Below are 57,357 nucleotides of genomic sequence, written 5' to 3'. Positions count from 1 at the left end.
AAGGACATTGGACTGACAACTGGAAAGACAGTAATTTGCAAGCTGTGTTGTGTTGGTGCTATGGGCCGATCGGTTTATGCTCGTACAGGAAGCCACGCTTGACGCACATGTGATGTCTGCCTTATAAACTTGAGCGAGCAGCATTGCATTCAAAAAGGAAGGAATGGTTTGGAAAGTGTAAGTGAACAGTTTCCGCTAGTCCGTATGTGTGAGTCGGTGGCCGGTTACTGAACATGACGCAAGTCTGAAGTTGCGCAATTCATTAATGTAGCATAGCTGCAATTGAATGTCCACGTGGTGACATGAAACATCTATTATTGTCTTAAGAGTAAACGCATATCTTTTCTCGCGATTATGAATTGTTGAATAAGGAATGATGCCAAATGCAAGGTTTCGACAATCAGGTGCACTATTCTTTGTCAGGACAGCAACAGCCTCCTTTAGTAGCGTGTGTGTGAACGTTTGCTCACTCTCCCACAACATCTAAACTTGTCTTGACAAGGGCAAGTCCAGTACGTAAATGTCGAATTGTTGGATGCGCCGGCATTCCCTGCTCTACGATGTTTCAGCGGGTCAAGCTTCCATTCTCCCCTGCACTTCCGCTTTCTTCCAGTATGTTATCTTGCGCGTGATTTACGCATTTCAACTGCCCTTTCATCATCAGGAAATGCTGGACGAGAACGACAAGAAGGCTGAATTTTTGAAGGAGCAATTGCAATGCCTGCGTGAGAAAAATCACCGTTGGAAAGAGGTGACCATCAGGCAGGCCATAATGTGGCAAGCTAAATCACCCTGCGGGTACGAAATGTTGCGGAGGTCTGGGTGCCTCACCCTTCCAAGTCGCATGACACTGAAGCGTTACATTGGCTACTGTACTGGAGCAGTTGTTTCGTCGCTAATGAAGCAAAGGCTGCACACGGAAAGCACACACTTGTCCGAACGGGTACGTTACTTCGATCAGAATTATTTACAATATGCACGCGAATAACGAAGGAAGCAGCGCACGCGGCAGTGTTTGACTGATCAAAATACATGCTAGTATAGCCGAATGAAAAGTGATTTAAAGTGAATAAACAGGGACCAGACCTGTGGCAAGGATTACTCGAACGTAAGATGTATTGTTTAAGAGTATACGGCAGTGCGCTATGTTTGCTCTAAACCCTAATCATTTCTGTTAAATTATGGGTCATGTACGGAACAACAAAGAAGGTTATTTATATAATTAACTGTCTCCGCCGATATATAACGCATGTCTGTTAACAGTGAATTCCCCCCCCCCCATTTTTTTTGTTAGGAAAAAATGGGCTCTTTGATTGTGGATGAAATGTCTTTAAAGCAAGCACTGACGTACGAAAAAAAAGGAGACAAAGTCCATGGCCTAGTCGAAATGGGAGGCCTAGAAAAAGAAGTGGGCATTCAGAACGAGCTGGCCACACACCTTCTCGCCTTTGTATTTGTAGGCTTATCAACGCACTACACGTAAGTGAATCATCACTTTGTCTATCACTATACGTTTCGCTGTGACTGAAAGACTAACCCCACCTATAGATATAAAAAGAAAACGTTGTCTTTAATTAACCAATGATGTGCTATTCCGCGACCAGGGCTGAAAGTCTGGGGAGGGGCAGGGGGAGTCGTCTTCTATTTTTTAAGGAGGGCTCCCCCCCCCCTTTCCCCCGGCAAGTCAACTTTAGCATTGTGCACTTATTTGACAAGCGCTCGAGATGAGCAATTGGCTCTCCTCCTCTCTCCAACGGAGTGAGATTTTAAGCCCAGCTGACACCGACGCTACAGAATACTGCTAATTTTTATCTTTTTCAGGCTACCCGTGGGATATTATTTCACGCAGTCAGTAAAAGGAGACCACCTGCATCAACTAACACTTGAAGTAATTAAGTCCATCGAAGAAGCAGGATTCCAAGTGGTCCGACTTGTAGCTGACAACCACGCTTCGAACAAAAAGATGTTCACCATGTTAGGGAATGGTCGTATGATGCCAGTTGTGCCGTAAGTTGCTAAGTATATATTTTTGCTCTCAGCTCGCATTAAGCTGTGCGCAATGCCTAGTGTAAATATTTTTTTATATGTATTCGCAGTGTGCCCTCAATGTATGCATGGATCGAATCCCAGCTGCGGCTGCTGCTTTTCCGATGGAGGCGGAAATGTTGTAGGCCCGCGTTCTCAGATTTGGGTGCACGTTAAAGAACCCCAGGTGGTCGAAATTTCTGGAGCCCTTCACTACGGTGTCTCTCATAATAATATGGTGGTTTTGGGACGTTAAACCCCACATATCTATCAATCAATGTATGCACGCGCATGCATGCCGTGTTTGAGTGAAAAAAAAAAAAAAAGACTTGGTCGCACAAAAAAAAAAGCCTGTATCAGCATCAGAGCCCCCCCCCCCCTTCTTTTTTTTTAATCAGCGCTGCCATATAAGAAAGCCGTGTCCATAACAAGATTGCTATCAACAGTACAATCGCTGTAAATAGCCCGTCTTTACAAATCAATTGACGTTACGCGTTTGCGTAATGTATGCGCACCTGCATGCGACTGTATGAATGGGTGAGTATACTTAAAGTTTCGGAAGATTTAAGGTGTAGGTAATCTCAATAAAACACACACACAGACCTGCAGGATCATGGCATGAGTGGAGAAATTTTATAATAAGGTAATAATTAACAACGCACACGTCCTTCGAATGGCTAACATTTACATTACTTTGGTAAAAAACAGAAAACCGTATATGCAACTAATTATTCACACCGCAAACGCCGCCTTTCTCCAATTTATTTATTCATTTTTTTTTGTTGTTGTTGCAGACATCCAATGGATATGAATCGGAGGCTCTTCCTTTCTTTTGACCACTGCCACATCCTGAAAAATCTCCGCAACCAGATGTTGTCCACCAAACGCGTTCTGTTCAACAATGGGCATTACTACAGCCCCACGTATTTGAGAAAGTTGCTGGACATAACAGAAAAACAGTCGTCGTTCAAGCTTGTTCGGAACCTTACGCAGAAGCACGTTTACCCGACGAACTTCGAGAAATTAAGCGTGAAGAGGGCCGTTGAAGTGTTCTCTCCACAGGCATGTATAAGAAAAGGTGTAAACCCATTTAGCGTTAGTGTCACACACTCCCAGATTCTCTGTATTCCTTGTAGACATCACAATGCGTGACGCACACAGGTCATGCAGGAAATGCCTTTTCGTTAGCTGTAAATTATGTATGCTTCCTGCAACCTGTATTACACAAAAAAATACATCTAATTGAGCTAGAATCATGCTCGCAGTTTTCTATCAGTAGTGACGTTTATACTTCTCAAATTCTTTGGCGCGCTCGGGCAAACTTTTATGCGCTAATATTACGCCACAACTCATTTTACATCATATTACGTCAAGTGAATGTTCATGCAGAAGCAGAAAAAATTTTGCAGCTTTTCGTTCAAATGAAGCAGTACAAAAACTGCCTTTTAATAGTAATTCACCGCAAACGATACGTGAATATTCATGTTAGTTTCTGGTTTATTTGTTTGTAGAACCCAAACGGAAGCAAATGGTGAAAATGTAATTCAATACGTATATAACTGCTAACATATTTATCAGTATGGTCACATAAAAACATGCACATGAGCTGCTGCTACTGCTGCTGCTAACAGCGCATGGTTATCTGAACATACAATTTCCCTTTCTTAACGAATGTACCTGCGCGTATTGCTTACCACACAATAATTACGTATCATTAGAGCTTCTATAAATATATGTTCACTAACACAAACTCACTTAAAAGTGCACGTTATTGATGACTGCAGTGCCACTTGTAACTCGTCTCACTTGCTGTATACGAACGTCCAAGCTTAGAAACCTCTCTCTAAATAATTCCGATCATTTTTAATATGTCGCGTCTCCTTGGTTTCTAGGTGACATCGGCCTTACGATACCTCTTACAATACGGCCGCAGATTTGGCATTTTCGGGTTTGAAGACTGCCTGCCAACCATCGAGCTGATGGAAATGATATTTAAATGGTTCACCATACACAACATAAGAAATACAACCTTCCACGTAGTAAGCCGGGACCAAAACAGGATGCCGTTCAGTTCCCCAGATGATGACAGGTACATTCCATTTATCCCGCTAGGTTTCATATTTTCTACAATAAACTGCTTTATTTTCAGGTTGATATGGCTGGAGCAGGAATTTCTGCCCTTTTTCGCAGCATGGAAAGCCGCGGCACCACATAAGAGGGCATTCATATCTCTTGAAACATACGAAGCTCTCCAACTGACCACAATGTCCACAGTACAGTGCACACAATTTCTCATCCGTTCAGGTTTCCTATACGTGTTGACTGCCAAATTCTCCAGTGACCCTGTCGAAGCACTTTTTTCCACCATCAGACAGCTTCAAGGAAGCAACGATCAGACAGACGCCCGTGCTGCGCTTTCATCACTGCAGAAAGTCCTCGTGATGGGAATGATGCACTCATCACCAAGCGGCAGTACAGAGCAAACAACGTCTCCTCTTGGATCGCCCAGTGCAAGGCAGGCGTCGTGCTCCACAGCAGTAAAGCAAGCCGGACAACCTCTGGAAATGCACTCGCTAGTAAACCAGAATCAAGGGTCGTCAGGCGAGTGCGCGGCATCGACATCTGCTACTATAACCCAGACGATGCGGCCACATCTAGAAGCCCTGCAGACTTGCCGTGGTGCGCTTTTCATATCTCGTTGATTCCGTGTAATGGAATGATTTACATTATTTAAAAATTATTACACACCGTCCAACAATTCCCCACTATACGATATTATGCATATATTATAAACTCTGCGCTGCTTACTGTGTTACATGCAAGCCGCGTGAGGCAGCGTTTGCGTCAGTGCACGATGTAGATGAAAACATGCTTCTCAATCAGTTATACTGTGTATGTATGTAACGATAAGTCCATGGTACAAGCAGGTACTATGGCTTACATTTAAAAATATAACATGCTTTCACCAGGCGCCCACACAACTCGACTAACCGACGTCCCTTTCCCGCAATCGGGGAAGAAATTTTCGGCGGTTTTGAATCACTGTCATAACTGGCACACAGATGATGGCATGGCTCGTTTGCGTTCGCCTTACTCTCTTGAGATGCTGTCCCTTCCTAATCCCGTCGTCTTTCTCTTGCTTCTTCTCCTAGATTTTTTTTTATTTTTAAACGTTTCTCCCTCAGTTTTTTTTATGTTGTTGTTTATACTATTCTCCGGACTTCTTCCCTCCTGTCGTGACAAGCTATAAATCGACGCGGAAAATGTGTAAATATTATTATACCTTGAAAAAGACGGGGCTCTCCCGACGCAAACGTCGGCTGAATGAACAGTTATCTTGATGATATGTGGGGTTTAACGTTCCAAAACCACCATATTATTATGAGAGACACCGTAGTGAAGGGCTCCAGAAATTTCGACCACCTGGGGTTCTTTAACGTGCGCCCAAATCTGAGAACGCGGGCCTACGGCATTTTCACCTCCATCGAAAGTGCAGCCGCCGAAGCCGGGATTCGGTCCCGCGACCTGCGGGTCAGCAGCCGAGTACCTTAGCCACTAGACCACCGCGGTGGGGCAACAGTTGTTATCTGAAAGCGCATTAACATATATATATATATATATATATATATATATATATATATATATATATATATATATATATATATATATATATATATATATATATATATATATATATATATATATATATATTTCTCATATTTTGTATACGGACACGTGTCGGTTTAATCATGCATGCTTATCTATATACTGATAAAATTCTTGCACACTTTTCATTTCTACCTTCCCACAGGTGCCCCACAGCCAGGCATAAGGGCCAGCACGCTTGGCCTTATAGCGGGCTTCCTGGTGAAAGCAGCTGAGGATTGCATTACTTGCGACGACTGCATCGGCAAAATCAAGGCTCCCAGCTCATCTGGACCAGCTACTGCTGTGATATTTAATTTAGACAGGGGAGGGCTTTCATACCCAACGATCTCATTTCTTTCCTTTGTGAGCACTCTAGAAAGGGCCGCGGAAGCATTTGCGCCATTGGCCATTTCCAAAAAGAGGCCGATGGCACTTTTTGTGCAAACTGTGCTACCTGCAGTGGCCTTGAACCCTCTTTTCAGCCATAAAGGCGCTACTAGCGAGCACCGAGAAGCCATGGCGCGGCTAGTGTTGCAAAAATTTAGCCGTCCTTTCTTCTCAAACTACGTGCGGGACAAAACAGCCAAAGAAGGAAAGAGAAAGAGAATAGCCGAAAAGCCAAAATCTCGCAAGATTTTAAAAGTTTAGTTGCATGCCTCCATTGTATCATGTACGCGCCCAGAACCTTGCTAGCACATTTTATTGAACTATGACCCAAATGCACGCAGCTCTGTACGCGTACATATGTTTTTCTTTATTGCAGACACAAGCCGTCACTGTGTGCCAGCAAGTAGGATATTCTTCGAAAGTGCAGAAACTTTGTTTGAAACATCAGCTTTAACTGGCATATTGTGGCACGCATAAGTAAAGCGACAAATGTGTTTTGTTTCATTTTGAAGTGCTGTAACATTGCTCGAATCACACGCATACACTCGCCAAATTCTTTTAGCAGAAACCTTGATATCACTTTGAGGGATCTGCTTTTCATTGACAAACGAGTATAATGGCACATTTTCAGCATGTGTACGCGCCCCAACTGCGGGTGTCGCCCTTGGGCGCTATCAATCAAACATAACCACTAGTACAACAAAGGCGGTACTATTCCGCCCTAAAAATAAGTCTGTTAATGAAAACATGCATTTCAAGTATGGCGATACTATTATTGAGTTAGTAAATTGTATAAAAATTCTTGGAGTTACATTTTCGAGCAATATGCTTTGAAACGATCGCATTTACAGTGTGCTGGGTCAGTTATCTCGCGTAGAGGGCACGGTGTACAGTGGCAAAACTGTTCTACTATACAAGGTAAAATTCTTACTTTATAAATGACTGTTCTGTTGGCATCTTGCTTATTGTTTCTTGGTATGAAGGACTACGACTAACACGCGCTTACAAAAACTGTACCTGATGCAAAAGACGTATATTAGAATAATTTTTTACTGGTCGTATGATGCTCGCAGAAGTGAATTGTTTCAACAGGCTGGAATACCACCCCTACATCGTCTCTACGATTTTAAGTTAGCATTGGTGGTCAGGCGTCAATTTCAAGAAAGTCGACATTATTTGTACGACCTCTCGAAACTGCAGCCAAATAATTTGTTCGAAACATGACATAAAGAAACATGGAAAATAAAAACTTCGAGAACAAACTACTCCACAGATAGGTTGTTCTACACAGTTTCTACGTTAATTGATAAATATGTGAAAGCTGGCATAGATTTCTTACTCTGTACCCGAACTCAATTGCACGATATACACATGTATAGTTTTCAAGATTTCTTTGCAGTTGCTACATTGTTATCATGGTTGCTATTTTTATTTTTAGAATTTGAACTTGATATTTTTGTAATTGTTGCTTAGATAACATTGCTAACTGTTTGCCAGTGCTGTCGTGCTAAAGGCGTCTGTGGGCCTATGTCAAGCTGCCTCTTTCGAAGAGCAGCTTTTACCTGCCGCTGTCCTTCATCAAACTATTGATGAAAAATAAAACATTATTATTATTATTATTATTATTATTATTATTATTATTATTATTATTATTATTATTATTATTATTATTATTATTAACTATGCTCGACAAGATGATGATAATGATGACGATAAAAACTTTATTGGGGTCGCAATGTGTTGCCCTCGATAGGCACATCACTGCCTTTACCATATCGTCTCATCGCACGGACATATAAAATCATAGAAACGCGCATCGGCCAGCGCTCCCCGTTCCAGCAGACAAACTCCCGTAGCGAAATTTGACGCACAATTTTTGTTGTGTAGGTCACAGTAAGAGTTAAAGCTTCAATTCCTGTGTCTCTCCTTGATATGCGTCCGTTGGCGTATGTGCATTATTCTCTTCTATCAATTGACTACAAGTGTAACACCTGTCGAGGGCGAGTGTCCAAGGTAAGTGCTCAACAGGGGCACTGCGTTTCACCTGACGCGTCCTAAACAACCTAAAATCAGTTTGATATTCTATTACCAATGAGTACATTATTAGTCAAAAGCTTTATGAATACTAAATTGAAGTTTTTTTAGGCTGGAATGGCAAAAACAACCATGCAGCAAGACATTTCTACGCAAATATACAGCTTTAGAAGTCAATCAACCAGTATAGCCTAACTACTAAAATGTAACACATAGCACACGTTAGCCTTTTCAGCAAAAAACAATCACACGTATAGGCAGTTTGTCACAGAAGCAGACGCATGGTATCAGTCCGTCGCCCTCCTGCCGGCCGCACAGTAGCAGACGAACAGGTTATAGGTAGCGCCACCTACGGCGAGCGATTGAACGAGAGCGGGGACACGCGCTCCCATAGGAACCCCGCTATCTGAACAGGTCAGGAGTGTAGTAGGTCATGTTGAGCACGGCCACTCCGTGGGGCGCGGCCGACTCAAGGAGGTTATACTAGAACTTCTGGAGTGGCGGTCCCGCATACCCGCCCATGTATCGGAGTGAAGCCGCGGAAACCCGTCGGCGGCCATATTGCTCAGGGCAGAAGGAGGCGGCGACTGCCTTGTGCCGCCGTTGTGCCCCGTACGCTTGCAGCCGTGCCGCGCGTTTACAAAGGCGAGCGGATAGAGCCACCCAGAATGCACCGCGAGTCAGCGCTCTTGGAGGCTATGCATTTCCGCCGGCCTAACTGTGTCATCGCGCTGTCGCTCCCCGCACTTTCGTATAGTGTTGCAGCAGCCTAGCGGGGGGTCGCGCTCGCGGAAGGAAGCCCTGCCAAGGCATATGGCCCTGCAATCGGATGCTCGCGAAGTAATCGTGTGCGGCTCGTCTGACCGAACGTGCTGCGCTGAGTTAGATACTCGCGAATAAAGTGTGTGCCCCCACCTCTCACTGTCGCAAAGCCGCGTTATTCAGGACGCAATAAAGCCGAGTCGCCACTACGCCTGTTGCCAAGTGCTCGGAAGGAAGCCCTGCGCCGAGTAGGATACTCGCGAAAGAAGCGTGTGCGCCTACCTCCCACTGAACGAACGCCCTACGCCGAGTTGGATACTCATGAAGAAAGCGTGTGCCCCACCTTTCACTGCCGAGTCGCAAAGCCGCGCCGTTCAGGATGCATTGAAGCCGAGTCGACTGACTGCGCCTGATACACCTAGGCCTGCTGCGAAAAACGCCACACCGGGGATTACTGCACTCCACTTGGTGAGTTTTTGGCGATTCTCAGCATGCTGTTATTGAAAGCGAGTTTCCGATACTGTCGTTTTAAATAAGGCTACGAACTGTGCTCGGGCAGCAAGGACAGAAATGTAGTGGTGATACATGCGTGCGATCGTAAAATCCTTGAAAGCCTGCGCGCAAAACTTTGTCGTGCGTCACTACCACAATGTCGAAACTAAAAGTAAAGCATGCAACCTCAAGACATTGTCTTTAGTCGAACTAATTTGAGACAAGAGAATTAAACTTATCGGATGTTTTTTTTTTTTTTTCATGGCTTCACTGCAATACGGCCCCGTGTTCAGGTGAAGGCAAGTTAGACTCGCAGTTATCCTCGCCCGTTCGTGGTTGTCGCTTTTTTTTTTTCGCCCCCCTGTGTTATTATGTGATCTGAAAATAATCTGCCACCCTTCTCTATGAAACTGTCGAGTGCATTCCATGCGGCTCTACTTTGCATGATGTCTCCTTTGAGAGGCTTCTTTAATAAAAGAATGTATTAGTGCAAAGCTTACTAAAATCACAGCTGCCAAATGTTGTAACCACCATACCCATGCAAAAATAAATATGCAATACATGCGATAATAATTTATCAACATGAAAACTGTTTCATGAGAGAACACTGAAGGTATCTACAGGAGAATGGCACAACAAAGATAACACTTTATGTGTCAAGCATAGACATACGTGAATGTACACATTGATGAGTTTATGTATGAACAGTCATGGTAATAACTTTGAAAAGCAAAATGAACTCTGCTTGCAGTGCAAGCTGAAGGAAAATTGAGAAGGGAGACAGGAAAGAGCGTACTCTTTCCTGTCCCCCTTCTCGTTTTTCCATCAGCTTGCACTGCAAGCAGAGTTTTCAAGTATGAAACCAACTAGTCTGCAAAGAAGTATTGATTCAAAAAGCACAAAGTCTTTGTTAGAATTTCAGTGGTAGCGGCATAGCAGGCACGTATATTAAATGGACACTATCGACACGATGCTGTCATGCCAATGTGTGTAAAGTACACAGATGAAGCATGGTGCATACACAGGCAATATCAATTTGACTTTCTGTTGACCAGAAAGCACTATACTGCAATTAGGCTCAGCCATCTTGAGACTAGAGTAGGGCTTTGTTGTTTTGAGCTAAAATTGAAAATGCAAGTGGCACATCGGTACTAAAAATGTGGGCTCCGTAGTTGGCCATCATATAATGATGCACTGGATGATGTGGTGTTCACAGAAGGGCATACTATTGCTGACAGCACAGGTAGTTTGCCGGGTCAACACATAAGGGTGCATTGCAGGGAACTTGGTGGTGACAAGTGGTGTTCTGGTACCGTTTTATACATTGAGTGATGTGGGCCGACAGCACTGAGGACCAACCCACCACATCTAGTGGTGACCTGCAGGTTACGGCATTGAAATCCCGGCCGCGGTGGCAGTCTCGATGCAGCACATTGGAATGAAAAAGGGTGAGTGCACTATACAATGGGACGGCGTGTCATAACGCAAAATAGCTCAATCGGCCGCTATCAAGCAAGGTATCAAATAAGAATAAACAGCCAACAACAAAATGGAGAAGATGAATTAAAAGAAACCATGCTAAGTTGTCAATACACTGTAATGTTGCTAATTAGACGATTCGGAGCAAGAAAAGTACGGTTAAAGTCTAAAAACGCGCCCGACTACACTTTCTGGAAGCTAATAGCAGTTTCTTGAGGTGCCTTCTGGGAGAACCTCATAGGGTACTTCAGTATTTCGCTGTAAAACCTTGTAAGGCACGAAATAGAATCATAGCCCAAAAACCTTCTCCGAAAATATGTCTGTGCCCCAACGGGTGTTTCATAAATGATATTGTTACTGGTAGATGACTGAAAACAGGTATGTTTACAATATATATAGTCACAGTAATGCGGGTAAAAACAACTGCGATAGCGAGAGCAGGCACCACCTAGTCCTTCACTTTTTCGTCCTCTCTATGTGAGCGGCACATAACGTTACCCTCCGGCGGTGAAGGCACCGACTCGGTGCAGTCAGAGAAAGACGGTATAGAGGTGGTTATTATACATGTGCGTTGCGGCAGCCCGGTGTATGACATGGCTTCAGACGTACAACGTAAACGATGTTGGTACGGGGTGAGTCGACGAGGACAAAGACAATTCAATTTCTTATGTCACGACGGTCACTTGGCGGTGCATAGGGTACGGTTCGGATGGCGGGAACAGTAGCTTTGTAAAAAGCCCAATACAGCGTGCTGGAGACCACAGCACAGGAATCCTGGAGGCAAGTGAGTGTTTATATGACTGCTCTCATAACGAAATCGTTGGCCCGCTTGTGAGTCGGTTAGCCGAACGCACACAAGTTGACGTGTATGGTCGGCATGGGCTATAGCTTATTGAGCGTATTCAGTGGGTGGGCATGTTGAAGGAGGCATCATTGGTGTCCATAGGCAACATTGGATTTCAGTCAAATAAAATAAAGGCGAACAGCCAGCTGCCTCGTGTTACGACGTATATGTTACACAAGACTAAGACACCTTGTATGTAAACCATGTACGGCTCCGTTGAGGTTCGGGCACGGCACGAAAGTTCGTTATGTTGGCGTGCAACGGACTTTCCAAAAAGTTTTTTTTTTATTTTTTGAAGCACATTGGATGAAGCACGAGCCAAAAAAAACGAGCGAACCTCTTTGGAAGAACTTGTAATAGGGAAGTTGATGACGGCGCATATTTTTGCTGGATCAGCTCGTTTACTTGCAGCGTCAACAAGATGGCCAAGCACGGCGATCTCCAGGCGCAAAAAGCAGCATTTTCAAGAGTTGAGTTGAAGATCAGCAATGTGAAAGACTTGCAATATGGCCGACAAGTTTTGCAGGTGACTAATGAATGTAAGGGGAGAAAACTACGATATTGTCCAGGCAGCAGAGAGGCATGTGGACCACTTGAAACCCCCTCTGTAGAGAGTCCATCACACGCTCAAAATGTTGCTGGCGCATTACACAACCCAAAGGGCATGACTTAACTTCCAATCATTTTCATCGACAGCTATTTGTCAATAGCCCAAACGAAGGTCGATGGAAGAAAAGTACCGTGCACCAAAAGGGAATCAATGGCGTCGTCTATTTGCAGCAATAGGCAGAAGTATTTTTTGATTTTGTTGAAGTGCTGGTGAAATGCCGGCAGTCGACGCAGAACTGCCAGGTGTTGTCTTTGTTTTTTACAAATACTATGGGCGACGCTCAAGGGCTCGAAAATGGCTCCATGATGTCCTTAGAGAGTATTTCATCAACTTCCGTTTGAATGACGCTGCGATCGGTCGCAGAGACATGCTAAGGGTGTCGATGAATGGGTGTTGTGTCCGCGTTGTCGATTCGATGCCTCACTAGATATGTTTGTCCAAGTTTGGGTGAAGCGAAATCAAAAGTTGCGGTATGTCTCCTACGAAAGGTGTAGGTCCTGGCTTTTAGAAGGATCAGGGTTCGGGCAGGCAATCATGTTTTCGAATGTGTCATCAGGTGTTGGGCCAGCAGCAGGGCTGCCTGGAGGCGACTGTGGGGCATCAATGGCCAGAGCAACAGGGTTGTTTGCGTCTAAAGGTGATATTGTGCCCAGCGAGATACCTTCAGGAAGCAGTTGTGCGCAGCGTCCAAAGTTCAGGACAGGTGTGCAAAAGTTGTTCGCAGAAACAGTCACAAGATAGTGAGGCAAAACTAATCTTCGCGTCAGTAGAACGTCCAAGGAGCAACGTCCTGAACAGCAAAGAGAACTGAGGTGTTGTGGTCATCGAAGCTCACATGCGCAAAGCACATTCGAAGGACGGTAGGTGTACGGCTATTGGCTTCGCGAACAACAGGTGATGAGGCGCGTGTAACGACTTTACGAAGACGACGAGAAAGGTGAGCACTCATCAATGATTATTGAGCCCTTGTGTGGATGAGCGCTGAAACAGGCATGCCCTCTACATCTACATCCGTAAGCTTTTGTCGAGATGCCAGAGTTAGCAGAGGATTTCCGAGTCGATCAGTCAAGGCCGCATCACCTTCCGGGAGCTGCACTGGTCTGTTTTCCCGAGGAAGGACGGTGAGGGGGAGCGACGGGACATAAGCAACCGAGAAAGTCGTTGGGTCTGGGGAGACGGCGACGGCTCATAATGTGGGGTTGATGTTCGGGCATTAGTGTTCAGTGGATTGGCGTGCAAAGGGGAGGATGAAGTGTCGTCTGGACGGCATGGTGCACGAGGAGACGATGGCCGACGATAGCGACAATAGAGGGAAATGTGACCGGCGCCATTGCAGTTGAAGCATATCGACCCGTCTTCTCGCGTGCGCCACTGGTTCGAATCATGGTACCCGGAATAAGTCAGTTGTGGCTGGTAGTATGGAGCAGGGCTGACGTAGAACGACTTTGGGCACATACAGGCTGGATGCCTGCATTCGCCAGTTCTTCGCGCACGGCGGCCTGAATTAATGACACTGTCGGGCGGGCCTCCTCGTGAGAATTAGTCTGGGGAGCAGATGGAGTTGCTGCCTCGATATTACGCCGCACGAGACGCAGGAAGTTTATGGTACAGGGCGGCGGCTGGATCTAGACGTCTTTGCACGACGACGTGGCAGCAGTGGTAGGGAGCTGAACAAATTGCTGCGTAACATGTCGGCTTTTTGCTTCTTCGAAACTTCAGCACTCCCTGATAATGTCGTAAATGGTGGAGCAGTCTTTGTACACGAGCAAGTGAAGGGCGTCGTGAGCGATGCCTTCATTAATGTGGGTGACTGTTGGCTTCGGCCATTTGGCTATCAACTTGCCCGCACAAGGCTAAGACATCTTGTATGTAAACCATGTGCAGCTCCTTTGAGGTTTGGGCACGGCACGAGAGTTCTTTCTCTTGGCATGCAATGGGCTTTCCAAAAAGGTGTTTCATTTTTTTTGTTTATATACGTCTTTTTTTTGTTACGTAGGTTTAAATTCTCCTCGTGTGTGTCGAACCACACGTTGGCCCTACCCCTGAGGTAGTACCTGACGTTTGCAAGCATCAAAGTCGAATCCCAGCGATTGGTCTTGCTGCTGCACTCTTAGTTGGCCAGCCACTTCTCCACCTGACTGTTATCAGTCCTGCAGAAGGGGCCTGGGCCTCGGAGGTGGGTCCCGACAATGTGACTGGGTGCATTCGGCATAGCGGGGGCTGGATCAGCAGAATTGTCTGCCGGCATGATGGACTGTCCAAGAATACGCCCGCTGCGAAGTTCCGTTGTGTGCTCCTGATGTGTCCAGCACCTCCACCTAAGATGTTACGGGGAGATGACAGAAAACGAGTGTATTTACAATATTCATAGTAACAATACTGCGGTTGAAAACAACCACGATGGCCAGGACAGGCACCACCTAGTCTTTTAACTTCTTCGGTTTCTAAGTAAGCGGCACATAACTATACTGTCAGTGTCGTGGTTTGGACATTAACCCCACCGCCACTCAAAAAACGCAATTGAAGAGCTCGTTACTCCTGACGGTAAGGCGAAACAAAAGTCGCTCATGGTGGAATGGCACAATGTTACTGCACAACATTGATGAGTATCTGATTGTGACTTGTGAGGGCCACACCTGGTGGATCCAAGAGACTAGTGGGATTAGTGGGCACCATTCTTTAACATCAGCTTTGACAAGGCTGTATGCATGATACTGAGGTAATAGTGCAGAGCCAAATGCTTCTGCCTGTGGCTAAGGTGACCAATTGTAAGGTTATGATATTACAGCTAATGCGAGGAGTCGTTCTCGCTTTGGTTCAATCAAAGATGAAGCATCAAGTGCAGCGGTGGCGATGAGCTGCTCCTTCGCATAGATTTAGGTTCACTTTAAAGAATCCCACATGGCCCAATTTGATCCGAAGTCACCCACTGTGGGCCCCGTCGCGGTGGTCTACTGGCTAAAATACTTAACCGCTGACCCGCAGGTCGTGGCATTGAATCCCGGCTGTGGTGACTACATTTTCGATGGAGGTGGAAATGGTGTAGGCCAGTGTGCCCAGATTTGGGAGCCCGTTAGAGAACCCCAGGTGGTCGAAATTTCCGGAGCTTTCCACTACGGCGTCTCTCACAATCATATGGTGGTTTTGGGACGTTAAACCCCACATATCATCAGTCGCCCACTGCGGTGTGCTTCACAATCATATCATCGTTTCGCCACGTAAAACCGTAGAAATGATGTTTGAAACCAAGTTGGCTCTGTGCCTAGAACTGTCGTGAGCCCAGTTGGTGTGAGGCAGCTGCCATTCAGTGCAGCCTTGCACCAGGCACATTTTTCTCTATGCTGTGGCTCAAAGAATGGGGCCTCTTCTTTGCTCTCTTGGCAGCTGGCTCAACTGCTGGGCGCCCTGTAGGGACCCTCTTGGACCCCCTTGTAAGCCCTGGCCTACGCCTAGCAGTGCTGGTCGGTTGCACCCTTATGTGACGGGCCCGGCGACGTCTTGCTGCAGCGGTAGCCTTGAATGCCAGCATCAGTCCTGTCCCATCGCTGCTGTTCTGAACACGAGCAAGCTCCTCTGCAAGGCCCTTCACAATATCAAGGTAAGCTGGATTGTGTGCATTCATAGAATGCACACGCCGCAACTGGACCTCCAGGAACTCGTATGCATGTTCTTGGGCCTGCACCAAAAGTGATGAAAGAAATATACTTCAAGTGTACAGCACACCAACAAGAACTGCACATTTATTTTGCTCCTCTTTAACTGCAGACAACAGCTCGAGAATAAAGTTCAAGCTGAGGAGTCAATTTAAGTCAAGGTTTTCCTGTCACCTGTTTTGACTATTCTGTTAGTGGAAGTGCTGCTAATACCAACAATTGGTGACCTGTAGTTCCAAACATGGAACAATACGACACCAATAGTGTTGAAATCTTGAAATCGCCCTCAGAATGATGACATCCACCAATATGAAATTGTAAATTCGTGAGTGCGGTAGAGCACAATAATATGCTTACAGGAATAAAAGAAGCCTTGACTACTGTTCAGTAGCATTCCCTATGTTTAATTGAAAAGTACTTCAGGGCCCTTTCAAGGGGCTTGTCCTACCTGGGCAAGTTGGGCTGCATCAGGCACCGACGGTACAGGTGCGAGGTGTGTGGCCTCTTGCGTGCTGGTGCCTTGCAATGCTTGGAGTTCGTCTGGCTCCTTCTGCTGGGCACTGGTACCTGCCGTGGTTCTGGAGCTACGGCTGGGCTCCTCCTCTTGGAAGGGTTCGAAAAATATCCTGGGGGGACACTTCTCGCCCAGGGCCAGCTGTCCCAGTTGGTACCGGTCGTCAGTACTCAGTGCCGGAGCATTCGGAAACAGTCCTCCGTACTTTTTCTGCACCAAAGCCTGGTGCTTACAAAATGCACCTTGTTTACCAAAGAGACATGTACATAGTCCTATGTCAGCATAGACCTCATAACTGGAGCTGGGGTGGGTCGCACTAGGCACAATGTACTGTCCCTGGCCTACCACTTGGATGGCCTCGGCTGCATCTTTCGGCATTCTCGACAGCAGCCGCTTGTACAGTAGTTGATGGGCTGCAACACGGCTGTAGGCGTGGCGGAGGATACGGCTTTCAAAGTATTTCTCCACACCAGAGCCACAGAGTCTACGAGTGCGACTGCATTGAATGCTTCGACTCTGTTCAGGATAATGTCTTTGAGCACGCGTATGGTTGCCTCCGCAAAATTGTTGGTGTTGTGGCCCCTTGTCAACACGTCCAAACGGTAGAGCTGCACCCACTCTTCTTGTCGGCGCAAGAATGTCAGAACTCTAGACACGAAGGCATCGTGTTGTAGGGCCTTAACTTCGGCAATGGCAGCTTCAAGTTTTTCTGCTGTGTCTGCATACATGACCTGCAGATAGCAGGAAATTTTTCAATGAGGTGCTCGTATTTGGATATTTTCGCTTTTTTTAAACTGCACCATAATACAGATTCATGCTTCACTGTCTGCATTGAAGTCACTTTGTGGTCTGCACATGCTTGCCCCAGTTCAAAAGGCCAGTAAACAACCCCCAAGGACCAAAAATAAAAAATATCTGCACCTTTGCTCCGTGAACATGCTGCCTCCTCAAGGATTTTGCAAATACTTTATTAAGGAATTCACAGGGGTTAGAACATTGGTTTCAGCTAGTTTCAAATTTTCGTGCGGTCTCGCCACCCTTCTATTTCAAAGGGAGGAAAAAGCGTAGCCTGCCGTCGTGACTGGTTTAACCCAATCGATGAGCTGCGTGCTTCGTCAAGTCGCTGATCGGCGAATTTGTGTCACTGCTCATGAAAGAAGGATTGGTCAGGTGTAGGAAAGGAGCGCGGGAATTGTTTTTCTAAATGGAGGCTGTGCACGGTGCGCAGCGCTGTAATCTGGAAATTGATTGCCGCGGTCTGCTCTACGAATTGCCAAGCGGTGGTCCATAAAAGTTGATGCTGCTGACATTTTCTGTACGCTTGTGCGAATAGGGAATTTTAGGTTCGAAGTGAATTCGAAGCGAATAGTGATTTTGGTCGAATAATATCTAATTCAATTGTAATAGTATATATATTGCATAATATAAACAAAAAGGGGCATATTTGTCATGGCCAAACAAACTTGCACAGATCTTTAAAAATTGAAACAGGGCCTATGCAAAGGCCACTTTTTTTTTTTTCATCAAAGGAAGTGGCAACAACTTCGAATTGTAGCAGCATTCGGCTTTTGGTGCAGTCCAAGTAATAGCCAGTAAAATATGCTGCGTTTCAATTTTTTTTTTACTTGGAGCATATAAATTTGTGTAACGAGCTTTTAAACTGAAAACAACAAAAAAAGCAGTATCAATGTCATTGTAATTCTTTATTAAAACCTTGAAGTGGGGCTTTGCTGCAGTGCGAATTTCTCTTGATTACGTGTTTTCACGGCTTAGCACCAATTCATTGCAGTGAAACCACTTTTAAATCTGGTCTAATGTGCTTGGGTAACTGCTTTCATGGTTTAGCATCCCTCCACTGCCAAGAAACCACCTTTACAGAGTGTTATGTGTGGACTAATATACACCTATTTTGTTCGTTTTTAATAATTCAAAAATTTCAGCAATTTAACTTTGATTCAAATCAAATTTGATTACTGCATTATTCATTTAAGGGGGGAAGAGGGTTTTAAATTTTTTTTTTATATTTCTTGACCAAATTCAATGAAAATTGTAACCCAGACAGAGTTTTTCAAGCTGATTTCAAAAATATAATTGCTTTTGAAATTGGTTGGCCAGTTGCAGAGATAATTAAAATTAATCCTATATTGTTTATCAGAACAATGGAAAGGCAATTATTGGCCAGAATATTAATATTGACATATGGCTAGATACTATGAAGTGTAATTAACACAAATGTAGGATTACTTTTTTAATATTACAAGTATTACCAATTTTATAGCAATTTGAAGTTTAATCTCCAGATATCTCTATCAAGCGATTAAATTAGTACCAAGAATAAAAATTTAGAAAGACTAGATTGAAAAATCTGTTCCTACATTTGTGTAGGAGACATATGTAGCTACATGCCACCACAAGAATTGTGGCTCTATGTGACCTCAAGACCAAGATATCGCTTTGGCAAGTTTCAAAAACATCGAAAATGACATTCTGAGAAAACGTCAAAAAACAAAATAGGCTCATATTTAATACAGAAAATCACAAACTATTTACAATGTTCACAAAAGGCCTAGCATCAGTACCCTCCAGGAACATAGTCTGTCTGTTTAGAGTCATTTCGGTGTTGTTTTCGTAGCACACGCTGCAAGTTTTCTGCAGAAGCATGCTTGCGTGCGCATGCTTCAGCACGGTGGCGATCTTTTTCACTCATGCGCTTGGTCAACTGTTGGCCAGGGTTTAGCTGAAGTTCTTGAAGTATGGCTGTAGAAGCTTTTTCATACCCAGAATTGAACTTCATTACAGCCTCTGCCACAGCAGCTTGCACAGCAAACAATGATGCATGTTTCTCCTTCGGCGCCAGTGCCCAAATAATTGAGTGGAGACACTCGTTGTTATTTTGGGTCTTCCCTCTTAGGCATCGCCGAAGAAGCGATTCATCAGACAAACGTCTGTAAACTGGAAGAAGCGCCTCACATACATGGGGTGGCAGATTGTGGCGGTGTTTTGGAGCAGGCTCACCTTTGGCCTTTGCTGCGTTTTGGCGGCACCATGAATCTGGGCCCTCTGGACAGAGAGTGTGGTTAGAAGTGACATCGTTTGAGGTGATGTGGTAGTATGTGGCCATGACTGCTTTATGCATGGCCTTGACATCACCTTTGTGCGATTTCAAGGCCCAGCCATAGTAGCTGCTGAGCTTGGTGATAAGCTCACCAGTCAGCTTTCCTTTCCCACCGAGACTCTCTGTACCAGAGGACTTCTGCTTGGAAACTAGATTTCGCAGTGCTGTGCCCATTCTCTTGTGAATGTGGTTAACACAATCTTCCTTGTCCACGGGTATGTATCCATAGACTTTCGCATCTTGAAGAGCAAGGTAAGCGCGGCTGTCACCATCCGACAACAAGGTCGTGTACCGCAGCTTATGCTTCTGCAGCGATCTTTGGAAGAGGATCAGTGCCGCTTCCACCTCCATCTCCCCAGCTTTTTTGTCCGTGTTTTTCTGGCATGCGTGTGCCTCCTTCCAAGCCTGGTAGGCAGGGTCAACTTCTTTTGGTGCCCGTGCGCACCCAGCACAGAAATTGCTGAGCACTACATAATCGAGCACAAATCCTGTGTAGAGCTCAATTACGGTGCCGACGCCGATATGAGACGAGTGGCCGCGCGTCATCCATGTGCCATCGAACGATATAGCGATGTTGTCCGGGCTGTTTATATTTAGGTCACGGTACAAATCGCGCACTAATTGTGCACATGTCCCCATCAACTTTTCTGCCCCATCGGTTGCCGCGGGGACGAGTTTCGTTTTCAAGTGTCCCTGCCATGTTTTATTGTGCATTCCTCTCTCCGAAATGTTCATCGCCGCAAAAATGTCGTTCATTGCGGTTTGCCCGTTTCCGGTGCTCTGCATTGCACGCTCCGCAAGGATGTTTATGACAAAAGGCCTGAGCTTTGCTTTGCCGCTCACGCGCGGCGAGCTCCATCCCTGCACATTATCGCCGCAGATCGCACATTCGGCAACAAACTTCACAGCAAGGCCAAAATCCCGCTCACCTTTTCGCACCGTGAGGTTACCACCACAAATTGTACACTTGCAACTGGTAGACGCCAGCAGCGCGTTCATCGAGTCGTAACTAGCGATGAAAAAACTTGTAGCGAGATCGTTGCTAGCTTGTGTGGCAGCGTCATCACGATCCAAAAAGTCAGATTTTCGGGCAGTAGCAGGAGTTGAAGCAAGTACATTAAGTTTTTCTTGAGCTTCACTCTCTATACGCCGCAAATCTTCTGGCTGCAACATTGCAGTGTCGTGCCGAAACGACGACGAAGACCCGCGGCGGTTGTCAAGAGCGCTTTGGGGGACTAGGCCTAACACGCCCGCATCGGCGCCGCTCGACTCGGGAAGCACGCCGTTCTCCGCATGGTCAGGAACTGGTGGTGTGTGTTGGTGGTTCGTGGAAGAATGAGACGCCTAATTTCTGCAGCCCATTAGGGAGCACGGCGCAGCGTCTTAGGGGGGGGGGGGAGTGGGAGAAAAGTGGATAGGAGTGTAGGTGTTAGAGGTGTAGTGGCCAGGCGAACATCAGCACAGGTGGCAGGCCGGCAGCAAGGGCGGGGGTGGCAGGGGTCCCGGTCTCAGCGGTAGGCCGCGATTCCCGTCTCGTCGAGGAACACCACCAGGCTCCGCAGCGCTGGCAGATGAGGACGAGACGGGAAGATGAAGTGTTCCAGTGTGGAGGCAGGAAGGCCCTGTCTCCTGTAGGCTGTGGTGAGCCTCGAACGTTCCTGTGCCAAGCCAGGACAGGCACAGAGGAGATGTTCGAGGGTCTCGGGATCGCCGCAGCGGTCGCAGGCCGGGGAGGTGCAGCGGCCCTTGGCGTGGCGGCGGGCCGCGGTCCACACGCAGCCGGTCCGTAGTCGCAGCAGGGTGGCTCTTTCCCTCCTGGTTAGGCCCTTCTCTGGTAGAAGCTTCGGTCCCCGTCCGCTGGCCACCCGCTGGTCTGGGTGGACTGTGATGAGAAGCTTCTTAAGACGAGCCTGCGTAAAGTCCCTGGCCGCCACGGCCCGGGTGATGGGGGTGCCAGGCTGATGGGCTGCCTTAGCCAGTGTGTCCGCCTCCTCATTGCCAGCTATGCCCACGTGGGAGGGCAGCCAGTGGAAGGAGACGGACGTCCCTGACGTCGTGAGCGCCCGGAACTTAGAAGCCAGGAGGCTGCCATTGAGCCCGCCCCGGCGATGGTTGGACAGGGTCTGCAGGGCTGCTCTGCTGTCGCACACTACTGCAACCGGCTCAGCAGGGGGGTCTTCAGCCAGGAGGTCCGCTGCCAGGTGGAGTCCCGCCAGCTCCGCAGCCGTGGAGCTCGCTGGGAAGGGAAGCTGGCATTGCCTGCTGCTGGCCCTGGAAGGGATGACACACGCTGCTGCCGCAGTCCCGTCCGCCAGGACGGATCCATCGGTGAAAACCTGCAGCCGCCCCGCCAGCTGTTCCTGGAGCTTGCAGGTGGCAGCCTGCTGCAATGCGGCCGCAGGTGTTCGATGTTTGGTTGCGCCGTCCAAGAAGAGGTGGACCTCTGGCGGCCGGTGGTGTGGCGGTGGTGAGGCTACCGGGACTGGCGGATCCGGGACCATCTCGTGATACAGCTGGCATAGTCCTCCCATCCGTGACTGGGGCTGGTTGCGGAGACGCTCCAGGAGGGCCCTGCCGTCGGCGGCCCGGTGCAGGCGGTCTATGTGCCCCAGCGCGCGTTGAAGCATGCGGAGTGACAGGGGCCACTCACCTGCCTCGGCAAGAGTTGCTGCCACGGGGGAGCACTTGGGCAGCCCCAGGATGGTTCGAAGTGCTTTCCGGTGTAGTCCCTCCAGCAGGTCCCTCCTGGCCGGCGACAGGGTCACCAGTGGGAGGCCGTACAGTAGCACTGAGGACGCCGCAGCCTGGTTGAGCCGCAGAGCCCACTTGGCCGAGCAGCCGCGACCTCGCTGCTGCAGCTTGGTGATGGCCCCCTGGACTCGTTTCACCCTTGTGGCAGCAGCCTTGGCAGCAGGGATCCACGTGAGCCGGTGGTCCACGGTGAGCCCCAGGTACTTCACCGTCAGCCTCCAGGGTAGGTTGCGGTTGCCGACCTTCAGCCGTCTCACGTAGGTTCGTCCCGCAGCCAGTGGATGTATCAGCAGGGCCTCGGTCTTGGTGGCAGAGACCTTGAGCCCGATGCCTCCGAGGTAGGTGATCACCGCATCCAGGGCCGCCTGCAGTGACCTCCGGATGGCAGGGATGGACTGCCGTGGTCCCCGAGCCCAGAGTGCCACGTCGTCGGCGTACACCGAACAGCGGGCTGGGAACCTGGTGTCTGTCGGGAGGGAAGCTGGAAGTCCCGCCAGCGCCAAGTTGAACAGGAAGGGGCTCAGCACAGAGCCCTGTGGTACACCTGCAGTGATGTCCCTGGGTTGGCTGGTCTCCTTTCCGACTCTGACGCGGAAGGTCCTCCCGGACAGGAAGGCAGTCACAAAGCCTCGGAGGCATCCGCTGATGCCAAGTCGGTCGAGGGCCGCCTCGATGACCACGTGTGGGAGCCCGTCGAATGCGTTCTCCACATCCAGCAGCAGCAGCATGGCCACGTCCCCGCTGTTCCTTGCGTCCTCGAGGGTGGCAACGACGTCTGAGATGGAGTCTGCTGTGCACCGGTGCCGCCTGAAACCCGTCTGCTGCTCCGGGAAGAAGCCCAGCTGGTCGGCGATCCACTCCAGTCTCTCTAGGGCCACCCTCTCCATCACCTTGCATGGTGCAGAGGTCAGAGAAACTGGCCTGTATGAGGAGAGGGCCGTGGCTTTCTTCCCGGGTTTCAGGATTGGCGCCACCACTGCAGTTCGCCAGGATTCCGGCAGGGCCCCAGCGCTCCAGATGTCGTTGTAAAGCTCCAGGAGGCGTTGTCGACCAGTCCCATCCAGGTTTCGGAGCATTTGGAACGTGATGCCATCTGCACCTGGAGCACTCCGCCTCCTGGATCCCTCGAGGGCAGCCACCAGCTCGTGCATTGCAATGGGCTCGCTGCAAAGCTCATGTACCTGAGCAGCCACCCATCCAGGATGGTGGCAAGAGGCAGGGCATGGTAGGGCAGCAGGTGGAGGTGCAGCAGGCAGTTGGGCGACATCCCTGGCAGCGAACTGGTCAGCGAGCTGTTCGGCCAAGTCTGCAGCCTGGATGGAAAAGTGCACAGCCAGTGACAGCACCTGATTGAAGGCCCGGGGCACCATCAGCAGGCTCTTCAGCAGGCGCCAGGCTCGTGTCCCATCTCGTGCGTCGTTGATGGAGACGCAGACGCCGATCCAGCCCTGGTTCCTGCGTCTGCGTGCATGGCGTCTGCAGACGGCGTCGACCCTCCGGAACGCTGTCCAGAGCGCCGGTTCGCCTCTTTTCAGAGCCTGCCGCTCTGCTCGCCGCCGCGCCGCTCTCAAGGCCAGGTGTGGGATGTCTGGCACAGGCTGCCCCTGCTGGACCCTGGTGATGACGGTTGCCGCCTTTGCGTTGTCGGCCACCAGTTGTAGGAGGTCCCTGTCACTCGTGTCCTGCCTGAATAGCTGCCGGTAGACTTGCCAGTCCACCACGCTGTACTGCCGGTCCCGGGGGGCCCTGCCTCGGAAGGGGGTGAGCAGGATGGGCAGGTGGTCCGAGCCCCATGTGTCCGGGAATGGTGACCAGGCGTACCGGCACCCTTCCGTGGCCACGCTGAGATCGATGGCAGTGCTGGAGGCCCGGCGCCCACGACGAAGGAAGGTGTCGGACCCGGTGTTGAGGATGGTGAGGCCCAGCTGCTGTAGCATGTCCCGCACCTCCCTGCCTCGCGGGTCCATCCTCCGGCTGCCCCAGTCCGGGTGATGTGCATTGACATCGCCGCAGAGCAGGAACTCCTTCCCCAACCGATGCACGAGTTGTCGGAGGCATCTGGGGTCCCAGGGCTGCTGCGGCCGGATATACACACTGGCCACAGTGGTGTCCCTCTCCTCGAGGCGTATGCGGACAGCACAACACTCGAAGGGACCACCGACCAGATCAGCCACAGGCACCTCTGCTTGGAGAAGCTCCCGCTTCACGTACACGGCGCAGCGAGCAGGTCCCTGCTGGTGGCTGTCGTCCAGGCAGGGGGCAGCACTGCAGGTCGTCAGAGTGCAGCCAGTGCGGCTGCTGTAGCCCATGTAGCCAGGCAGTCGCAGATCCTCTGCCCGGGCGTACACCTCCTGGAATGCGAGGACGTCGTAGTTGCTGCACAGGAGGTGCTCCGCCAGGTCAGCTCTCCGCCGCCCTAGCCAGTTGGCATTCCACTGGAGAATGCTCGGGCGGCAACATCGACTCGACCCAAGGGAAGAATCAGCCATGGTGGGGCGTTTGTTGTTGCAAGGCCCCTGCCTGCAGGCAGATGGCACGGGCGGGGTGACCTTCTGGGAGGGCATTTCCCAAGGCCTGCAAGGTTAGCAGCAGGGTTGATACAATCTGGGTCACGGGATCTACAGCAGGTAGGGCCACGGCCACAGCAGGGAGTGCTGTGTGGGGAGCAGCTATGGCTGTGGGAGCGGCAGTGGCAGGCGGGGGCGCTGAGGTACCCTCGGCAGCAGGCGGCATCCCTGGGGCAACAGTCGTGACTGTTGGGGCGGCAGAGGTAGCAGGCAGAGTTGCTGGGGCAGTGGCACGGAGGGGCTGCAGTCCTTGTGGCGGCTGACGATGGCGATTGCCTGATGCGGCAGGAGAGCTGGTAGGTGGGGGGGCGGGTGGAGTGCGCCCCTTCAAAACGCTCGCAAAAGTGCGGGCCTCCTTGTCCTCCTCCCGCACCGCTGCTGCCACAGCACGCCTGGATAGGAAGGTGGTGGAGGATGCCATGATGGTGGCAACCCGCCGTTGCTCTTGCCACCGTGGGCAGTCCGGTGTGTTGGCAGGGTGTGGGCCACCACAGTTCACACACCGTGGCCGTGCCTGCGGGCAGTCCTGCAACTCGGGGTGGGCCCGGCCACAGCGAATACAGGCTCCGGGCCAGCTGCAGCTTTCCTTCACATGGCCGAACCGGCCGCACTGTAGGCATTGCGTGGGACGGGGCCTGGCTGGCCGCACCGGGAAGCGCACCAGGAAGAGGGTGACGTGCTCAGGGGGCACAGGGCTGGCAAAGCGTACCGTGATGGTACGGCCCTCTCTGGTGGCAGCAAGTATTGGTACAGAGGACTTGAGTCCGGGCAGCAGGCTCTCATCTGTAGGCTCACCGTCAACGCCGTGCAGGAAGCCGGTGCTTGTGTGTCGGTCGGCAGGCTTCCGCGCGCTCACTGGGATCCCGTGCAGCTCCTTGATGGTCAGGAGCTGTTCCAGGCACTCTTGCGTTGCAGCGTCCGCCGCCACGATGTTGCGCCTGTGATTGACACGAATCGCGGCAACGCCAGGCCGCGGGAAGAGTGCCCGGGCGAGAGTGAGGCGCGGGATCCCGCTGAAGGTGCCTCCAGCTGCGGCGGGCCGGTACAGCACCGTTCCCACCACCGCGGGGTTCACCGGCAGAACAGCAGCGGTCAGCCTTCTGTCACGTCGTAGTGCAGCTTTGGACATGACCACCTGGAAGGCCACCTCGTCCTCTGGCTGGCTCGCCGGGACGCTGGTGGTTGCAGGAGTCTCTGCCAGTGGTCTCACTGTGGTGACAGGGCCAGCGGGTGCAGCACGTAGTCCCCCGGAAGAAGAGATGGCAGCAGAAGTGCCCGCGGGTGCAGCAGGTGTGTGCTGCTTGCGGGCTGACTTCTTGCCCTTCTTCTTCTTCTTGCGAGGGGCCGGTGTGTCTCCCGCTGTGGTACTTTTCAGAAAGGCCGCCGCAGTCCCAGGGGTGGGCTGCCTGCGGTCTTCCTGCCTGCTGGATTCCGCCGAGGCATCGGGCACCTCGTCCATGTGCTCCTCGTCACTGGAGAGAGCGTCAGGAAGGGCCGCCGGCGTATCAACTGCTGTGGCACCATCACTGTGGCCCGCCGGGACTGTCCCCTTCTGCTCGGGGATGTCACTCCTCTCGGAAGGCTCGAGTGTGACCGGAGAGGTGACCGGCTGTTTCCGCGGGCCGTCCTCCTCGTCATCACTGCTGAACTGCTCCCGGCCACGCTTCCTGGTGGCCGAGGAGTCCATCCCCTCCTCTTCGTCATCGGTCGGGGGCAGCGCGACAACGCTGTGCACCTCCATGGTGCTGGCACGTTCAGGCGCGGCAGGGTCGTCCGTTGGAGGCAGCGGGGAGACTGCAGCAGCGTCCGAGGCGCTGCTGCCTCGCGGGAAGGTCGGCAGTGGGCGGTCCCAAGGCTTGGGTGGATTGGCTTGCAGCCACTTATCAACTTGGCGTTGAATGCTGTCGGTCGCGGCGCCACCAAGCAGCAGGGAGTGCGCCTCGGCACGACAGGTCGTGAGGCTGTTCGATCGGCGATGACCCGGACGGGGGGGGCGCGTAGTGGGCGCCACGAAGTCCGGGTCAGCGGCCGGGGCGCACTGTGCTGATGTAGGTTTAGTCGCTGGTAGCGGCGCTGTAGCAACTGCGTTGGCCATGGTTTCCCTGGAAGGCCGGTACGCGACGTCGTCCATGGTCGGTTGTGGAGTGCAGAGAAGGCTCGGACAGGCGAAGACCTCTCACAGGCACATTCACTCACACACACACAAGCACGAGGAATGTCAGCGCAAGGTTCCGGTAAAAAAAAAAAAAAAAAAAAACGCCGGAGTAGAGCGGGAGCGAAGGGAAGCGCCACGGGGTCACAAAATAAAAGTGAAAAAAGAAACAATCAAACAAAAAAGGATATGGCACTTCAGAGTCAACCGCGCGTACTTCGGGAAAGGCGCGAGTGTTCGCGATAAGTCACACACACGCTATACACACTGCGGGAAAGGTGCGAGTGTTCGCGATAAGTCACACACACGCGATACACACTGACACTCAGCTACGCGAAGTAGCTGTTCCCTGACAGCGATGATAATAAAATAACAGCTAAAAATAAAAGGGGGCTGTCAGGGAGAAAAACGAAGTGCTGTTACGTTAAGCGCACTAAGCTAGGAACCCGCGCCTAAGGTACACGCGAAGCACCGTGTCCCCGCGCCACATACACACGCCGATCAACCGCATAAACACACGGTAAAAGAGAGAAAACTCACGGAACGGCGGTGGCAAGCAGGGGGGGCACAGGCAGGTAGCCCAAGGGCAGGCAGTCCAAGTAGTTGGAGAGCGCACGAGTCCGTCACGCGCGTGCCGCCACAGCGGCTGGACGGCCGAGCACGGGTGCCGTACTCCTGGGGAGCGCGCGCGGCGCGCGAACGACCGGGCAGAGGCTCAGCGCGGTCATCTCAGCGACAGCGACCTCGAAGCGACCCTCGAATCTCGAATCCACCTCGACTGACGGAGCGACAATCCAAGCGACCGAACTGGTGGTGGCACAGCAGCGCATTTCTGGAAGTTGTACGGAGTCTTCCTCTTCCTTTTTGTTCCGAATTTGTACTTCGTAGCGAACTTCGGCGACGGCGTCGACATCGTTGCTCACGTGCGAAAACCAGTTGACGCGTACGGTGTGCGCACAGTCGCCGCGGAGTGATGCAGATGATGCCTGTCAGGCCAATGGCGTGACCCGCTGCGGGTCACGTGCCGTAACTGGCCAATTACTGCGCGTGTTGGGACTTCTTTTTGAATCGGGATATCTTCACAGCCAACGCGCGCTCGGAGCCGAAAATGGCGCGAAAATCAAGACGAGAGGCTGCGCTTTCAAACGATATATGATTCGCGGCTGTCGGACAAATATGACGGCCGTCGCGTGTCACGGAAAAGGCGCTTTATTTACCAAATTCTTGGCTCATATTTAGCTGGCACTGGTGCTAAAATTGATATTACGGCTAAGATATCGTTTCAAACTGCATAAAACTTGGCGAAATGGTAGAATATTGGATGGAAATAGCAAAACTGCCATTTCCAAAAAATCAACTTTTTGACGATTTTTCGGCTTTTAAAACCCGTGTCCCCCCTTAAATATTCAAAGCATTTGAATATTTGTACAAGCCTCATTTTATGGCATTCGAAATCATTTGAACCCACCAGACGTTTACTGGTGTACTTTTTAAATGTGATTAAAATGGACACAAATACTGTCTGCGTTTTCATCTGCAGATTAGGGAATCTTGTGCGGCATACACTTCAAATTATATCGCGAGGAAGTGAAGGTAATTCATGCACTAGCCTTGCAGGACAGCTGTGCTTTTTATGCACCTATGCTGCTACGCCAGCGCCATCATCTTGGAAACATGAAACGAATGCTAAAATAGCAGACCATTGTGAATTTGTTCACTAAGTGCAGATGCAACGAATGCACCTCGTATCTTAGAGCTAGAGTTACAACTAGATTGCAAAAAAACTTGCCAGTTGGAAGGCAGACATGAATCGTCTCCTCTGGTCTTTGTCGACAGAGTTGTGAGATGTCAGCCAGCGCCACTCCGCTTGTGCCACATGAAAATGGCACAAAAGCTGCCTTGCTGACGGCCATGTCTGCTGTAGGGCGGCCTTCTCAGCACTCGAATTGTCAGTCATGAATACCTGTGGGGCCTGGCAGACAATGCAATAAAGTTGAAAGCTGTTCATAGTTATAAAGGCATAGAAAAGTCGTGGCTGTTGTGAGAACAATTTTCGTGGGTGAATCAAAAAATATAAATAGCCTTGGCTAATAATTTACTATTGAATTTGAGTTCGGTATTTGCTTTTTAATAAACTATAGAGAGCAGTAACATTTAAGGTAAGTTTCAAGGTTAAAGACAAGTGTAAGTTTGCATCTGTTACCAGTATATTAAAAAGAAGAGAGAGTTCGGGCAATAGGTCCACGAACTCACTCATTGGCCAACTCACACGGACTCACTCAGACTCACATTATGAGTCTGAGTCTGGATAAGCACTATTTTTGTGAGTCGAAGTCCGAGAGAGTTTGTTTGAAGAAAATTTTAGTGAGTGTGAGTCCGAGCGGGTTCGGCTAAGCAAAATTTTGGAGAGTCTGAGTCCGAGTGTGTCTAAAGCGCAAAATATATTTCTTGAGTGAGTTCCACTTTCTTTTGCCGACTTGAGGTTCCACCTAGACATTTTCAGCATTACTCAGCCTTACCTAGATTCACATTTATACTCACATCTATTCATAGGTATTCCAAAGCAGTGTTTTTCATACACCGTTTCAATATTTATTAATTAGACATTTGAATTATACAAGGGGGCACCTTGGCAGTCCCAAACTAAGTCTTCCAGGGAATTTCTCGACTATTATATTTTAACATCTCCTCCAAGAAAAATGACTTTACTGGTTTGGAAGCACTCGGAACTCGTTTTCGAAGATGCTGTGTGAAGCGGCACCAAGAAGAGCACCGATTACATCAGATATTGGTGTTAAAGAGCATTGACACCACAATCAAAGAAGCTAATTCCATTCTGATGAACTCATGAGTTGACTCGTAGTACTCACTCACACTCAGGTCCAGCCGTGAGTCTGAGGCTGAGTGTGTGCGGTTGAGTAATGTTTTGGTGCGTTTGAGTCTGAGTGAGTCCGGCTTAAGAACCTGTATGGGCCTGTACAAAGGCTTACAGTATTGTTAAATAAATAAATATGTGTGAACGAGAGTTTGGGTGAGTTCAGCTCAGAAAAAATTTTGTGAGTCTGAGTACAATGAGTGGAAAGTTCAATATACAAGGTGCATTTGATTTACCTGCACCAATTGAAACCGGTTCACGGCTGTGCATGCAAAGTTCAGAAATTGTGAAGCGCAAGTTCAGTGGTGCAGGCACAGTGCAACACCCAAAACGAATGACGATGTGCTGATGCAGGCCTTATTTCTGTTCACTTAGTTAACACCGTTAAGGTAACACTGACCGATGGCCAAATGATTATGCATACAGTTTATGAGGCACAAACTTCTTAGCAAAAAACACATCGTGTTAGTGGAGGCAGGTATGGTGCCTACACCAAAGTATTGCGTCGTCTGCTCAGCCGCACGCGCCGCTGCACAAAGCCGGCACTGTCAGTGTGGGAGGGGCGGGAAAATCGTGAACCAGCGCTGTACCTCTTCTGCACCTTTAGAAATGAATGGCAGGGTTCAGAGGTTGTCAATGCTGCACCGCTGAAACGAATGGCAAGACGCATAACATCGTGAACTGGTTCACGTGGTGCAGGCAAATTGAACAGACTGACATATTTCATGAATGAGCCTGAGAGAGTTCCAGAAGCTATGCCGACCTATGGTGTGGGCACATGTTTTAGCTTGAGAAACGCTTATCTAGCCTGAGTGAAATGCACAGAACAGGCACACTTCACCCACAATGATGGTGTCACATGGGAAAGATTAGAATTCATAGCCAAATGTGTGATGATGATGAGAGCATGTAGGTGATTTCTATAAATGCCCACAAGAACCACAAAGGCCCTCTCCTGTGGCTTAGTCTGTGCAGTATTGTTGACTTTTGTTTTTGTCACAAATAATTTCTGTCCTGGTACAACTTTTTATTTTTTTGGTCCAGCTTAATGGAGCTATTTGCTATTGTGTCATTACTTACACTATGCGAATTCAGAAATGTCTTCAGAAGTAGTTACAGAAGTTCCATAGGAAACTACAGGTTTTCCCGCTCACTTTGATCCAAGTGGCAGCTTAGATAATCTGCACGCCATTGAAATAATCTGAGCGCCAACCTCTTTAATCCATGTGCCAAACATATAATCCAAGCCCCAACATATTTAGTCCAAGTGCCAACTCAATCAGGCCGCGTGCCAGTGATTTTAATCCAAGTGCCACCATGTTTAATCCAATCGCCAATGGCTTGAATTCAGGTGCCAGTCAGTTCAATCCATGCACAAAAAGCACAATACGGGGCGGGGCGTAAATGGCAATGCATTTGAAATGCAGTTTCTACAATATAAAATACTATAGTCGGAAAGTAGAATAAATCATTATTATTAGTATTCGCCGCTAGTATTCAAGGAAACAAAAATTCCGTGGTTCGCTTGAGCCATGTTTGCAGTGCTTATACTGTGCTATGTACAAGTTTGTAGATGAGTGCTTGGCCCGGGTGGAGTCATTTTAATAGCAATGAAAGAAAAAAGCAAGGATATTTTGTGTTCGTCAACAAAGCTCATAATTAGATTTGTATAGCATTACATGTCTGGGCCAGGTCATGTAATGCGTGTGGGGATGCTGACACCCCCCCTGTAAAGTTGTCTGCGCCGCGTGGCGCACGTGTCTCGCCCCAAGGCTTTATTTCGGTGGTGAGTAAGTAGGTAAGTAAGTAAGTAGGTGCTCCTAATCCCTTTTGGCACAGGGCAGGCGCCAGCAGCGCCACAGGACAAAGTTGTGCGCTTCAACGCACATCCATACACACGCACACACACATCACCAGTCAGGCGCTTGCAGCGCCACCGTCAAAAAACATTTTGTGTTTTACACGCACTTCACGCGAACACGCACTCACACGTTTTCAACTTTACTGTTCGAAGAAAGAAAGGTCTGGTAGTAAATTGCCAGTTTCGCCACCAGGGGAAACGTGCCCTCGGCCAAGTCTATCCAGTGGCGTCGGCGTCGTTTAGATATTTTCTGTCGGCCCGTCGTTGCGCTGGACACTGTCGGGGTGTTTGTCCACCTGCCAGCACAGTCTGTCCCAGAGTTTTAGACGTCGCTTGGCACTCTCGGTGTGTTCGACTCGGATGTCGACGGGATCATCTGGGAGACCCAGATATTCCGCCAGGTTTAGCTTGGGTAGGTCCCTCGCTCCGAGTCGCGGGCAATCCATCAGGATATGTTGGATGGTTTCTTCCGTGGCCCCGCATAGGCGGCACGACGGGTCCGTGTCGAACAGTTCCCAATGCCGCTTCCGCGTGGGCAGTGACCCCGTCCTGGCTTGGAACAGGAGGGCGCTTTCCCGGTCGCCCCTGTAAAATGGCTCACGGTCTGGAGCCTGCTTGTATTCGAGGTATAACTGTAGGCTCCTTTTCTTTGCCGCCGACGTGCGCCACATCTCTGTGCTGGCTTCGGTTATAGTGTTTTTTGTTATTATACGCCATTCTCGTTCCGATTTTGCTTCTTCCAGTTTTGTGTTATGGCCGAATTTATTTTCCAGAGAAGCCAGTCGTTTCATCCACTGTGTTTTTATGCCCCTGTATCGAAGGTGTAGGTATATGCGCTGGCTGTAATTTGTTTCTGGTAGAAACTTTAGCCGGCCCGCATATTGTATTTTTGACCTTGCTTCGCGTGCTTCGAAAGTTGACCAGGCCAACTCCCCTGTTACTGCTGCGTTTGCTGTTGCAAAGCTGCCTCCCAGTAGCCAGCGCCCCAGTTCATTTTGGTGGCGGTCCAAACATCGCACTGTTTGGGTAGAGTACGCCAATGTGTCACCTGCGTAGGTTATTGCAGGCACGGCAAGAGTCTTCCAAAGTGTGCGGCCTACCCTGTAGGGGTTGTAGGAATGCCGTGACAGGTGCCACACCCTACCTTTTAGGCGGTTGGATTGTTTTAGGAGTAATTCTTGGTGTTTGTCAAGGTAATTCTTTTGGTCTGATATTGTTATGCCTAAATATCTGTATGTTGCTGTTTTCTTGATGGTGTTGCCTTGGATGGTGAATGTTATGTCTTTGTCATCAATGTTTATGCCCATCCATTGTGTTTTGTCAGTGTTGAATGTGAGGCAATCTTCGTGGGCTACGCGAGAACATATGTCGAGGAGATGTTGCAGGTCCGCTGGGGATTCAGCCAATAATACGATGTCATCGGCAAATGCCAAGCATGAAATTTTAGTGTAGATTTCTTGGCGCTCAGTTGTTACGGTGGAAAGACGTAGCCCTGGTCCTTCTCTATTTACTTGTTCTAGTAGGCTGTTAATGTAAATATTGAATAATGTTGGCGATAGTGGGCACCCTTGTTTGAGTCCAATATTTTGTTTCACCTGTCTAGATTTATATTTGCCCAGTTCATACACTGCCGTACACTCTGCATATAGTGCTTTTAGTAATTTGATGAAGTCTTCCTCAATATTAATTTTTTCTAGCTTCTCCCACAGTCGTGAGTGCGGCACTGAGTCATATGCTTGTTGTAGATCCAGGTATGCCAGGTATAGTTGAGATTTGTCTCTGTTTTTCATTTCTATTGCCTGGGTTAGGGTAAAGATATGGTCACTTGTCCGTCTGTTTGGGCGAAATCCATTTTGCGATTCTGACAAGATTAAGGTTTTTTCACAGTGGTTTTGTAGCCTGCGATTCAGGATTGTATTGAAGAGTTTCAGAATGTTACTCAGTATTGTTATGGGGCGATACGCCCCAATGTCACTTGTTTCCTTTCCCTTTCCCTTGTGAATCAGCTTTACCCGGCTTTCTTTCCAAGTTCTTGGTATTTTTCTGCTTGCCAGAATGTCGTTGAGGCAGCCGCGTAGCATTTCCTTTGCCTCTGTTTTGAATGCTTTCAGGAATTCGTTGGGTATATCATCGAGTCCTGTTGCTTTCTGGTTTTTTAGATCATTTATGCGTCTCTTTAGTTCTAGTTTAGAAATTGGGCCAGTCAGCTTTTCTTCTTCAGGTGTGCTGGTCTTGTCCTTTTTTCTACTGCTGATCTGGGGTGATGGATCTACTGGATTGGTTTGCATATTTTCAAAATGTTTAGTTATGTGCTGTTCAATTTCTTCTTTGGTATGTAGAGGAATGCTATTTTCAGTAAGTAGTATGAGTGGATCTTCCTGAAGGGTGTCCTTTGGTTCCAGTGTCCTTATGTATGCCCAAAACTTCTGACTGTAATGGTTACGATCCTTATGCAGGTTTTCTTCTTCTTTTTGGAATTTCTGGTCTATCTTTTTTGCGGCCATTTCCTTTACTTTTCTTTTTTGGGTCAGGTATTCCTTCCAAATTACCTCTTTTTCTGTCGACTCATTGGGCGTATGTCGGTGCCTTCTGGATAATTCTTTGCGAATGCGAATTTCTGTCTTCAGTTCTCCATCAAACCAAGGTGTGTTTCTGGTCCTTTTTTTTTCACTAGTTTTCCCAATGGTTTCTTGTGCTACTGACAGGCATTTTTCTGCGAATTCCTCGTATGCTAGAGGTTCTGTTAATGTTGACTCGAGTTTATTGGAAAATTCATCCAGGCGCTCTTGCTCTTTCACTCGCCAGTGAGCTTTTGTAGTTTCGGGCCGGTTTACTCGATGGGGTTGATGGCGTCTGAGGCACAGTTTCATTCGGTTGTGGTCACTTCCACAGCTGTTTGTTTTGTCTTCGTCTATGTACAGAGCTGTGATGTTTATATCTTGCCTTACTACCTCTTGATTGTAAAGTATGTAGTCTATAGCAGATTTGTTAGCTCTGCGTGACCATGTGTAGGTGCCTTCACAAGCTGGATGGAGGTTTGCTATTTGTAGGTTGCATTGTTTAATTAATTTTCGGAAGCCAGCAGCATCTTTTTCGTGACCATCCAATTCTACTATGTGGCAGTTGAAATCTCCCATCAGTAGTACCGGTTGGCCTTTGTAGGTTTCTTCAATGTCTTTCTTGAGGCATGCGTAAATGCTGTCATTCCACTTTTGTTCCTCGAGGCCTGTTGCCATGTATATGACACAAATGTACAGGTCACGTGTGTCAATCTTTATTTTTATCCACATGTGTTCCTTGTCCTGACAGTCCCCATTTACAGTGATTCTCTTCGGTGTAATAAAACCAATGCCTCCACCCCGTTTTTGTCCTTTGCTTCTGTTCTTTCCTTGCCATACTAGCCCCGGGAGCAGAGGTTGTTCGTCGTCCCGCAGGTGAGTTTCCGTTAGAGCGTAGATATCTATTTTTTGTCTGTTCACTTGGTCTTGGAGTTCAGCCCACTTGAGTTTGTTTGTTCCTTGCATGTTTAGTAGGCATATGGTGAGTTCTTTTTTCACTTCACTCTGCTTTGTTCTTCTGTTTCTTCTTTTTCTGGAAAGTGATTGACAATGATCTCTGGAGGACTGAAATTGGGGGGGGGTTGTGCGTATGGCTTTGCCTGCTTGGTTGCTTACCAGTGCCGGTTTCTCTGTCCTAGTTTGCCTAGGGCTGTTGTCATTGCTTTCAGTAGCGTTTGCACTGTCCTTTGATCTGGTCTTGTTGATCGTCTCCAGTGTTGTGGGCGCGTTGGTTGTTTGTCCCATAAAAAGATTTAATGGCCTCACCTAGTTGACTGCCAACCTGGTCCGCTGCCTGTTCCGAGTAGTGGATATCATCCAGGTGATCTGCGGTTAGCTGGGCAGCTGCTGACATAAACCGCACACTGGGGCCCAATGCTGTACACGCCGTTTGAACTGCCGTGTTCCATGTTTGGCATGCTGTAGCAAATTGTTGACCCCTTGCTTTCGGTTCAGGGATGGCACTGACTATGTAGTGGTGTTTGGGTGTCTTTTGGCTCCAGTAAGTCAGTTGTTGCTTCAGGTGGTCAGTGGTCTTTTTAATGTCTGCTTTATTTAAAAGATCAGTAGTACCTACATGTATTATTAGTTGCAGCTCTGTGTTGGTGGCATTTGCCTTCTGAATTTCTCCTTCAGCTCGGTGAAGTGTTTCTTCAAGATTGGCGCCAGATTTTGTAGTGATGCGTAGTCTTTGATCATGTATAGCTTTACGGAGGTGCTTTTTCAATCGATGGGCATTGGAGTCGCCTAGGACTACAGTGCGTTTGCTTTGTGGTGGATGGTCATTTGACTGCATTTGAGGATAGGGATGTTTCTGTTTATGGTCAGCGCTGAGCTGCTGCTGTTTCTGGCTGGTGTTCTCTGTTTTCAAGGGTCGGCCTTTTTTGCCCACTTGTGTCCCAGGATTGCCTTCCTCTGCTAGCTCAACTGTGTGCTCAATGTCTTCACTTATCCTGCTTGTGCCCTGTGATGGAGTGTCTTCCTTCCACTGGCTGCGAAATTGCTTGTCTGAGGGGTGTTTTGGCTCTGGTGTCCCGGAGTCGTGTCGAGGTGTTGAGGTAGCCTGGTCTCCGTTTTCTTGGGCGTCCTGAGTACAGTTTGTCTGTTCGAGTTTTTTTATTTGGGTTTGGAGGGTACCAATCTCTTCCTCGAGTTTTTCACGCAAGTTGCGCTCTGTGCTCAGCAAAGTGTGTAGGTTTTGCCTATCTATTTTAGCTTCCGCTTGAGCAGCTTCCCACTCGGCCTTTATTTGGCTAATTTGTTGTGAGTGTTCGGCACGCAGTTTTATTTCTTGAAGTGCGATTGAAGCCTGCATTGCTGCGAGTCTCGTGCAGAGGTTGCACGTGTATCTGCCTGCCTGGGCTTCTTGTGTGCTGGAGAACGGGGTGTCATCAATGTTTGCCCATTCTTGGCAGGTCTCACATTCTACCATTACTGTTCCGTCCGACGAGTCCTCCTCTACACGGGCACTGGTTCCTTTTGTTGGGGCACCTCGGCGAGTCCGGGTCATGTTGCTATAATTTCTCATAAAATGGTAGTGTTATTTTGTGTAGGTGTGATGTTCGATTTGTGTTGTTGTTCTGCCTCTATTTGCTATATGTTACCGATAGGCTATTCTTAAGGCTGGGCACCAGTTTCTATTTGAAATTGCCGCCTGGGAGAGTTCCGATTTTAGTTATGTTTGCCGGGACATAGGTGGCGCATGCTGTCCGTTTGCTTGTCGTGCGGGTCTCAGCGCGTTAGGCCTAGATGTTCAGGTTTGTATTGCGCTGGGTAATATGCAGTAATGCATGTCATCACGTACCAAGTGCGTCTTGACAGGCCCGGGGTTTTCATTGGTCCGCCGATTGCATTCTTGAAGGTGGGTCGCTTCGCTTTGCTGCTGATGTTTACACGATCACCACAAGCACGCGCACACAGCAACACAACCACCACCGTATTCCACAGAAACACGCCACAGACCACCGCCAGGCGATAGATGGCGTTGTGTTCGCTTTGAGTACCACTGTTGGTAGAGTGGTAGCGCCGGCGGTGACCCCTGGCGGAAGGCAGGCCTTGGTGGCGGGCGAGCGTTGAGCGAGTCTCTTCTGCGCGTGGCGGCTGCCGCGAACGGTTGTCTGTAGCGTGGGTCCCGGTGCTCGGCACCGTGGGCTTCGCGCCGGAGTCCCACGTGGAAAGTCAGGCGTTGGCGACGCCGCCTTGGGTATATGTTAGTGTGTTGGGTGTGTTGGTGTGTGTTTAGTGTGTCACTGCGTTATGTTGTTTGTATGGTAGCGTGTTAATTGAAGTTTGTGTATCATTCGGTGGATGATATCGTCGTCTAAATTAGTTAATAAATCTATGTATGTGGTGTGCTTTGTACCGACCGCGTCTGCTTTGTCCGTTCACTCCAAGAGCGTGGCGTGGCGAGGCGCTCGTTCACCTCACCGAGACCCCACATGCGGCAGACATAATATTGTTATTGGAGTGCCGGGATGCATAACAAGATATGAAGAACTTGACTGTGGGCAGTGATGAGTCAGAAACAGGTACACGCTCAATAAATTAGGGCAGAGCAAATTAGAAATCATTTGAGAGGCTTTCGTCCTGCAGGGCACATAAGACGCAAACTCGTGACCCTGATGTGGAAAACGGAAGTCATATTTTATATTCATATTGGTTATCTTTTATTCAAACAAAATTATGTGTGTTCGATGAACGCGTGTTTCAAGCAAACACGCTTCAGGAATACTAGCGTTGTCTTTTTATAGGAAAACAGGAGTTTCCCTTTTTATGCTTTTATAAAAAACCTAATTCCAAATGAATCGAAACAAATGCAACTTGAGTTTTAAATGGTTGTTTCTGATTTCAAAAACGAATGAATATCAAGTCAAATCAAACTTTATTTATTTACCATACAAAAACTGGAGGGTCGCCAAGGCTAAAAGCCGCAAGAAGGGCTTGAAAAAGGCCCTGGTGACCATCTGTCTATCACCGTTATCACCGGGCTGAGCAGACGACTGCGAATCCCTCAGCGAATAAGTAGCCGAAAGCAGTCTGCTTAGCAGACGACACGAATCTATGCATATGGGATGGTGTACATGGTTAGCCAGAATAATGCAGTAGCGACGAACCATACACTGACTCTATGAGCAAATACTCTTAGTACCCATAAATGCAATCAACACACACTGTTCTTTTTTTATTTTGAAGCTATGACACCAAAATGTTAGGAGGAAATAGCAATGCGCACTTCATTTCATAAGCGCAAGCATGCATAGGTGAAGGAAAAGTTCTTCCTGTGACTTCATGTTTACGTTATTTTCACATTTATACTGTATAAAGCGGCAAACTAGTGTTTCTAGTGCGTGGATTAAAATGACTGGCACTTTAATTAGTCATTGGCACTTGGATTAAAGTGGGCGGGAAAACCTGTAGTTCAGATACTGAATTATAGTCAAGCCACGCATTGAGCACTGGCCTCTACATTTTCTTCACTAGTTGCTCTTGTAAGTTTGTGTTAACAATGCTATTGTAGAGAATTGGGATGGCATTAATATATAGCAATTCACTGTGCACAAAATTTACAATTTTGTGCCTACTTCCTTACTTACTGGTTGGCCTCCAAAGCAGAGAGGATGGGCTTCCTTGAGGAGCTTGAAAGCAGCCAGGTAGCCATCGGTGCTCTGCTCCTTGTGAATTAGTACTGCGAGTGGGACAGCACCAGCCTTGGTCGCAGTCAGCACCACTGTTACTGTGCATTTGGTGGTGTCGCATGAGGCAGTCGAATCAACAAAGACGATCTCCCTTGCCAGCTCGAGGTTATGAGCTCGTCGCATGATGGGGGTAACCACGACCACTACCCAGCAGGCACTGCTGCCACCACGAGTCACACTTATGTGAGTGCCTGGAAAGTTATGTGGAATGGCGGGTGGTCTTTTAAGAACAATCTTCAGGCGCATGACTTTTAATGGCCATTTTGCTCTCTGTACAGTGCAAAGTGTTCCTGCAAAGTAAGTTTTTGTTCTAGCTTCACCTTGCCTTTTAAAAACGTCTTGCAGGCTTTTTTCAAGCGATCATAACATTACCTCATTGTCGGAGTTTGTTGCCTCACAAATCAATTGCAGCAAAAATATTTTGACTCCTTGAAGTACGAGTGGAGTTCAGGTTTACTGCAATCTTTTTGTACTTCATTTATTGATTCTCCACGAGCACACTGTCAGCTACACAGCGATTAATGACAAAGGGAAAGAGGCTACATCAGTGAGCATTGTTACAAATTAGTATCAGATAGAGCAGAGAAGATGAGCAAAATCAAGAGAGCATGGACCCGTGCAGGTGCCCGCATTCCCTTATGAATGCGGAGCATTTCTTTGCGTACTGCATGCACTTTCGCTATCTATCTATCTATCTATCTATCTATCTATCTATCTATCTATCTATCTGTCTGTCTGTCTGTCTGTCCTATCTATCTATCTATATCTATCTATCTAATCTAATCTAATCTAAGCCCTGCTGCGGTGGTCTAGTGGCTAAGGTACTCGGCTGCTGTCCCACAGGGTGCGGGATCGAATCCTGGTTGCGGTGGTGGCATCTATCTATCTGCCTGTCTATCTCTATCTATCTATCTAGCCGCTTACGTCTGGGTGCTCACGTGATAATCTCCTTAACTTGGTGGGAACCTAAATTAATATGAGAGGGTTTGATGATTATGACACGCTGGTCAAAACATAAATAACATTATATGTATTGTTAAACACTTCTTGTTAAACAGTTAAACAGTGGCACATATACCTTGCCACAGCTGTTTGACACTTGGTATCTACCCAAAAACGACAAGAACACACATGGGCCATTGTAACGCATGAACGTTAAAGGGACTCTGAAACACCTTTTTAAGTAACCATGGAATGGATTCACTAAAACAGCATATTGCCTCACGAATTAAACGCTGCAAAAATTTTAAGAATACGTCCGGTATGAGGGGACTCGCAAAGATTTGTCATGCTGCAATCGCATTCGCTTTGCTCTCATCCCGGCGAAAGCTCTGGGAGCTAAGTTGGGGGGGGGGGGCTTGTCATTGAAAACTTTCTCTTTGTTTTTTTTTTCGCTTTGAATACATGGTCTTTTCTGTGTGATCGCGAGCGGGCGTGGGGACAAGTTGCGGCATCTCGCGGCGATCCCTGTAAGGACCGAACGCGCCATGTTAAAATCAGCGAATGGCTCATAGATGGCCTTTGAATAATTTTTCAGCTTCCTCCGTCATTTGTTGAAACGAAAGAAAGCAATTTTTAGCTGACTTTGGTCATTTATTTATTGCAAATTCCAAGCCGCGTACTGCACTATAATATTTGGCCCGTGTGTTCTCGGGAGCCTCTTCTACCAAATGGCAACATTTTCTGGCCATGCTCAAAAAGTGTTGCAGGGCCTCTTTAAGACAAAACTGACAGCGGCAGCGTTTACTCGACAAACACAAAGAAAAATGTCAGGGTGCGAGCAGGGCCCCGCCGCGGTGGTCTAATGGCTAAGGTACTCGGCTGCTGACTTGCACGTCGCGGAATCGAATTCTGGCTGCGGCGGCTGCATTTTCGATGCAGGCAAAACTGTTGTAGGCTAGTGTGCTCAGATTAGGGTGTACGTTAAAGAACCCCAGGTGGTTGGAATTTGCGAAGCCCTCCACTACAGCGTCTCTCATAATCATATGGTGGTTTTGGGACGTTGAACCTCACATATCAATCAATTCAGGGTGCCAGCAGGAGTCTAACCCAAGCATAATGCGAGGCAATCAAGAATTCTACCACAGAGCCATGCTAGATCTCGGAACCATTTTTCAAATAGACCGTAATGTTCGTGAAACGTCAAATGTGGTTGCAGTGCTGGCTATGCAATCTCATAAAGATTACATATTTACTCCTATGCTACAACCTTTATGTTGTGTAAATATGCATTGTAGTTAGGTGCCATGCGCAGAAGTGGATTTATGTACCAGTGTCCAGGGCTACCATCCTTGCAAGCACAAACCCTTCAAATCAGCTTATCACTTCTGGTGTTGCTAATACTCATGTTACTGATGGCACCGTTGTGCAAGTGCAAACAACTGGTTATAGAAACATCTGCAACTGTTCGATATGCATCTGTTCCTGCAACATTTGTACATATTGTTGCGAATGTATTTACTACTTTAGAGTAGAAAAGTACTCCAGCAGTCAAGATGGCAGCCGTTGTGTATTTTTCGAACAGCCCAACAACGTCGTCGTCTTCTTCTTCGCACCGCCCGCATAGCTGCATAGCCGCGAACCCGCAACATCGACCTCCGGCGGCGAAAAGCGCCGACCCGGCGCTTGTTAGCAGGTGTTGGACGAGATGTACGGCTTCAGGCGAGCGACGTGGACGATGTCGGAAGATGTGGAAGGTATCGAAGGGTTTAAAGGTGCTATTTCATAGGTAACATCAGTTACCTGCCGTAGCACACGATAAGGTCCGGAATACTTGGGTAGAAGCTTTTCAGCCAGACCAACATGCCGCGACGGAGTCCACAGAAGAACGAGGTCACCTGGACTAAAGTGGACGTCCCGATGGTGGCTGTCATAGCTACGTTTCTGACGGAGCTGCGAGTCCGAAAGGCGCTGATGGGCAATCTGACGGGCTTTCTCCGCGGTGCTAATAGCGCGGCGAGCATATGCTGTGGACAGGTCGGCAGGGTTGGGTACAAGCGTGTCGAACGGCAATGTCGGGTCTCTTCCATACAAAAGGTAAAAGGGAGAATATCCAGCAGTGTCGTGGCGTGAGCTATTGTAAGCGAAAGTGACAAAGGGTAGCGCAATGTCCCAGTCACGATGATCCGTCGACACGTACATGGCGAGCATGTCAGTGAGCGTGCGATTCAGACGTTCTGTGAGGCCGTTCGTTTGAGGATGGTAGGCCGTCGTAAGCTTGTGCTTGGTTGCACAAGAACGAAGTAGATCATCGATTACCTTAGATAAAAAGTAGCGACCGCGATCGGTGACCAGTTGACGAGGAGCGCCATGATGTAAGATGACGTCTTGAATCAAAAAGTCGGCGACATCTGTAGCGCAGCTGCTTGGAAGAGGTCTCGTAATTGCGAAACGGGTCGAGTAATCTATGGCGACGGCGACCCACCTGTTACCGTCGGTAGAAAGAGGGAAAGGGCCCAGCAGGTCGAGGCCGACACGATAGAAAGGCTCGGCAGGTACGTCGATCGGTTGAAGGAGCCCGGCGGGGTGTACCGCTGGCCTTTTGCGGCGTTGGCACGACTCACAAGACCTAACATAACGTTGTACAGAACGGTAGAGGCCGGGCCAGAAAAAGCGTCGGCGGACACGGTCGTACGTTCTGGCAACACCAAGGTGGCCAGCCGTTGGTACATCATGTAGTTGCTGAAGTACGGTCGAGTGCAAATGAGTGGGTATTACGAGTAGTAGTTCGTTTACCACATGGTGCATGTTGCGGCGGTATAAAATGCCGTCTATGACAACGAACATGCGAAGCGAACTGTCTGTACAGCCTGTGTTCAGGCGGTCGATTAGCTCTCGTAGGGACGCGTCACGCCGTTGCTCACATCCCATGTTGCCGAAAGCAGAGAGCGAGGAAATACAGATGGACGCGTCGTCGGTTACTAGGTCTGGAGCGTCAACGGGGTACCGAGAGAGGCAATCGGCGTCTTGGTGTAAACGGCCAGACTTGTAAACCACTGTGTATGTGAATTCCTGGAGGCGCAGAGCCCAACGAGCAAGGCGCCCCGTTGGATCTTTGAGGGCTGAAAGCCAGCATAGAGCGTGATGGTCAGTGGTAACTGTGAAAGGCCGGCCATATAAATAGGGGCGGAATTTACCAACTGCCCATACAAGCGCCAGGCACTCGCGTTCCGTAATAGAGTAATTGCGTTCGGCAGGAGAAAGGAGCCGGCTGGCATACGCAAGAACTCGATCGTGACCGGATTGACGCTGGGCTAAAACCGCGCCAATACCGTAGCCACTAGCATCAGTGCGGACCTCGGTTGGAGCAGACGGGTCGAAGTGGGCGAGAATCGGTGGCGTGGTCAGAAGTGTTATGAGCTGGGAAAAGGCCGTGGCTTGATCAGGACCCCACTCAAATGGTACATCTTTCTTCAAAAGATCAGTGAGGGGGCGTGCGACCTCTGCGAAGTTTCTGACAAATCGTCGGAAATATGAGCATAGGCCCACAAAACTTCGAACGTCCTTGACACAAGTCGGTACAGGAAAATCCAGGACAGCTCGGACTTTGTCGGGATCGGGGCGGATGCCGGAGGAGTCAACGAGATGCCCTAGAATAGTAACTTGGCGATGCCCAAAATGGCATTTCGAAGAATTAAGTTGGAGCCCAGCCTCTCGAAATACTGAAAGAATTGAGGAAAGGCGCTCGAGGTGAGACTTAAAGGTTGGGGCAAACACAATCACGTCGTCCAGATAACACAGGCAGATAGACCATTTAAAGCTGCGCAAAAGCGTGTCCATCATCCGCTCGAACGTCGCCGGCGCATTGCACAAGCCAAACGGCATTACCTTGAATTGGTAGAGACCGTCAGGCGTTACAAAGGCGGTCTTCTCCCGGTCGAGGTCGTCCACGGCGATCTGCCAGTAACCGGAGCGTAAGTCTATCGAAGAAAAATAGGTTGCGCCATGAAGGCAGTCCAGGGCATCATCAATACGAGGAAGCGGGTAGACATCCCTTTTGGTGACCTTGTTTAAATGCCGATAGTCCACGCAGAAACGCCAGGTATTGTCCTTCTTTTTAACTAAGACTACAGGGGACGCCCACGGACTCGATGAGGGCTCTATGATGCCTTTTGTGAGCATCTTATTCACCTCCTGTTGGATAACTTGGCGCTCTGATGGTGACACTCGATAGGGACGCCTGTGAATTGGAGCTGCATCACCGGTATCAATGCGATGTTTGACTTGCGATGTTTGTCCTATAGGCCTACCGTCAAAGTCAAATATGTCCGAATAGCTCGTGAGAAGATCAGTGAGGTCTTTGACCTGAGACGGCAACAGGTCTGAGGCAATCATCTTAGTTACATTGTTGAGCCGTGTAGATTTGGCTGCGTCGGTGCTATGCGGGTTCGGCGAGGCGACTGTGGCCAGTTCACGTGACACTGATGAGATCTGGCACTCGTGTGACGGTGAAAGAGTGGCGAGAACAATGCCTTGTGGTAGGATTTGAGGGCTGAGTCCGAAGTTCAGAAGAGGAAGGCACGTCTTGTTCGCTGTGACAGTTAATATGGTGTACGGGGAGGAAACGTTGCGGGCCAGTAAAACACCGGGAGAGGGAAAGACCACGTAATCCCCATCCGGAACACTGGGATATGGTTCAACTGTGACACAAGTTAGGGCTTGGGGTGGGAGGCGAACAAACTCAGCGCACGAAAGCTTGTTCTGTACCATCTCCGACTCTTCGGTGGCCGCAGGCAAGTCAAGTTGCACGACGCCGGCTGAGCAGTCAATTACAGCGGAGTGGTCGGACAAAAAATCGAGTCCAAGGATGACGTCATGTGGACAGTGAGCGAGAACATGGAATAGAACGGACGTCTGGCGGTCGGCGAATCTCACACGCGCGGTGCACATTCCGAGCACAGCCGGGGTCGCTCCACTAGCGACACGTACAAATAGGGACTCTGGCGGCGTAAGGACCTTGTTTAATCGTGCACGGAGGTCAGAGCTCAGAATTGAAATATGTGCGCCGGTGTCAATAAGGGCAGTAACAGGAAGGCCATCCACTTCTACATCAAGCAGGTTCTTGTCCGTAGTCAAGGTCAGCAGAGGGTTTTCAGGTCGGGAGTCCAATGCAGCGTCACCTCCGGGAGCTGCATTGCTCAGTTTTCCGAAGAAGGGCGTCCACAAGGGTGGGGCGACGAATAGCGGCGGTGCTGAGGTGACCTGGAGCGACGGTCATGCGGGGACGGCGAACGGCTGGACCGGCGGACTGGTGTCGCAGGAGTGCCATTGTACGGTCCATCGTCACGAGCGCCATACTGCAGGGGCCGGTGGTTGTCGTCACGTCGATAGCCAGGAAACGACCGAGGTGGATACGTGCGGAAACGACAGTAGCGGGAGATGTGTCCTACACCATGACAATGAAAACATATAGGCTTGTCGTCCTGTGTCCTCCACTGAGCAGGATCACGATAGCGGCGGAATCTTTCTGGTGCAGGAGAAGGCGCTATGGTACTGACCCGAGGTTCCGTCAACGAACATACAGGCTGCAGCCCAACGTTTGCCAGCTCCTCTCTCACGACCTGTTGGATCAACGAGATCGTTGGTCGATCATCAGATGGGCGGGTCAGAAAAGACGGAGACGCGGCCTCGATTTCTCTACGAACGATGCGAACTACACTCTCGTTGTTATGTGGTTGACTGCATGGCGACTGAAGGTCCTCGCAAGATGACGTAGCGGCCGTGTTCGGAAGTCGCAAGAAATTCTTGGCGACCCGGCGACTCTTCAGCTCTTCGAATCGGCGGCACTCTTTGATGATGTCATCAATGGTGGAACAGTCTTTGGAAACCAGTATGTTGAAAGCATCATCTGCAATGCCTTTAAGTAAATGGCTTACTTTGTCTTCCTCGGACATGTTGGGGTCGGCACGATGGCAAAGGGCGAGGACGTCAAGGATGTAGGTGACATATGATTCGGTCGTAGTTTGTGCCCGACCAGAGAGTTCTTTAGAAGCGGCCCGCTGGCGTCCGACGGCCTTACCAAACAGGTCACGAAGCTTCTGTTTGCAAGTATCCCAGCTGGTTATGTCCGCTTCATGGGCCTCGAACCACGCGCCAGCTGTTCCGCAGAGATAGAAGCCAACGTTGGCGAGCATCATCGTAGGGTCCCACCGGTACACTGCTGCAAACCGCTCGAACTTCGGAATCCAGTCGTCAACGTCAACATGGTCGGTGCCGCAGAAGTTGCCAGGGTCGCGCGGTTGCGTCAATACGACCGGCTGTACAGGCTGCGCCGGAGTCGCGGCTGAAACAGGAGCGGCAGAAATGGTTTCTGTTGCCATGGTCGGGCAGTCGAGAACACGTCCGCTTCGAAGTTCCGTCTTGCGTCGTACCCAGCACCACCACCACCAAAATGTTGCGAATGTATTTACTACTTTAGAGTAGAAAAGTACTCCAGCAGTCAAGATGGCAGCCGTTGTGTATTTTTCGAACAGCCCAACAACGTCGTCGTCTTCTTCTTCGCACCGCCCGCATAGCTGCATAGCCGCGAACCCGCAAGCACAAACCCTTCAAATCAGCTTATCACTTCTGGTGTTGCTAATACTCATGTTACTGATGGCACCGTTGTGCAAGTGCAAACAACTGGTTATAGAAACATCTGCAACTGTTCGATATGCATCTGTTCCTGCAACATTTGTACATATATTTAGCATCATTTCATAACATGTCGCTGAATAAAAAAAAGTTACAACACGGCCACCTTCCCTCCGCATGCTTCACATAATGTGAAGTCCCAAAGTATATGGGATCTGCTGAATTTTTTTTTAGTTTCGCATCTGTCAAATAAGGTGTTCTCTGTTTCGGCTCTACTTCTCAGTCTTCAATGGTATGGCGCCAGGACCAGGATAAGATAGGTTTAAGATACCTGACCATTTTCCTGAACAGTGAGAGCAATCGGTGCCACCAAGCTAGGCGGAATGTGCCGCCATGCAAACGAACAGAAAGGAAGCGGAGCAAGCTGTTCAAAGAAACATAACAAGCCGTTCATCCAGTGATCAATATATGTCATAATTCAGTGTTCAAGCGGCTGTGTGTCTGTGGTACAGACTGGGAGGTGCATCAGTTATAGGCCTCGCAAACGTGTCAATTCATGTAAAGATTGGTGTTTGTAGTAATTTAGCCACACATTGTGCTAGGCATGGCTGCAGCATGCCTTCGTCTGTCGGATGTTACAGTCCTAAAATGCTGTTGTCAAAGGCTCGCACGGGAGATATTTGAGGCTTTTGCCATCCACCAAAGGGGCCATAGATGTGTGAGCACTCCACTACTTAATCTGTTCGAAAAAAAAAAAAATCAATTTGATGTGACGCACATGACTGAAGATTTGTAATCTAACCATTTTTTTTGTATCCGTGTATCCTTGATCTTGTCAATTAAAATTTCAGTTGACAGTCAGCGCCCATTTTTGTATCGCCTTCCTTTGTCCCATTCTTGCGCTTTACGCTTCTTTTCTTTTTTTATTTTCTCCCAAGTTTAAATGGCCTCTCTAGATTGACCTGTGTGGCTGCCACTCTGTACAGCTCTGGTTGCTGCTGCTGTCATGCTTTCCAAAATTTCAACACTTCCTTTAATGACATTTACAACTAATCCTTTCATGTAACAGCCAAGGACAAAATGCCTTTGACAAAGATAAATACTTACATTGAAACATAGGCCGGCCAGTTTGAGGCATCTCATTTCTTTTTTTCATGTTTTATATTTCACAATTTGTTTCTATGGGCTGACTCGCGAGCTTCATTAATGCTGGTTCCCTGTGAATTGATGCTCATGCAATGTGTCAGTTGGCCTAGATTGCCAACTTATGCCTTGAACCAAAAACCTTTTAAAAATAAGTCAGTGTCACTCTCAAAGAAAATAAATAACGTGTTTGTTATTTCTTTTATCTGGTCATGTATATGTTCTTCTTCCCCCCTTTCTTTTTCATCATTTCGGTTTCCCTATCAATCCGATCTGGTTTCGCCACTTGAAACTCCGACCGCCTGTGCACCTCTTGGGCTTTAAGTTTGCCATACTCAAGGTTACTCCAAGAATTTGATGTTTCTGATTTCACAGGAACATAAATTCATCAAAAAGTTGTGGGTTTCAAAGTAAATACATCATTTCTTACTTCCCAAGAAAATAATGGTAAATGTATGCTCTGACTGGCAGGTGCAGTGTACAACTAAGCCACTGGCATGAATCACAAGTAGATGAGGCTTTGTGCTGAATGTGTCTGTAATTTGTCATAGCTACAACTTCACCATTCACACATTGAAAATGAGTGCTTATGCTTATGAATACTGTTTTACGTAGAGGACAGATTCTCCCACAAGTTTAGACATACCTTGAGCTGCATACAAAGAAGCCTTTTCCTCCAGTTTCAGCACTGGGTCGATGTAGGTACCACCAAAACAGGCCTCCCTCCAAACGCTGTGCCAGTGGTAGACCGTTCTTTGAGGCGGATTTAAAGCCGCATTGGCCAGCTTTGCAGGGCCATCATCTTCCATAGAGAGCTTGCTCTCATGCAGTCTCCTTGCTTCACTAGGGGTCATGCCTTCGCTGAAGTAACGGAGGAATGTTTGCCTTGTTGACCTAGTGCCGCGAAGTAGTCGCAGAGCATCCGCTGAGTCGGTGCTGTGGCTGTGCCTGTCATCGATTCGTATCACTGCAGAAAGAGGCACCTCTCTCTGCAGATACTTGTCCCTGCGTTTGGTGTCAAACGTGGCCAGCTTTATTTTTACGTCAACTTTTGCCATGCACTTGGCATTGCGTGGGCCACTCTTCTTATTCTTTGTGTGGTGCTGGCAGCGCCAAATTTTGTGAAAAGCCATCCTGCATGACACACATGGGTGCAAATGGGGATAAGCTCTTTCATAATGCACTGCTTTGTAAAATATAATTACCTAAGTAAGAATAACTAGAAGTACAAAACTCTTTTCACAGTTGCACTGCTGAAATAGCTATGCTTTTATCACATTTGCAGCTGGCTGCTCGTATGTTGTATTCTGTGCAATGGCATAGCACCGTACGATTGTATGAGCACCATATGAGTGGTTGTCACACATCTCACTGGGGCACCCCAGAGGTGCTTCAGCTGCCATGCCATCATGAAGGTGATGGTAGTGTTGAACAATCGTTTGGCTCGGTGCACGCCAGGAAAGGACTCTGTCTGTACAGACTGTTGACTGAAAGCAACAAAGAATTATTCAATACTCACAATAACCTTTAACTTCAGCAATTATGACATATTTTGGACTCCACAACTTAGTGAATATTTTTTTGCCTGACTTGACAATGTGTTAAATAAGTTGTAGTTGGTATTGTTTGCGACGGTCCCCTCTTCCCCTCCCGAGCCAGAAAAAAAAAAGAGGCATCTAGAATTTGTCGCAGAATTGCATAGAGACGGGCAGTATATGAACGTGACATTAACATCAGTTGGGTATTTATACCAAGAGCCTGCTACAACACATGGCAAGTTCAGCTACCACCCTTTTCAGCATCGCTGGTTAGGCCAATACTTGTAGCTTTTGCAGAGCCTGCTAGGTGAAATGACACATAATGTTGCAATCTATATGCACCAAGCAAAGTTTTATGGTAGGGCACATGCTTCGGTGCTGAAGTTGCCACATTCAAGATACTGCAGTGTGCGCATGTCATTGCAGTAGTGCAAGACCGGTTGCAGCAGGCAAAGTTTCCGAACAGATGGTAGTTATACATGAATATTGTGAGCTCAACCAAGAGCTAGGTGGCTTTCGTCAACTGCCTCTTCATTATCATTAGCTCAAGCAAATAATCTCTGTTGAGTATTCATTTATTGAGTTAAGATGGCTTGTTGGGCAAGTTGGTATATAGTCTTCGTGGGAACCCCAGCAGCATCAACAGAATGCAGAAGCAACCAAGGCAAAAAAAGACGGACAGGAAGGACGCTAAGCTGCCAAGTGGCGTGTCTACTACACTGTTGGTGTTCCCACCTAGATGTTATTGGCCTGGAGAGATTTTAGGACTATGCAGCTCTTATCTGTGTTGTTCAATGAGCACTAAAATTTACAGCAGTAACTTAGAGACCCTGCTACATTTTTTAAGTAGTCATCTAATGGCTATTTAAAGGAGTTCATTGTCGTACGAATCGACTGCCGCAACAATTTTCAGTGTCAAGTATGGCCAGAGTTAATGGGGTTGGTCGCGTTTTTAAGTGCTTTCTGTACTAGCGAGCGGGCTGAAAACTACACAAGCATGTATAAAAAAAAGACAAGATTAGGCAGACCTGTTCGCCAGCGCGCGTCGCCTTTGTTTTTTTTTTTTTTCTTGGAATGCTAAGCTACTTGCAGCGCGACGAGCGAACATCGCCGCATATTGGGACGGCCGCGGTAACATTGCCCATCACGGGGTGTCATATCAGCCAGTGGCCGTCCACTTTGAGTTTATGGCACGGTTGGGTTGACGGCATCATTGGGGGGAGAGAAGAGCGAACGATTTGAAGATGTTTAAGAATTGTAAATTATATTTCACGTGCTGCGCTATGTTTGGCTCACATGCCCTGAGGAGCCTAGACTACCGATTGGCAGCACAATTGAATATGATGCGCAAGTAGGCGCGTAGAGGACACGGGACAGAGCGCGTTTTTTCGCCATGTTGAAAAATGGTCAAGCACTCGTGTTTCGATCGCCTACCACTTTTTTTTTCTCGCCGAAAGACCGCGAAAACGTCTTGGCGCACGCTCAGCGTTAATTGTGCCTCTTCGGTCGAAATGTTTCAGTATGTAGCAGTTTTCACATCTCGGCGCAATTGCCGCAGCAACCTCATTACCGCAAATGGAGCTGCCGCCATGACACCAATAAAATTGCCTTGTAGCGCGGCTCGGAATTTCGAAACTATGATTTCAGCTGTAAGCCCTGTGTAAATGATCGCTCAAACGGCTGTAGTGCAGTAAATGGCATCGACAAGACAAACCCACCTTTCCCCAGCACTCTGGACGCGCCAGACAATCCAAGAAGTGTTGGTCCGTACGCTGTAGGCTTCCATCCATTCATTGACGGCGTCTTCGTCGGCCAAGTTCGCTCGGAACACGGACTCGTGTTCAGTAGACTGCTGGTCATCTCTTACGACCTCAAGTGGCTGACGCATCTCCTCCATTGTGCCTCGATATTGTGCAACAACGCGATCGGCACTCGTACAAACTTGACGGTCACAACCAAAGTGGTAGGACGAACTTCGTGGAGCGATCGCTTTGGTCTGACGTCACCGCCGATTCAGCATGTACACTGTGGCCAGTAATGTTTCGTTCTACGCCGAAGAATTCGCAGTCATAGACATGAAAATTCCCTATTTCGGGGATTTTTCCCTGTTAACGTTGACGAAAGTTCCAGCATATTTCCCTGCATAACAGTACTCATTTCCGCGCTCATCTCTAGCAAACACTATAATTACACGTGTATGGTGTACTGGCCACTTTTGAAATCATGACTAGCCTACCCGCTGCCGCACAACAAAGCCATGGCATATTCATTCATATAGTGATAGTACACTGCACATTGCGGGATTCAAGTCTAACACCAATAATGAACTAGAAATCGCTCCGCGTACATCAAATCTCAAGGATTCTGCTAGCGTGGTGCATGCACCAGAACCGATAACAGCAGATGAAGGCGCACTGTGACCGCTAATTATCGGTCGTCATATGAGAATTTAACCATTCCTGAAATACCCTGCAATATTGCGAAGATTTCTTTTGGCTCAAAATGACAGGCGAATATTCCCCGATAAAACAAAAATTTCCTGCACGGAACATCACTGAGTGGCTGCGCCTGTGAGACATACTTCACCGTGTGTAATCGCTTTGAAAGGTGGTTTCACTGCCGCATAGGTTCTCTGTGCAGTGAAACCAACCACTTTGGGGATATTCGCAATGCCGTGAAGCGACCTTTCAAGACTCAGTAAGGTTATAGTGCCTGCAACCCTGTTAATTTTAAACAGCGAATTTCATTGGACATTTGTATTTATAGTGGGATCATATCATAACATCCATCTATATTAAAACACTTGTGGGCTCTTATCGCAATAACAACAAAAGTTTATTGAGAAAACTGAGTTCATATGTGTTACAAAAAAAAAATCAAGCAATGCTTTATACCGCACTGCACTAGCAATGAGGTGGCACCTCGCTTCCAGTTTTCTTTGTCTATTTGAATATAACCATCATATGCATCATTCATAAATTTGTTGTACTGTTCTTGGGTCATTTATTCTCAAATCGTACATTCTGAATTTTCTTTGTTTTGGAAATTTTGGGTATACAGTGTTTTTATTTCATAACTTGATAAGACAGATGCTTGGGCTAGTTAGTGATAGGGATTCAACATATTTGTACAGCGCAAGACTACGAGTAGTTACGATGTAACTACAGAAGAAGATACAAGGACAGAAAGAGCGCTGACAACTGAAATTTTATTAACGAAAATGCTAGAAATATATACTCATGACGGAACACCACCGCGCAATGTATTGCATCACAGCAAGACAATCATCATCTCATTATATGGTTACAACGCCACAGCTCAGCACAAGTTCACAATTAATTGTGTCAAAGCCAGAAACTCGCTTTCTTTTTTAGTCAGAGCAAGCGAAGGCATGCTGATACATCGATCACCCAGCATTTGCATTTCATTGGCCTCCATAATCCATAATGCTTGGAAAAATTGCTGCTCGAGAGACTTTGGGCTTTCACTTGTTCTTGGGCCACGCGATTTGTGGTGTTTGTAGTGAAAGCGAGATAATGGGCCCTCGTAGGTCGTGGCAGGCAGCCCGTGTACGCGGTGGCTGGTATACGTGTTGCAGATCTTGATTTTCTGGTCTTGTATCGAGCGTACAAGCGAGGCCTTTTTGATCAGATGAGCTCGTTAAAGTACGACAGCAAAAAAACCACAATGCTTCCCTTTCAACATTGTACACAGCAAAAGATGACGAGCCCCCAACAAACCGCGCTGCAGCGTGCGAACTGCCGTAGATACCCAGGAAGGTACCCAGGCATGGCGGGAGAGGGCGACAACGGCGGAAGTGACATCACTTGAACACTACGTATATGTATATATATATATATATATATATGCCAATACAGACAATAATGCTAAGGGATGTATAGGGAAGTTATTAGAACCAATGTAATGTAAATAAGAAGAAAGAAAAGTTGGTGAAAAGATAAGTTGCCGTGAAATTGCCCTGCTCACGGCAAGTTATCTTTTCACCCACTTTTTTTTTCTTCTTTGCATTACATTGGTTCTAATAACTTTCCCTATACATTTTCTTGGCATTATTGTCTGTTAGATCTCATTAATATATATATATATATATATATATATATATATATATATATATATATATATATAGAACTTGAAGGGAAGGCACGACAGGTCCGGGTATTTTCTATATTGAAATAACTTGAAGATAGCACATAAGAAAAGGATCGTATTTACTAACGTTTCGGCCGTGGCACGGCCTTCGTCAGAGTAAGTAGGTATGATACAATGAAGCCGCTTTTATAGGCTCACGTGATGAACTCTCGGTATTGCAGCTAGGACAATCAAAGTAAAAAATGGTAATCTGTCAGGACCTTGTGTTGACATGACTGACATGTGACGGGTGCATGAATATAAAAGTTTCAAATTTCATTGCGCATCGACACGTGGGGCACAGTATGGTTGGCAGGACATGTAAAAGAGCTCAGAAGTAAAGAAACCACGGTTGACTATCATACAATTTAATATACACTAAAATATTTTACTAATCTAAGAAGTCGTGCTGTTATAGTGCGAGGCAGGTGAGCTTTCCTACGTTTTCATTGATACCTGAACGAATGGTGTTAAATTTGTGAATCAAGAAGGATTCCCTCACTTCCCTATCGTGATTTGTCTTAAAACCGGACTGAATAATCGTGGCCCTAATTTTGTCGAAACCATGGCCAGGCATACTGACGTGCTTCGACAGCGGTAGGTTAGGGAGGCTTACGGCATGTGCACGGTGATTATTAAAACGAATTCTGAAACTTGTCTCTGTTTGACCTATGTACTGAGCACCGCAAGTTGAACACTCGAGAAGATAGATGACGTTGATACTATCACACGTGTAGTTCCCATTTATCTTTAAAGAAAAACTGGACGATGTACTTGAAACTGTTTTAGATGTCGTCATGTGCGCGCACACTTTGCAACGTGGTTTGTTGCAGGGATGACAGCCTTCATGATGTGCACACGTGGTTTTAGATGAGGTTAGTAAATCACGAAGGTTCCGCGATCGTCGGTAGACCACGCGTGGTTGTTCTGCAAAGATTCCTTTGAGCCGCTCGCTCTGTATTAAAATGTTAAAATGTTTCTTAAAGATATGGTTCACATTTGGAGCTGAGGCCGCATGTGTCAAAATTAGATTAGTCCGCGAACAATCCTTGGGTCTTCTGTTAGTACTCAGCAGGTCTGAACGGTCAAGCTCTTCTGCACGTTTGATGGCGTCTGTGATTATGCTGGCCGGATAGCTCTGTTTTTCGAGCGCGCTCCGAAGTTGTTCGCAGTGGCGGGAAAATTCGCTGCTATCAGAGCATATTCTTTTAAAACGGACTGCTTGGCTGTAGGGAATACTAGTTTTGTTGTGTTTCACGTGACTACTACTAAAGTGAAGATATTGCTGCCTATCCGTGGGTTTCCTGTAAAGATTAGTTATCAGCTTCCCGTTACGTAGAGTGACCATGACATCAAGGAAGCTTATGTTCAAAGGTGAATATGAGTGCGAATAAGAAATCGCCGGATGAGCGTTGTTAAGATCTGCTATGAAAGAAAGAAGTTGCGATTCACTATGGTGCCAGATTAGGAAAATGTCGTCGATGAACCGCTTATAGTAAAATGGCTTATATTCACAATTTGCAAGAAATTTGTTTTCAAGGAGCCCCATAAATATGTTTGCGTAGTTTGGTCCGATTCTTGTGCCCATAGATGTACCGCTAACTTGAACATAATGTGTCCCATCAAATTCGAAATTGTTAAGTTCAAGAATGAGCTTAAGCAACGTAGCTAACGTAGATGTGGAAACTAGTTTGTTGGCGTGGCAATCGTTGTACGCGCAGATAACTGCCTCGATGCCATCTGAGTGAGGGATATTAGTATACAGTGACGTGACATCTAACGTAACGAGAAACGAATTTTGAGGAACCTGTAGGTCAACAATATCTGATAGAAAGTGATTGGTATCTTTAATGTAAGAAGAAAAGCTGGACGGAATGGTGTTGATGAGGCTATCTACATAACGGGAAAGGTTCTCAGTCACTGTTCCAATTCCAGAAATTATCGGTCTACCGGGATTATCTCTCTTATGAATTTTGGGAAGAAGGTAAAACCTGCCAGCTACTGGGCTCAACGGTATGAGGGATTTCAGAGTGCCATAGCTTATTTCTTTATCATTAAAGAGCGCAGTCAAGGTATCACGAACAATATCTTTGAACTCGTTTGTTGGGTCATGATCTTTCCGCTTGTAATATGATGCATCACTGAGCTGCCTATGGCCTTCGCTGATATATTTGCTTCTGTCCATTACAACAATGGCGCCTCCTTTATCTGCAGGTTTTATAATTATGTCATTACGACCAGCGAGGGATTCAATTGCTTGTTGCTCTCTGTCAGTAAGGTTGCGGTGCAATGGTGTACGTTCTTTATATGCCTGCATGACATCGCGTTGTACAGCTCTGATATAAAGGTCCAGACATTTGTCTCTTTGGGAGGGGGGTGTCCAATGCTTGTAAGATGGCAATGATGAGCTATCGGTATTGTGAGTCGAGGACCGATCATAAAAGTACTCACGGAGGCGCATGTTACGTTCGAAATTGTGAAGATCCTTCACCAACTGAAATTCACTATAGCCTCCTGTTGCAGTGCAAAAATTAAGTCCTCGAGATAACACACTACGTTCCTCAATTGATAGATCGTAACATGACAAATTTACAATGTTATCCTGTCCAGAAGATTTACTTTCCAGCTCGGGCTGGCGCATTTCAGCTGTAGTTAGAATGTTTCCTCGTCGGGAGCATTCCTTTTTTTCTAAGTTGTCACGCGCGACCTTCTTTGATTTTTTAGCATCCAGCTCGGCTAACTTCTGTGACCGATATAATTCGAGAGTTTTTAATTCTTCAGTCGTAAACTGAGATGATTGCACAAGCTGTTTTTCCTGATTCCGCAGACCTTTTTCTGATGATTCATAATGGCTAATAAGTATGCTGGTTAGTTCAACAGACGCCCGATTTAAGGTGTTGTATATATATATATATATATATATATATATATATATATAGTGGGAGTAATAATTCAATGGTACAGTTAGTCTTCATGAAGGTATGGGATATGGCACAACGGGAGCGTTGTCAACAAGGATAAATATATTTATTTCCCAACAGTTTCGGGAGGGGTCCTCCCTTCATCAAGGGATGAGTTATACTGACATGAATTTCCAAACTTCGTTGCTGCCGTGTCCCTCTCGCCTTGAAACATGTTTGCGAGAGTGAGAGGGAACTGAAAAAAAGAAAAAGAAAGAAATGAAAGAAAGTAAAAAAGAGGAAGAACCACTGTCAACACTGAGAACGAAACCAACTGTCCGTGTACGTCCACATACGTTTCTTATCACGTGCTGTTCAGTTCTCGACGTGTGTCGGGCCACCCAAGATTGTCGCCGCGGTGCCGGGAGGGTCTGTGACGGCGTGCGTAAAGAAAGGGTTTCCCGTTAATGGGTCGGTCGGCTCTTTTTACCTTTAATCTTCGTCCGTTTCCCTTCAATGGTCATCAAGTGGTAGGCGAACGAAAACACTTTGTATGTGCATGTGGAAAAACAGAAAAAAAGGAAGAAAAAAAACAAATAACAAAAACAAGAAAGGACAGTGTACACGTACGAGTTAGTCGGAAAAAAGCATGGTCTCCAGCTATCAATCTTTGTTACCAATTTCCTCCTGGCTTACTTCTCGGAGGCAGTTGAGTTTTCCGGGGTCCTCGTTGATGCCGGCTACTAATGTTCGAAATTTGAAAAAAAAAATATGCCTCACGCTGTTCGCACTAGCGTCTGTTTGAGAAATCGGACTGCAAAAGAGTTACGCTGATATTTTCAAAACTGTGGTGGTTTGGCAGGCGCAGATGTCTAGATAAAGGTAGCTTCGGCAGTGAAGTGGCGTGGTACCGGTGATTATTGAACCGCAGCCGAAATGGTGTGTCTGTTTGGCTGATATATTCTTGTCCGCAGATGTTGCAATGTAGCATGTATATTACGTTACTGGAGTCACAATTAAGGCTTTGAAATCCG

General features: G+C 47.9%; 1 pseudogene; it reads right to left on the bottom strand.

Annotated features, from left to right (window-relative positions):
- Nucleotides 1-13,307: 13,307 nt before the first annotated feature.
- Nucleotides 13,308-51,489, bottom strand: LOC119184010 (uncharacterized; annotated as a pseudogene).
- Between the last annotated feature and the right edge of the window lie 5,868 nt (nt 51,490-57,357).

Source organism: Rhipicephalus microplus, chromosome 3, assembly GCF_043290135.1.
Source record: "Rhipicephalus microplus isolate Deutch F79 chromosome 3, USDA_Rmic, whole genome shotgun sequence".
In the NCBI taxonomy this organism is placed as follows: Eukaryota; Metazoa; Arthropoda; class Arachnida; order Ixodida; family Ixodidae; genus Rhipicephalus; species Rhipicephalus microplus.
This window is presented reverse-complemented; position numbering and strand designations above follow the sequence as displayed.